Source organism: Dermacentor andersoni, chromosome 9 (assembly GCF_023375885.2).
Source record: "Dermacentor andersoni chromosome 9, qqDerAnde1_hic_scaffold, whole genome shotgun sequence".
In the NCBI taxonomy this organism is placed as follows: domain Eukaryota; kingdom Metazoa; phylum Arthropoda; class Arachnida; order Ixodida; family Ixodidae; genus Dermacentor; species Dermacentor andersoni.
Window position 1 is genome coordinate 74,719,396 of NC_092822.1, and position 50,768 is coordinate 74,770,163.

General features: G+C 43.0%; 1 protein-coding gene across 1 annotated transcript; it reads right to left on the minus strand.

The window, feature by feature from the left end:
• Window positions 1-5,854: 5,854 nt before the first annotated feature.
• Nmnat (nicotinamide mononucleotide adenylyltransferase) lies at window positions 5,855-33,655 on the minus strand. The gene is made up of 8 exons (XM_050176154.2): window positions 33,298-33,655; window positions 27,134-27,287; window positions 23,898-24,046; window positions 19,958-20,046; window positions 15,880-15,981; window positions 11,575-11,633; window positions 11,067-11,168; window positions 5,855-8,528 (listed from the first exon to the last, which is right to left on the minus strand). The coding sequence occupies exons 1-8, from the start codon at window positions 33,374-33,376 to the stop codon at window positions 8,477-8,479; spliced, it is 786 nt and encodes a 261-aa protein (XP_050032111.1). The 5' UTR covers window positions 33,377-33,655; the 3' UTR covers window positions 5,855-8,476.
• Window positions 33,656-50,768: the final 17,113 nt, after the last annotated feature.

The following is a 50,768-nucleotide window of genomic DNA, read 5'->3' on the forward strand; positions in this document are numbered from 1 at the left end:
CCCTCCCCCCCCCCCCACCCCACAGTCGAAATAGGGGGGAGGGGGGGACGCTTCCCATAACGCGAAAAAAAAAAAAAAAAATTCTCTTAACACGAACCACACATTACAGAGCTTGCGCGAGAACTTCGAGGTGTGTGTCGCCGGCCGCATTTCCTCCCTCATCCAGGCAACACTGACAGTAAGGAGACCGGCCTGTTTGACATTACAAAAATGTAATCTAGTACTTGCATAATTGCCATGATTAAACACGCACTTTGATCGCATAAATGCTTTTTTTTTTCAGGAATTTCCGAGCAGTTTCGCAACGCATTGGTCTCTCTGCTCACGGTATAAGACTGACCCACCACAAGTGCATATATAATGCACTAAATCAATAGCATATTTTTTTTTTCTTTTATTGCCATCATGAGCAAATGTTTGCCCACCGAAGCTCGAAGACATCTCCCACTAAGCTCCAATTACCCTGATATGCACCGTACGATTTCCTCCTATGCGTGCAAGATCAGAATCCCATATCTACTCTCTCACCGATCATAAGATACTGACAGCGCCTGGTACGTCTGTTCTTTTCTTGGCCTACGCCATTTTGTGCGCTGTTTATGCGTCACCATAGAGGTATAAAAGCCGCGCGAGAAGTGCCCTAATGTGGCCACGGCGGACCAAGAACTGCCGTGGCACCTATACCTGAACTACGTTTTATTGGTCGTGAGCGGCATTATTCTTCGAATCCTTGCCGGTTCGCGCCCCGCATCATTTGTGTTTTAAGCAGTCTCCTTGTTATCGGTAGCAAACTAGGGTTTAGTTCAGATGGAATGGAAGCATTCGGCTTACCTTCATCCACGCTCACTGGTATGATGCCGTTCGTTTCGTCACCGGGCGTCGCGCAAGCGGCCGCCAGCGTCAGTGCAAAGTGGTAGGCGGTCGCCGGCAGCATCTCCGGCGAGTACACGCCGTTGGATATACGAGCGAGTTCTCACATATCTGCATGCGAGGCTTTCTATACGGTGTATAGCCATCGCAGCGGAGGCAGCTCCCTTTCTGTATGTGAATAGAACATATGGCAGCATCGCTATGGAAGGAAACTTGGCCGTGCGCTGCGGTGAAAGAGACGAGCTTGAAGGGATATTTAGCTGCCACTTCGCCACCGCTTGCGTCTTTGTATTCAAGTGCAAGCGATATGGAGAAATGCCATCAGTATTTCTGATATTTGTGATAGCCGTTCGGGTACTGACACATACAAATATGTTGTCCTCCCTATTCTTAAAAAAAGAAATTACTCGCAGAATTTCCTGTGGGATTTATCTAAATGATGCGTAAGCATTTGCTACTAATCATCTGTTGTTTTGTCGTCGTATGCTGCTGTGTTTGGCATAATTGGAAGAAACACTGCGAAAAAATCGTGAAACGGAGAAGCGCGGTTGCAACACCGAAATGTTATAACTGTTATAACACGAGACGACGACGATGAGGTTCACTCATGTTCACGGTGTAAGAACAACACATGTTCTTACACCGTGCTCATGCTATAACTCCCTTGTGGACGTGGGATGAAATGACGAGAGACATCTTGTAAATGAAGCAAATATACACAACGCTTATTGTGTACACTGTCTCTTGTTTGGTTCTTCTTGCGTTTCCTCTTTACCTTCAAATTGGATGATGTCTTTAGATGGTGACGCTCCTTCGTTGAAGATGAGCACTGGCCGATGCGTGCGGTAGTACGTGACGTAATTGAACAGTGACACGTTTGGTAGACCTCGTACGTAGACGTGGTCGATGGCGCTGCCTATGCTATCTATGCGAACTATTATCAACCGTATACTCTGGCAGTAGCTGCGTCTGGCGCGGCCGCGTGGGCCTTATCTTTAAAAGCTATCTGTGATGGGGACAGAGTGCGCCGAGTGTTGATATCTTCGTGTGCTCTGTGTCCTCGCCGCTTAGTTCGCGTTGAAGCGGGAGGCAGCACGAAGGTCAATTCGCTCGCTGCCGCTGCCGCTCTTCCTCACGCCGGCGTTTTGACAGCGTGTCCGCAGATATCGAGCGAGATGTGTTTGTTTGCGCGTGACACCATGCTCGTTAATTTAGTTAGTAAGCGAATGTTTACAATACGACCGATATAACTACTATCCTTACTTCGTATAGCTGTCTACTAATTTGCTATGGCACCCGATGCTTGGCCTTTCGGGCTAAACCGTGAGTTTGTTCCTTTTAACGCGAGAGCGTTAAGGGCCCCGTGTCGCGGAAAATCCGGCGCCGGCGTCTCGCGTCCAACGTCGACCGTCATTTCGGTAAAAGTCACTTTGAACCACGCAGGCCCTCCATGTAGCACAAGGAAGTTGCTGAATTTCTCAAGGCAAGATACGTCAGAAAAATCGTAAAGTACGACTTGCACAACTCCTACAGACATGATATGGTCGGATTGTAATTTGAATATACGAGAAAACATAATTCCGTTACGCGGAAACTCAAAACAAACCAGTTTTCCAGCGTTTCTGCCATCCATAGAGCGGCCATGGCCTCCGAGATTTGTGCGCGCAAACCTCAAAGGGCATAAAGCGGCGCACTCGGTTCCTTGCAGCACCTTAAGATGGCGCTCGCCTCCGCCGCATCGCGGCCCATAAAAAAGGCCTCGTTTCCACCAGAAAGCTCACCATCGAACATAGCATTCGCCGCCAGCGCTTCCCGCTAAATATTACGGTTACATAAGCTGCAGTTGCCGGGAAGCCCGAGAAGCAGTCGGGGATCTTTGAATGCTATCACGTTCCACTTAAAGGCAAGCTTAAACGTCCTCCATATTTTTCATCGATTTCGTGTACCTTTTCTTTTTGACGCAGACACACGGTAGCCAGATTGTTATAGCGAATGTTAAAGGGAAGCTGAAACGGTTTTCAATTTCTATGAATTGCTGGGATTGGGAAGAACAGACCTAATAATTTACGGTTCTGAATTTTTTTTTTTCGTTTTGTTAATATAACGGGCGGAAATCGCTTTCTAAATCACCCGCGCGCACACGCCCCCATCGCTTCCCGGAGCGCCGGGTGAGGACGTTGGCAGAGGAGAGAACCGGCGAGAGTGACGTCATGGGCGGAGACCGAGCCAACCGAGCTGCGGACCGGCGTGCTGACATGTGCTGGCATGCCTCTTTCCGTCCTGCGCTTTACTGAACGACGCTACGAGAGATCTGCCGCCGCCGCCGCCGCTCACGTTTGTTTTGCGATTTTCGTAAACTGTTCTTTCCTTCTGTGCTGCGTGAGTGCCTACAGCCAAGGGCGCCCAACATGCCCTCGTTCTGTGCAGCATTCGGCTGCGCGAACACAGGCGGGCGAGACGATGTCGTGTTTCACAAATTCCCGAAGGAAAAGAAGCTTGCAGCGCAGTGGGTACGTGCGGTGAGGAGAGATAAGTTCGTGCCGACGAAATCAACTGTGCTGTGCTCGGACCATTTCCGCGACAGTGACTATCATCGGAGCTTGACAACGATGCGGGCAATCGGTATTCCAATCAAATCGGCGCGACTGAAGCCCGAACAAGTTCAAGTACACAGCTTGGCAGAATTCGACGGTTCTTCTTTCCCAACTTTTTCCATACTAGCCAGACAAACTGGCGGTATGCTGCATACCTCAACTGCCTGTAAAAAAAAATTGCTTTTGCATCACTCTTTTTCCATTGGCCATATCATTTTCACACCTGTGTGTATATATATACTTCTTGCCTTGTCCAGCCGGTTCGACTCCTTTCTGGGCAAGTGCCACTTCCAGTACTGCCCTGCTGAGGCACACAGTCCTGAATTGTCTTGAACTTGTTACGCACTGCGTGCGCTTCTGTTTTTTTCCTAATCTCTTGCACCTCCTGGCAGCACAAGCAGTTCTCTTCATCTTCCATCAATACACAGCACATGCAGGTGCACCTAGTTTAATGAAAGCGTGATTAGGCCCACATTGATGCACTGGAGAAATACGAACATTTGCAGCCATTAACGTCTGGTAACACAGTTGTAGCGTTGCTATACTCCGTTTCATACATCAGGTGCAACGCTGTGGAGGCTTGAGATACTTCTTGCAGTGGCTGCGTTCGCACTTAGAAAAAGTTCGGTGTTTCTTGACCCTATTTTTCAGAAAGCTTTCCATATATAAGCTCAGTTCGGTATGAAAAAAAAAAAAGAAGAATTTACCCATAGAAACCATCCGTGTACTTATACGGCTGCTAACACGTTCTCTAAAAAAAAAAAAAATTCATTTCGGTATTTTTTAATTGCAGCCCGTCGCGGCAGCTTCACGTGCATGCTCGTGCGAGCAAACGCCGCTGGCACGCTGCGAAGCATAGACGGAAACGCGCGCAGTAATAAATTTTGGTGACCGGACTTCGAGCGTAGCTTCCACAGCGATGCACCTGAGGTATCAAATGGAGTGTAGGCTTGCCTAGTGACATTCGACGTACGGTTCAGTTATCGTGTTTACCACACGGCGGTGCTAAAACTGCCTAATATCTTTATGTCAACACTAGCATGGAGCACGCATACCGATTCTTGATCGAGCCACACTCGCAAAGTCGTCGAACCATAGTATGAATATTGCACATATAATACCTCTGGTCATCTCTGGATGTGTATGATAAGCAACTTCCATGACTGTACCTCACAGCACTGCATGTGCGCGCTTTGAAACGCGGCACTTATGTTCGCGATCGTGTATCAACGCTGAAAAAACCACGGGACTTTAGACAAGCAGCGGCAAGGTGCTTAACATCGCGGAATTGCACCCGTGTAAGTCTAATGAGAAGTTAGTGCTTCGGCATTCTTCCAGCAGCATGTTCCTAGTGACACTTTAGCGCATTTTTTCTCCCGTCATTGCAACGTGCAGCTACATGAAAAAAAAAAAAAAAACATGCGTACCAGCTAAGATTTCCAGCGCGCGAGAAGGTTCACACATCGCTCTCGCTGTTGGCACACTCAATATCGTCGTTGACTCTGTTGCCGCCATCGTTTTCCGTATCGGCTGTGGGTTCAAACATGTACGGGGACAATACGAGCTGTCGGAGACAGCGAGAACGTTCCATCTTGCAACTCAGCTATGAAGCCAGAACAGCAGAACCGCGTGCTACCAGAGAGAAAGGAATGGTGCTACGCTCTGAAACGGAGACATGCGGCGGCGCCGACCGGCGACTACCGCCAACGACGTCACAGCGGCCCCGACCAATCACGGGCAACAGCGGCGTTCGCGCGATGCCCTGAGGCGCTGGTGCGCGTTGTCTTGGAAAAACAGCCGCTTGCGTTTGTTTCCGCCCTTTTTGAACCAGATATACGTGTTCAGGGGACTCAAAACTGTAGAATGCCGTAGAGAACTCAGTTTTTTCGAAAAGTATTTCAGCTTCCCTTTAATGCGACATGGGAACATTGTAGTATTTTATTTTGGCAAGGAACACACATAAAAGTTCAGGTTGGGGCAGCTGGTCATTGTTACGTTTGAGTGTAGTTAAAGCCAGTAATGCTGTAAGTGGGTTCGACTGTGCTTCTTTCTTTCTAAACGAAATGTTTAAAAGTTTGTCCCCTCTGCTTTTCACATGCAATACAGTTATAACAGGATTTTCTTGGCACTTGATATTCTTGTGGGTTCCACTGTAGTTATCTGCCCTGGACACAAAGGGCAAGTACCGCATCTGAATGCGGCATTAAATACAACACACCACAAGATGCCACCTGTTTGCCAAATTTGAGCATGCGCAAGCGGGAAGTTTAGCAGAAACAGTCATTAAGATCTGGCTAATTTATTACAACAGCATTTGGTACTATAGAGGCAGCTAGGGAAATGGCACCTCTATGACACTCGTAGCACCCCTTTCCATTATGGCAGGAGAGTCATGGAACAGGCATTTTATTTCATCCATCCAAAACCTCTGAACAAGCATCCAGCTTCAACCCAAATACAAACACGGCACTAAACATCATGCACATTCAAGTTCATTTTTTCCATACATTCCATAATATGCTTCTCCCAAGGTTTCAGTAGCATGTACAAAGCAACACCATGCAAAGATGTTCAGCTACCTCTAAAACACTGCCCAACAAAATCTGAGCCTGTCCAGCAGAAAGGAAAACATGGTGGAAACACATATTAATATCCTATAGACACTTATATCCACCTCAAACAACACACTGTTGTAATAGAAGCATGCAAGAGCCTTAACACAGCAGTGTCAAAAAATAATTAAGTGCAAGGTGAAAAGTGTCACTGAAGGAACAGACTTGTTTCCAGCAAACAGATCCTTCATTTGATAAAAATCTAAAAAGATAAAATAAATTTTCCCTCAACATTCACTTGGTGCACATTACATATGTAATGAGGCAGAATACATTCCAGAAAACAGAGAGAAATGTCAAATATAAAAATTTAGAGCACAACCTGGATGGGACGCTGTAGTCTCAGCGCACAAGCCTGCATACATGGATCAGTGAAGATTAGCCACTTATGGCTGAACAGCAGATCAAGAACGAGCAATGGGCCAGTACAGATAATTAGGAGCAACAATGGCAATGGCCCGGACAGACAGTGCCACAGCTTCTTCTTAACATTCGTAAGACTATCGCCTGGCTACACTAACTCTCTATTCCTGGCCTTTAAATGGTGGGAAGACAACTATTTTAATCAGGACAAACCACTCAAGTTTGCAGTCAGTGAGTTGCAGTGACCCAGCAGCTCTTGGTAGTGCAGTTCTCTACACCTCGCTGAGTAGTGTAGAAAATTCTATGCTCACAGGTGCTGTTCCAAGGGGTGAATACTCAAGGCTAGTTGCTATCACTGCCTCAATGGGTGCGAAATTCTGACAGGTAGATAATGGCAAAGTATCAACAAGTAGTTAACTAGTTTTACAGATTGTGAACTTTGTAGGAACTACAAGGTGCACTGCGTACACAACCTGTTGCGGCAAGAGGGCAGTAGGACTGACAGTTATAACACCCCTTAATTTTTTACTGCTCCCAAAATTCTGCCATAAGCTGAGGACCATGCTTTCTCTGTTCAAAGTTGTATAGTACTGTCCAACTTTTCTTGCAGCTGTGCCTAAAACATTATTTACACTATTTCAAAACTTGGACCAGCCTTGGAAGTTCAAGCAACTAGAAAGTTACATTTTGCAGCAAAATGCTGCATAATAGCACACTGAAACTTAATAGACTAGTGAAACTGCCAGTATACCATAAATAGTGATGTCACAGAATGCAGCATTATATATTTGAGTGCTGGCCGAAGCTGAACCCACAACTAAGGTCATGTGCAAGCTAAAGGGCAAATATAAAGCTGCCTTTGTTTCACTTCATCAGAGACAAGTGTGAACAGTGCTTGCAGATCTGTCTAAGGGCTAAGTGAGACATGCACTAGAGCTGTGAAATTCCAAGACTAGTAGACCCTACACGATTCATGTAGTAGCTGCAGTACTCTTCTCTCAGCATGTGCATTTTCTATTATGCTTTTGCCTGATGTGCCCCCTAACAGGGCTGATTTGCCCCAACTACAGAGGCACCTACAGTGCACACAGTCAGCTCAACTATATCAGATGAAGTATGGAAAACAATTCTCCAAAGCGAGTTAAGATACCACAGGGTATCTCACAGAAGATACATTATGTGTGCCAACATGCAACTGGCACAGTGCAATGCACGATGACTTGAGACACTTACAACGAGGCTCCTATTTAAGTTGTTCTAAGAAGCTCATTAGACATCAAAGCAAAGCGCGCAGCAAAATGCAGCAACTGTGTAGTAGTTGGTTCGCTACAATAGATACTAAACATCTGCACTAAGCCCTGCAGATGGCACCTTTGACGAACTCCAAGTGCCTTTGATGAACTCCGGGCACCTTATTGCTCCACATGTTGTTCATTAGTAATTGGTCATGTGTTCCCATCTAAAGCTAATTCAGCTTAGTCAACACGCTAAAAAGTGTCAGACTGTGACTTCTGACACATTTGCAGTAGGAACCAACAGTTGGCTCCTGGCAACATTTCCCGTAATAAAAAAGGCATTCCGCAGTTTGATGGAACAGGAAATGTGAATCGATGCCAAGTGGCAGGACATTTCCACTTGACAGCTGTTAAAGCTTCTGCCTGACTAGCAGTGCAAGCTTGCGAATGCCAACACATTCGCCGTCACAATAGCCCCATGAGCTGTTGCGCTCCAGAGTCACTGGCCGGAACCAGGCTCGCACGATCGAGCTTTTTCCTTGAGAACCAAACAGGAGATGAAATGCGCTAGGGCAGAGTCCCCAAGTGTCATACACGGCGCGCACGCGCCGGTACCTCTGTTGCTATTCTGCAACAGGCCCCCGTTATCGAGCACGGTGACGGGCCATTGATCTGGGACGGCCGTCACAACCGACTGCAAGCGATGCAGGTCTTGCGTGGTTCTCGCTTGCTCGGTCCTAATGATGGTGGCAATACCGCTCGGCACCCGGTACTGGTGCTGTCCGGGCACCGAGTGCAATTGTCACACGGCTGTCTCCTGGCCATCTTCTGTCTCCGTGTGGTTCGAGTTGATGCTGCGAGAGAGTGTACCACCATGTCATTCAGCCACACAGCATCCCGCATATTGGCACACTGAATGAAAGCACTAGATGAGGCTGAACTGGTGGTCCACTATACTTCATGACCCTCTCACAGTTTGCTTGGCAGAAAAAAATCTCTCATTCATGGAGAGGATGGTAACAGCAGGTAGAGCTTTATTTTGTGTGTGTGTGCATTGCAGCACAAATGACATTGTTGCTTGATATCATGGACTTGAACATTGAGTTGCACATCTTTTCATGAAAAGTTATCTAAACATTGCCATATAAAATATCCCATAAGTAAACATATACATGTGATTCGCATACACATGTGGTACCATGCCAAGAGAGCATACAGATATCTGCCCCTACTGTCTGCTCTGCAACTATTACTGTACTTCTCCAGCACTTGAATGATGGGCAGTATATAAATGTACCTAAACTCTATCTAGACATCAGTGTGGCCTACTGAATTATTATTAATGAAGCCTATTCCTCAGTGCAGGCTCACCACATAGCAATGATCAGTCTAATTCAGTCAGCTGGCTATATTCAAAACACTAAAGTGCGAGAAAGAGAGAAATATGTTTGTTAATTAAAACACACACACACACACACACACACACACATATATATATATATATATATAAAGGCAATCCCTGTGGTGTTTCCGGTGAGGTGCTTAGACGAATTGCTTCACACTTCAAAAGGCAGAGAAAGAAGATTGTTAGTATTTGTCAAGAATAACTTGTTTGTAGTTACTGTGGCAGGTTAAATGTCACCAACATTTAGTGACACATGCACCATAAATTATGGTGCTTTATTTATTCATCAAAAACTGCATGGCAGAGTGAGTTTTGTGCAAACTTAAACCTAAGAAAACATTGTGATACAATGGAAGAAATCACCATGCAGTTTCTAAATGAGGCCATGCCATATCACAGAAAACTTCTTGGACTGCCGTCCATAGTAAGTTTTTTTTTTTTTTTATTGCAACAAACCCATGCAGCAGAGCACAGAACAAAACGATCAAGGTTGCCGGCAAAGCTATGTAAGAGAGCCCATTCAACTGAAGGCAATCTGACTTGTGGAAGCATTGTGTAGCTCGTTCAGTCACAATTTTTGCTTCTCTTGGCATAAAACAAACATCAAAAGATTTCTAACAGGTTGATTCAATCATTTTTTTAGTGTCCACTTAAAGCTTGTCCAAAGGTACATTACTGCTGTGTGCTGGGAAGACTACCGTCAATTAAATGTCACACAACCGAGCCGTTTTCATGCATTCAAGCTGGTGGAAACGTTGCCGCATCTTTGCAAAGGCATGCTTTGCATTTGGACCATACGCCTACACACAACTGATATGTATGCATGAGTACAGATACGAAATTATGGGTGCTATTCTTACTACTAGTATGGACACCAGCAATGAAAATACCTTGCTATACTCGTGGACAACTTTCTGTGGCAATGAAGAAAAAGCCACAGAGGCAAAGCGCATACAAGTGCGTGCGCTTCTGAAAAACGCCTCACGTTTTCACCTGCACCAGCTTAAGCTGGAAAGGAGAAAACAAACACCTTACGTACAACAGCAAAATTAAATGAAACACACCACTTAGTGTTACATTTGGCCCATTTTTCTGCTTTTCTCTTCCGCCTATGGGCAAATGCGAAACCGCCACACAAAAGTAGCTGCCCTGGTTCAGTATCTGCTACAAGAAACTATAAGTGCTGTCAGATAGTGCCGGACTACTTGACATGATCGCACATGCAGAAGCTCCGCCCCTGTAGCTTTCCCTTCATGCCACAGACAGCTGTCCAGGAGTATAGAATGTGACACAAGATCAGCACCCTTGATCCTGTGTCGATGAAGGATCACTTTATGACACTGCTGGATTTGTGGGAACTACCTGCCAGAAGAGAAAATCCACAGATGTAGCTGCTTTTACAGTGTTTTAAGAGCATTGTGCTTCCATGTCCAATGCATAAATTGTAAGCATGTTGAGCAACAGTGAATTCCCGCATCCTCACCAATGCCAGCTAACTGTTCAAGTTGTACGATAGCACTATGCCATCACGGGTGCTTTCTGCATTTCGCTGCCACCAGAACAGGACTGTATCCGTGCTGTTTATGTCTCTCTAGTGAAAGAATACCTTTCACTACAACCTGCTCTACAAGTAACTGAAAAAGCTTGTCATTCCACAACCTTTTCTTACACTAAGATGTTTTTTCAGTGCCATCATGTTACATGTCTACAGAACACACTGGCTTTTAGACTGTCTCAAGTCCCGACTGCCTCCTGCCAAAAAAATGTGTCCCTTAATCTCTGCTGTGCTGCTATTTAATGTTCACTTCTCTGAAACCCTTGCCTGAAACACTTGGTGTGCTTCTAGGAAATCAGAATAGGACATGCCTCTGGTACAGCTGGCATTCCATAATGAAATGGACATAAATTAGTAAAGCCTGCTGTGCCAAAACATCCATACCATAGATGTTTTGTTGTAAAAGGAACGAAGGAAGTGAAAGACACTCACTCGTCCATGATAGACTGGGCGTACAGGCCATGTTGTCGGATGTAGTCGATCACGGAGTCTTGAAGGAGGTACTTGACACTCTCCCCACGCATCAGTGCTCGCCTGAAAGTGGGTGCCATTACTGCTGCTGCTATTGAAATTTCTTTCCATTTCAATACTGAAGCCATTTGATAATTAGTAGCAGGAAAACGTATGAAATGATTATATATAGCAGAGACAGACATTGTTTCCATGGCAGTGACCACACAGGTTGCACAAGTTGCATGGGTGCTTACATTTCCTACAGCCACTGTCCAGGCAGCGCATTATTTTTTGAACAACAAAATAATGCTGAACATCACTGAAACTGATAGTACTATAGATATTGTGTGGTTTGTTGCCCACACATCGTCGTGACATTTCAACGCAGAATAAAAGGTCACAAAACTGATCTCATATGCATGCTCGCATATGCATGCAAGCATGCACACATGCCTTAACAGGCCAGTGGGAGGTAGACAAAGCTCACCTGACTGCTGTGGAGCTGATCTCGTTGGGGATCCACTCAGTGACCACATGAATGTGGCGCTGCAGAGAAAGTGCAATCACCACAGTGTTATCAAGGAATTTCAGTGAAGAGACATGCACCAACCATTGCATTGTAAACAGACAGAAGTAAATTGAGAGTGTGCAGCTTCAAACAAGCATGAAATATAGAGGATCACGAAAGTACAATTGCAGTGCTGTCATTTCCAGCAGAAGGTATTTTCCAACCTGGTTCTGAGCTATCTAGAAGATTATTAAACCCTGACGGGACCGAAAAAATTGATTGAATTATCCGGGGGTTGAATGAAACAAGGTGCAGAAAATATGCCAAACGCACTGGTGATTAATTTTGCAGAACTTGCCCAATACTAACACTCCAAAGTAGGAAACTAACGTAGGAATAACATTACAGCACCTAAACCAAGTAGAAATCAAGCATGCACCCGACCTTGCAGCAAGAAACATTGCTGCAGAACAGCGGCCATTTCCTTAAAGTGAGCTGTTTGGCACATAGTGTTTTAGTGTTTGCTCTGCTGCAATACATTGAATATGCGATAAGGCATGTTGCGAAGGCAGTTTTAGTTTTGTGTCCAATTGTGCCACGCAGACTATTTTTGGCCCAATTGTCTATTAAAAACGGAAGGCACATATTTTAATCAAGTATGTACCACAATCAGACATTGTGAGCAGCGATTATTGCTTGCAAATCTTCCTAGGGTGGGCCAAAAATAGGCATTTTCGACAAGAAATGCATTCACTATTCATTAAGCTCTTCCGAGAAAGATGCAGTCACTGAAGGGGCCACTATTGGGGTCACTATAGAGGTCAGGCACATGCGTGCTGGCTGGTCAAGTTCGAATTATCCAGCGAAGGCTAATTTTAGGATCGAAATAACGAAAGTTTGGGCCCACAGAAATCCATAGGTACCAGCTGGGACCGTTGGTTGGGATCGAATTAGCCGAAGTCTACTTAGCAGCAAAGCAGTCATAGTGACAAGTTATAGCAATAAGCCACAAAAACATGTTGCCAAAGCAAAAAGTCAACAGCTACTGCTACTAAGAGGGGCTGAGCTTCTGCACTACAGATCTCCTTCAGCACTCTGTAACTACTTTATGGCAACTGCAGTTATGAGCTTGAAACGGAGGTTGTTCTGTCCGTCTATCCATTTTGTTATGCTGTAGTGTATGTTGTCATTATATTGTTGTTTCTCTTGTCATTGTGCTTGCCATGGTGTCGTGTCGCCATCACTGCATATAGTTAGGGGAGTTAGCGCAGGACTGTGGGAGTTTCACATAAGGCCAGGAACATAACAGTGAGTAATTCCTGTACTCTAAATTAGATTGTGGCCGCAGAAATAGTTCCAAGTCTGTTGGTATCTTTCTATGCCCTTCTAACTAGACTGCACAGGCCTTCACAAGGCAGTAAATATAGGCCCTTGGACTGGAAGGCATGAATAGTAAACAAATGAGTGACATGTAAACATACAGAGAAGGTGGAAGGTCAGCATGCATTTTCATGCATTAAAGGGACACTAAAGGCAAATACTGAGTTGACATGGGCTGTTTGAATACCATTCCAGAAACCTCGCAATGCTTTTTTCGTGTGAAGAAAAGACTTAGTTTACAAGAAAATTGTATCTGAAGGGTCCAAATACCATTTACGAAATTCAAATCTCCCAGCACCAAACCGAGGGAGCGGTGACGTTGCATATGCCATCACCACCCTTTGCTGATGTCGGTGAGTAAAATGGCACCCAAGAGATGGCGGTACTAAGCCAAGACAGAGCGGTGAATTTGCCACTGCAGCTGCTTTTTGATCAAGTGGCGTAGACCGTTCGGGCATCCCGCAGCATCAGATGGAAGTTGAATTCCCTGCTACTTGCAGTTTGCGCGAGTTTCGCGAGCCAGCAAAATCAGCACAGCCCTACGTAATAATGAAACTACTGAAACGCTAAAGCGTGGGCAGCGCAGAGTCGAGCGAAAACGAAACCTTTTGATCGCCTGCGTGGTTGTCAAGGGTAATTTCAATGCATCTTTTCTAAATATGAAATAGAACTGGACAAGTAGCATTTTATTTTGTTTTATAATACAATACAAGGATGTCTTGTGCAACGAGTGGTTGAGTACTAGTGAAAGAATTTAACTGAGGAGTGCTTTCGTCATCAGGCAAGTACTTGAATGTCTTGGGGGGGGGGGTCTAAATCATGTACCGCATTTACCTCAATTTCTCGATTATTAAAGCTCTCTTTGTGATAATAATGATGCCTTAAACATTCTCGAGCATTAATCCATCACTTTGGATAGACTTAGTATTTGCCTTTAGTGTCTCTTTAACCATCAAAATTAGCAAACGTCTCGCTTAGGCTGAAATTAAATTTAATAATAGCATGTGTTAGTTAGCACTCCTGCAGTTACCCTCGCCTGTCACTTTACAATATGAGGAATATTTACTTAAAAGTGTTTGATCTTCTTTTTTCATTCCATTCATTTCTTGCTCACAGGCATACAAGAAAGTGATACGCAGCTGCGTAAAATGAAAGACAAATAACAAGGTTACTGCAGCAATAGCACCGTACTGCACTAGTGTCTACTCTAAGTTCACAACCCTGCTCTATGGCAAAGCAATATGGAATTCATTACCTTTCGAAATAAAATCATCACACAACGTTCATACATTCTCCGTGCGCAGCAAGAAATATTTCATTCAGAAATTAACTGACTCATCTGAGTTTGCTAATTACCTATCAATGTGTTTATGAAATTTTGCTGTGTACCTTTTGTTTTTGCATAAGTAGTTAATATTATTGACAATAAAATGAGTTTGGTCTCTCATGTCCCCAAATACCGAGGACTAGCCCTGTAAACAATGAAAGACAAGGTATGGGCAATTTTGGTGATAGAAGAGTGGTTGGGTATACGTAGTTTGCAATGATTTTTACTGAAAAGACAGGCGATGCTGGATACGGGACGCTGACGGGGCCCTTAACGCTATCGCGTTAAAATAACACAGTGGCGTCTTGTGTTCCCAACAAAGCCCTGTGCAGCGGTGGCTTGCTAAATAAGGTTCCTGCCTTTCAGACCTCACAAGTGAATGCTACAGCCGTTTTGTTACCACAAAAATGGGCTACATATATTCAATACATCAAACAAGTCAAATGTACAAACAGTTTATAGCCTTTATAGTGTACCAAAAAAAGTGCCTTTTTGACCCATATTGTGCCTAAAACGAGGTATTCGGTGCCTGTTTTAGGCATCTAATACCTACATCTGCAGTGCCTGAAAATGCAGCCTCTGCTTATCTCTGTCAATCAACCAGAGCATCTCATCTTGAGAAGACGTCTATGGCACTTGAAGGACTGCGTTTCTTAAACATCTTGGAGACTGCGACAATTTAACTATAGTATCTAGAATATAGAGGGTGTCCCAGCCAACTTTAGCCAGAGTTTAGAAGTATGCAAATGTCATGTAGCTGGACAGAACAAAGGTAATGTTGTTTGCCCTGGCTTGGAGATAAAGTATATTTTTCATGTTGCCTTATTACATAAGTAGTCTTAATTAACCATTCAACTACTCAAATGCCATAATTAGATGAAAAGTGTCAATGAGAAAATTGTAGATCGACGTGAAAAACTCCCGACACAGATTTTTGTTCCTCAATACGTGCTACATAAAAGTGTTTTTCCGAGCTTGAAAGAAGCGAGCAAATACACCCAAAGTGCCTCGAGCGGCCAATGATGCGGCAACTTCGCGTGCATTGGCGGGCTTCTTTCACGCTCAGAAAAACACTTTTATGTAGCACGTATTGAAGAACAGAAAGCTGTCTCAGGAGTTTTTCATGTCGCTTTACAATTTTCTCATAGACACTTTTCATCTTAATATAACATTTGAGAAGTTGATTAATTAAGACTAATTATCTAATTAGACGGAATGGAAAAACAGTTCGAGTATCTCTAAGCAACAGCAAACAACATTACCTTTGCTCTGTCCACCTACATGGCATTTGCATATTTTTAAACTCTGGCTAAAAAGAGCTTACGGAGTGGGCGCAAAGCTGCTACCTTTTCAGCTGCAGCAAAACGTGTATTGAATCAGATTTGAAAATTTTGACTGTCAACGAAGATAGCCTGTCCCCATTTTTGCCCTTGTTTCATACTCAAATCTAATACGCACATTTCTCAGAAATGTTCTCTGGAAAAAAAAAAAGTGTGCATTTGCATTGAGCAAATTCGATAATCATTCTATTCTCCGAAAGCTTCCCGCTCAGCCAGATGCACCTAGTCATCACTCACCCGGAGCCGGTAGAGGATGTCATTCTCGTAGATAATTCGCGGCACATCGTAGCCAGAGCGAGTCATCACCACCAGGCCATACTGTGTCACGATGTTCTCTATCTTCATGAACGAGCGGAAAGTCCGGAAATGAGAGAAAGCATGTGGGGGAGATAAGGCCATGTATTTCAAGCGATGTGCGATCAGTAAGCAGATGCCCGCATTCTTTTGACAGTGGGCCAATCGCAAAAATATTGTACACATGCAGGAGGAAGATATTTCCCAACCAATATGCATTCACAACCACAGTCTATTACAGTGAAACCTCGATAAAATGAAGATGGATACATAATGAATGCTAGATGTTAGAGAAGTCACATTAGCCTTCACTGCATTGCCTCTTATGTATCAAATGAAGTACTGTATAAACCGGAATATAAATGTAGTAACTATAAATATAAATATAAGCGGAATATAACTAAAGCGTAAGTGTAGGAAAACATGGAGATAAAGCTGTACCTATAGCCAAATGTGGTTGCTGTAGGCTTGTGTGATTATCAGTTCTTTTGGTTCGAAGTTACGAGGAATTAAGTGTCGAATCATTCCGAAGTAAATAGTTCGAACAGTGGGATTTGCATAAAACCTTGACACCTGGATCCAGATGTTGACAAACCTTAAAAAAAAAAAAAAAGAAAGCGGTGTACTTGCCCAAAAGGAAACAGGTCTCAAGTCTGTTTATTTTCTAAGTGCGGTTATTCAGACGTTCTCATGCAAGAATGCTAAGTTCAACATTTCTTACAATTCCAGCAACTCAAGAGATTTAACAGCTTCCTGCTCTCAGTTCTGCTTCCGTTTACTAAAAATTTTGCGGTAGTTGAGGCCACGAAAGTGTTTCCCAATCGCCCATCATGCGTCATTGAGATACTGTGAAGTGCGACCTTGAGTGCACAACGCCAGCTGTTTATGCTGTTTTGTGCAAATTCAGCTTGAGACTTTCCGTCGACCCATGGGCTAAAACTCTTTCCATTCAATAAGCGCACATACAAACTTGGTAGGAACGCCTGCTGCTTTTGCTGTCCTCAGTCTTGCCCGTGCATGTCTAACCATGCTGTTTCACCAGGTGTCGGTCACCAAAGTTACTGTTTATTGCTACATGAAAAATTTAACAGCGAAAAAATGAGGGTGAAGTTACATGAAAATTTCGACTTAAGGGGCCCCTCACCAGATCTGGCCATTTTGAGCTGACAAGCGCCATGCAAACAATGCACACTAATGACGGTGTCTGCTAGGTATTACATCGCTACGCACTGTGAAAAGAGCTGAAATTTCAAACCAAACGTCATTTGCCCTTCTCCTCCACGTTCCCACCCAGAGAGCCAACGTACATCGCACAAGTGCGCCTACAAACATTGCACTGCTGTGAGGTCACTCGTGACTTCGAGAATTATTCAAAGAAACATCTGTTATTTGTGTAATCTGTTGCTTCAAGAGATAAAATGAAGTTTAGAGAAATAATGAAACACACAAACTGAATGTCTACATGTTTTCGTTTTACTTTACACTGCAGCAAGAGAGATGTACTTCGGTTTTGTCTGCTTGTCTTCATGTCGTGTAGTCATGCGTGCAGACAACGAAACTATGTGGTTTTCTACCACGTTCCAGCATGCAATCATGCTCTGTGATCCGCTTGTGTCCGTCTCAGTATTCGCGTAGCACTGACTCATACCACTAGACAGGTGCTCTCGTGCACAGCGTGCAAAATCGTGTGCTGTGCGAAACAAGACAATCACAACAGCTCGCACACTACGCCGTCAGCAGACGTGCACCGCACAGCAAAGAAGCGAGGGGAAAAATAATGAAGGCAGGGCCCATGACGTCTGCATCACATGACCCTCAGGCTCTGGTATGGGAGAACACAAGAAAGGAGTTCCGCTTGTGGAGGCTAGACGGGGCAAGCGGAGAGAGCCTCTCTCTTGGCAGTGGCCCTCGCCTCGTGAAATCATGGGTTCTCGGCACTGCAATATTTCCATCTCTGCTATTATTGAACCAATTAGAAAAATTCTTGCGGCAGTATGGTCCCGAGAGGGCACGTAACAACTTCTAGCGTATAACCAAAATTTGATATGTGGCCTGGTGAGGGGCGCTTTAAGGTGTGGCTCCACTGCAGCATCTATGTCAGTGGAGTACAGTGCTGCTGTCTCTGTTTCCCACCGTCATGGACAATTCGTGCATCTGTGAATGGAGACTGTCTTTACAAATATTTGGGCACTAAGTAGTTATTTCCATCGGTAGTACATGGATATTATTCTCCCCCCCCCCATCTTTCTTTTTCTTTCCAAAGCGTAGTAATTTGGATGTGATATGTGCGAAAAAAAATTTATGTATGTTCATTCGCTCCAAATACTTCAAGTAATGAAATTTGAGCTGAAGCAAATATTAAATGGCACAATATTCAATTGAATATTAGAAAATAATGAATGTTCACGCACATCTAGATTGCCGACCTTTTTTTCTGTTCTTTTTTTTTTTTTTTGCAGTGTCTTGTGTGCGCTCTTCCTATCGACCTCATACTTCTTTTTCTCTATTTTCTCTTTTTTTCACAGGAAATTTAACCCACGTAATAATCGTACCCCTGAATTTGTGGCAATTTTTTTTTACAGAAAAGTGCGAACATTATGCGAGTAGATACGGTATATCCAATATACTGTGAATAGCGTATTGTTATATATGAGTTTTGTCATAGCCCTAATGTATAAGTCGACCTTCATAAGTCGACTCATCATTATAACTGATATATTGTTACACGTGGTATTGCTATAAGTGGACTGCACTGCATGTCATAAAGAAAGGAAATTGAAGCACAGATGTGTGAGGCACGACTAGGGCAGTATTTTTACCTTTGGTCATCTACAATTAGGCCCTTTCTGTGTCGTGTGCAAGCCATAATCACAATTTTGACCTGCAATCTGCATAACTAGCAGGAAGCTCAGTTTAAACTTGAAGGTAAACTGACCAAGAGCAGTATCGCTGGTATTACGGCTCGCCTCTGTGACGAGCATTGGTGTCATGCAGCCACAATAACAACACCAAGTTGCTAAACCTATCATTCAGACAACAATAATTTGCACAGTTAAAAACGACAAAAGCATTGCTTTCAGCGTGCTTGATACAGGAATGGGCGGGTCCATTAGCATCGGCACCTGTGTTGGCATTTGTGCCCAATGCAAAGACTTCTTTCCTCTTTTATAGGACCTATTGCATGTAACTGATGCTTGGAGAGCATTCCCGCGAAGCTATAAAAGGCACCCCTCGCCAAGAAGCACCGTTTCTCTTTGTTACGAGCAGCTTGTCAAGCTGATCCTTTATGTATAATGTAATTAAATGTTTTTTTGTTTGTTATGTTGCCTTGTCTGTGCCTGGGCTCCCTCCACTGACCAACCTAGTCAAGCTTCAGGCCGGTTGACCAGTGTTACCCCTTGGGACTTGAGAGAACCTTTGGAACCCTGGAAAACACTTGAAATCAGACTAAGATCAGAAACCAATTAGGTCTGGTGTGCACATAAGATGATTGCAAGCCTTCCGTTTGCTAACAATAATTAGATGTACAGACATTTTGTAGCTTGCATCTTGTTACCTAAAATGATGGTGGTGCCTTCTAACAATGGTCAAGGTCGGGTCATATTTCAGAGTAGCTGGAGTGTTACCAGTGGTCACAAATATTTACCCTTCAGCCATTTTAGCTTGTAAGCTAAATGTTTCGTACAGATGTCCCTTCTGTCCTGCATGTGACAAACAGCCTGCGCATTTCTTAGGTGTGAAGAAACATTGGACAGCCTCTTTTATAGTGTTCACAAAAAGAATTTGAGATGGAGACAGACAGACACAGCAAGACACACACAAGAAATGATGTCCTACTACCAGCGAGGCCAGAACATTACTCTTACAAAGCAGACAGCGTGTCACCAGGTGCCTTCCATTGTGCACACATACAGACACCAATACCCATGCATGCACATGTGCGCAAACGCATACATGGCAAGGTGCATAAACTTTGAAGGCAAACACCTATGTTCCATAGCATGTTGCTAAATTGACTCACGTCTTGCTCGGACCAAAGCCCCGGCACACTGAATGACTGCAACAGGTCAGCTCCACACAGCAGCATCACCTGAACATTCAAGGCTGCCTCTGCAAGTGGAAACACACAGATAAACCTATGTGGCTGGGTGGACGAATGGATGCTATGAGCATCCCCACTGAAACAGGGCGGTGGCTGTCGCCACCAAGCTCTGTCTTATTTTCCCGAATGTCTTACCTAGCTCATTTCTTTGAACAGACAAAAAATTCCCAGCATCAAACTTTCTGAGCCATTATTGCGAATTTCATTTCTGTACACCTACATTGTTTGTACTTTTCTGCCACCAAATTTCCAACCACCTTTTACTAATCTCTGTTGCAAGTGAAGATAATGCGCTCTATTGTCAAGCATTCACAGCACAGCGTACATCACGTCATGTAAAAGCAATTTTACGACAGAGAGAAAAAAATTTTGCAGATCGAAAATATCGATTGAAAGCTTAAAGTCGAGGAGAGATTTGCTTAGGTGATAACGAGTATTGGAATGAATGCGTCTTTTATCAAGGTTAGCGCAAGGTCATGTTGAAGGCCATATGCAGGTCTTTTACAAGTCTCCTGCATCACCTCGTGAATCAAACAAGCCTTTTTGTGACTGTTCGATGCAATGCTTATTTAGGGCTCATCTGTGTCCGGCATCTGATGCATCCGCTTTGGAAATTCAGTTTGGTAAGGGTGGGATGGAGGCCTATGTATGATGTGTAATCCCGCTCTACGAATCCCCATGTACTTACTATTCCTTGCCCAACCCCATCCCACATATTACAACCTACCAAAGCACAAATTGTGTATGTATTTCATTCACACAAGGCCCCCCCAACGCTCCACCGCACAAATACCCATTTTAACCTCTTTTTGGTTCTGTATGTGTTGTTCTCTGTTGAGCATGTTACCCTTACTCACCCCTCTCTCTCACTCTTGCACGTGGCACTTGGAAGCATCTGGCAGCGTGTTGCCATTTCCTCACCTTGAGCCACAACTGTTCTGCATTATATGTGTGCTGTGCCGTGTCGAGATATTACGCAAGCAACTCAGCAGCAACATTAATGGCCAGAGGATAGGCAAACAACGCTTCATATTAAAAAAATATAATAATAAACAAACTCACTTCCCCACACATGTGGCAAGTTTACCATGTGTCTAAACTGGTACAGCATGTCACAAAAGAACAACTGGTTTTTATTAGTCCCGTGCTGGCTCAAACTGCCCTTTCACATAATGACCAGTTAAAGCAATTTAATTACATTCTTTTTCTCAGTGAGCAGCCTCGATTTCACCAGCATGTGACAAAAATTACATCCGCCTTTGATGCAACAGGCGCAAGCATGTGCCAAACGCATCTATGGATCTGTGACTGTTTGTGAGATTATGACCAATGGTGCTAGTGTGTCACAGGCATCACAAACCACTGCCATGTCAGTAACATTATTCATGCAATAGCGTTAAGGAGCCTGTGTCGCAGAAAATCCGGCTTCTGGCGTCAAACGTTGCATCGGCAAGATGATTTTCTAACCACGTATACCCATGCCTTCCATATGATGCAAAGAATTGACTGAACTAATTAAATTTCTCAAGCTAAAATACGCAGAAAAATCGTAAACTATGACTTGCACACAACCTACAAACATAATAGCTCTCGAATTGTAATTTGACTACATGAGAAAACACATAATTCTGTTAGGCGAAAACTCGAAGAAACCCCCTCACACACACAAACCGGCTGCGGCGTTCACAGAACGGTCCCACCGTCCGCCATTTTGAAGGTGCTGGTGCGATGGGCGTCTTGGGGGCCACGGAGCGGCATGCCCGGTTCCTTGCATTAACTCCAGCTGGCACTCGCCTCCACCGCATCACGGCCCACGCAGGAGGCCATGGTTCCACCACAAAGCTCACCTTCGTGCCCAATGTTTGCGCCAAGCGTTTCCAGGTAAACATTATGATTACATACGCTCCCGTTGCTGTGAAGCGTGAGACGCAGTTTGGGGTCCTTGAATGCTATTGCGTTCCACTCTTAAAGGTGAAGCTTAAGCGTCCTCCAAATTTTTGTCACCAGCAACGAGAGTAATGACTCATTTGACAGCTAAAAGCAATACCTAACCCTGCAGGCGCTCGGCGCTTCGGGCCACTCTACCCACAGTGCCGTATAGGTTTTTCTCAAGTGCAACAACAAATTCAATTTCTATTGAAGTAACACATTAGTCAGTTTAAAATTCAAATGGTATTCATTGGCAGAATGTTGGCAAACACTTTGCAAAGTTTTTTTTTAATCTGAAAATGCACATTTTTGGTTGGCAATTGTAAATGGTCCTATCCATCTGCTTTACATTATGGCACAACGGTTCAATACAACCACATAGAAACAGTTCTGTCAGCTTTTTTTTATTTTATAATTTGAAATCACAATCTGATTATGAGACCTGTGGTAGTGGGACACTGGATTAATTTTGACCACCAATTTGACCAATCAGATCGGGGTTCTTTAACTTACACTCAAGGCACTTTGTTTATTGGCAATCTTGGGTGGCAATCGTGATTTATTGTTTTCAAAGTTTTTCAATACTACATCTGCCTTGATATAATTCGACCACACATAATGATTAATACAAACTCTAAATGTGTTTTTGTTAAAGGCAATCTACTTTTAAGTACACACTGATTATGGAACTCCCTACCTACCGACTTAAAACAGTGTACCAATTCTCTTTTCATCTTTAAGCCTCAACTAAACAAGTACCCATTTGGAATAGAGAAGTGACTGTAACAGTCACCTGCATATTGTTATGAATGCGTACGCATACTTTTCTTTTAAATATTTTTCTTCCGATTCACATTAACACACATTGTACTAAACTATCTGTTTTATTAGCTGTTATGTGTCAGTTCCCTATGTATTGCAGTAAGGCAGAAAGCTGGGCAAGTTGAGATCGATGCACTTTTTTGGATCAGCATGGAAAATGACGGCAACACAAAAAGGAAAGACACAGGACGAGCACTGTCTAAGAACTGGAGCTTGTGAAGAAAAAGGCAAGAAAGGAAGACACCATCTACGTGCACATGTCATTAGGCCACATGGAATAAATAGCCAAGCATTTGCACCTCACAATCTTAGAAAGAGGTAGGGTACTCTGAAATGCTGTTTAGAGGTACAAATAAACATATTTCATTTTTGACAGCCTACTTTTTACGTCTATTCTTTATCGAAAGTGGCAAATTTGGGTTCGGAGCTAATAACGTGTGTTCGGCAACCTTTTCTTTACAGCAGTCCAGATATAACAAGGACTGGTTGTAACGATCGAATTTCATTCTTTTCAATATTGTTATTAAAGGACTGCACTGTACCGTCAGGCTCCCATTACTTTGATAGGTTTTTTTAATTCATCTTAAGGGATCCTGTCAGCAATTTTTACGTTGGAACCTATTCCTGCATAAATCTGTGTATTAATTTACTAATCAATGAAATTGAATTGAATTAAAATTGAAAGTGAGCAAGTGTTTTTGCATTCTGGCCCCAATGAAATGTGCCAGCTGCAGCCAGGATTGAACATGCAACCTCGTGCTCAGCAGCGCAACACCATATGATGATGATATGTGGTGTTTAATGGCGCAAGGGCCAGGTTTGGCCAAAGAGCACCATGACAAGTGGTGATGTTGACGATGTATTATGGAGATGTGACTTGGCTGTAAACTGGCCTAAAAATTGTCGCTGTAAAGTGCGTAAAATCTACGTGCTATAAAATTATAATTTTATAATTTTATAGCGCAACACCATAGTCACTGATCTACTGCAGTGGGTAGGAACAGTTCTAGGCTAGCGCACCCTTTCGACAGACCCCTCGAGATCTATGGCTGCATGTGGCTGCAGCCGAAGAAGTCCATTCCCTGAATGCGCAGGGTGCGGAGCTCACCGTTCAGGTTGTCGTTACTCTGCCGCCTCCGTCGACGCTTGGGACCCGATTGCGTGGGCAGCCCTTCAATGGCTATCCTCTGCCGGTGGTGGTCCAGCACGCGCCGCGTCTGCGTCCAACTCTCCTGCTCACACTCCCACGTGTCTAGCCTGACAGAGGTCGGATGTGCAAAAAGTCGGAGGAACAAATGAGCAGACAAGTTGTTGGAAGACATTACTTCTGGAGCGAATAACGTAAACGAGTGACAAACTTGTGCCTACATTCAAAAATATTCCTTCAATCGGAGTGATGCCTTGGCTTCTAGGGGTGGAGAGCAGTTCCATCAGTTTACTGAAGCTGTCAACATCCTTATGATCAGCCTACTTGAATTACACTACAGGACAAAGACCTCTTTCAGAAATCTTCAATTAACCATGCACAACTTCAACCATACATCTCATGCAAGTTGTCAAATATCATTTATTCCTCTGCAGCCTCTCAACTATGTTTACTTTCTTTTTTCCTTCATTCTGCTAGATTAAAAAAGAAAGCACTGGTTATTTGCCTTATGTAAGATTACGACTCATCCAACTCAGCTTCTTTTTTTTTAACATCAACTAGTATGTCATATTTCTCTTATTTGTTTGCCTTTGTATAAGGCATGGCCACTGTTGAAACCTTGTAGAAAACTGTTTGGCAGGCTTTACTTCCGTTACAACAGCCACGTGTGTGCACTTCTTACTAGTACTGTCAGCGCATAAACATGGGCAAAAGCCAATCTAAGCCATCATCAAATGGCTTCTCTTTTTGCCTCCTTTAACATTATCAGTGATAAACAAAATAAATAAAGCAATAATTCAATCTACCAACGCTTTATGGCTCATCCCACATATAAGAATCTTATTCAATAAAGATGTCTGGCAACTCCTGTGCAGCTATTTAGTTATAAGGTGTCTTGAATGTCAACTTGAAGGCACTTCAGTGAGGTGGTGTCCTTTAGGTAACTCCTCAATATAAGAATCACTAAGGGAGGTATTGCCGCAGCACCCAATGCCAACTACTTTGGCTACTCTTGAACACCGGGAAATGGACCGTAGTGTTCTGCTCCCCACTTTCAGAGCTCCAGGTAGTGTGCACAGTTGGGGAACGCTTGGGAGTATAAAGATTCAGGTCTGAGGATCATGGCCATGCCAACTTAAAGCTATGCTTTGCTCAAGGAAAGAACACAGAGTTTATACACACACAAACACACACACAAGGAAAAACAAACAGCGACAATCGCACAGCACCCATGTGGTGGAGCGAACAGGGCAAAGATAGAGTACACAAACACACGCACACAAATACACACATGAAACAAACAAAAGATCCTTTGCCCATAGAACAAAACAAGGAACCTGATCTTGTCTCATGCTTGCCCTGCTGGCAAGCTGCAGCACCATGTAAGCTGCACTGAAACGTTCTTTTATTTCAATAAGCAGGGCTGCTTACTTGAAGCAGAGACTAACTAAAGAATCATAATTAATTTCAGCTGCTAAGTCTAATCAGTGAAAGGAGTGAGCTTAATTTATAGAAACCAACATATAGCTACACAGAAAAAGCATAATTACATATAAATGTGTAATGACCATTAACTTGCAAAACCTGACCTAACTGAAGACTTAGCGCAAGCAAGCAGAAAGAAAAGAGCTTCCACAAGGAGTGTCCTGTCTACGCCTAAGAATCCATACTGAGTAATGTGGCGAGATTACACATGACGCATATGTCTGCACAACATTGTGAAGTAGCTGGTGCTGCGAAGGTGCACAAATGAAAATTAACAGAGAGCTTTAGATTAACACTTTAAGATGCTGTGTACACAATTGTGTACAGCAAGATAGTGCATCAACAGCAAAAGCACCGATGAAATTAATGATATTTAAAATGTATTGCATACATCTTGAAACAGTTATGATTGGAATTGGCTACAATTTTTAATAATGCGCAGAATGTTTTAGCAAAATGGGTGGAAAGGTAGACGGTTGGGTTTTTTTTGCTCCGTGTCAGTGTGTTGTATGTAGTGATTTGACTTCTTTCATTGTATTTCACAATGTAGTGCACCAGGCATAATTTTTAAGTGGCTGGATAAGTGCTTTTCAAGCTTTTGAAAACACGAAACAGTTCATGTTCTCATATTTAATGTTCCTGTAGCGAGTTTTCACATGGAGTCCACATTCTGTAAACTTGACAAAACTCAATAAGCACTTGACAATTCTTGATATTTTCTGCAGCTGTATACTTTCTATGATTCTGAAGATGCAAGAAATGTGGTGAAAGCAAATTTTCAATCAACAGGATAAAGTGGCGTCTGAAAAAGTTAAGAGACATGAACCCTGCAAATTAAGCTGCTTGGGTTCTAGCAGGACTCAAGCAGAGTCTGAGTTTTTGTGTTCGCAAACCCGCTTGCATCCTCTAGCCTAAATCTCAAATGGCAATGGCACACTGGCTAACTTAAAGAACAATACTGGTGCACAAAAAGCAAAATTTGTTGTAAAATGACCTGTACAAACTGCCAAAATTGTTTTCAATACCTGTGATATTATTACAAGATTCCAAACATTTACTTAATGAAAAGCACAGGTCTGCATTTAAGCAACAGCTGATCAGCTGCTTTTTCAAACATGATCTCGGAGGAAAGCTTGAGATGTAGACAATCTGCAGTAGAGAGAGAGAAAGCACTTTATTGAAAAGCAAAGTGTTTATCCAGCATATATTCACCATCACATAACTCTGCAAGAAATGGGACGAAAGGAAAGAAAGGCCCAAAAAGACGGTGGGCAGAATAATGAAAAAGAAATTCTTGCGATTGTGTTGACAGAATAAATGTTCCAGATGATGAAAGCAGGTGTTTCGTGCTATCATAAAAACATGCTAAACAGCTCACCTTATCATTGAACTCCTTTCATCTTTTTGCAGATTTCCGACTGCCTTGCGCACAGTGGTTGGTAAGGATGGAGAGAGTCAAAGTATGTACCACTCTTCGCTACGCTGAATAAAAATGGCAAGGTGCCCAGCTTTCAGGCAAAACAAGGACCTTAAACAAAACGTGCCCTTCACCGTGATGAGGCGCGAGGAAGGAAAGGTGAGGGTGAAAAAGAATGTATGACCAGTACCAAATGCTAGGAGCAGAGGTTGTTTGAAGCAAAAGCTGGTCCCTTCTCTAGTGGTTCAGTCGCTCACTCTTTCCTCCACAAAGCCACGGTTCTCTGGCCACTAACCTGACCCAGGAGGAGGAGGCCAGAGCCAGGGATAGCATTCGGCATCGATGGTTGGCAGGTGCCAGGCCAGCCTTGCCGTAACCGTCAGACACCGGGGACACCAGGCCGCAGACCACTTCCATGGATGAACTAGTGAGGTTGTCCCGGGCCACCTCTGCACAGAAACAGCAAAGGCACATCATGATACTAGGCCAGGAAGAGCCAACACAAGAAAAAGGGCAGGAAGCCATGTTGATGCAAAACAGCTTACCCTATACACAATACACAAGCGAGACCACAATGAGATCAGGAAGAACAGTATTGCAGACAAAATTAGATATAGTTGAGTCAAAGTTTTTACACTCTCTTTTTTACTGCTGTTTCCGAACAGAATCATCTACATCCTAATTGACTGAATTCTGCTTCAAAAATGGCTCCATGCTCGGATCAGATAGTGCTTGGTGATGTCGGCCAATGTTTTCGCAACAGCGGCCTTTGGCAAGTATGGCTGTTGGTTAGTCTACCTCTGAGTTGCACCATTCATACATAAATGTAATGAATGAGAAGAACCAGGAGAGTGGCTAGAGTGCCTTGGTTCTCCTTATTTTCCCTCGTTCCTTGCATAGAAAGGCCCCTGACGTTGGCAATCTTGATGCCATTAGGAAGCATAGGAGGGTTAATTCGCTGTTCACCTGCTCCTAAGTTCACATACATTGTAATACATGCAGTTGAAAGGATTTTCCACAGGCCGTGAGTGGGACAGGCACCCAAGGTTAATTGTAATTTGTCTACTGTAATTTATTTTGCACAAGAGCGAGTAAAAAAAAGACAGACCTTGTGTGCACACACAAATACCCAAAAATGTTGACAGCAGGATGGGTGCCATGGTAGCTTAATTGTAAAGCACAGCATGTAAAGTGTGGAAGGTGAGGTTTCACTTTCCGCTATCAAATCTCTGTCTAAAATAAACATAATAGTTGATTTCACCTGTACTTTCTCTGGCTCCTTGTCTGTTTGCTTCACATCATTGCAACTAATAGATAAATGTAGGAGGTTTATCTATGGAGAACCAAAACACACTTCTGACACTTATGTGTCCACGCAAGTACACAGCTGCCCATTCTTGAATAACACAAGCTATGTGGGAGAAGTGAAACCTATTACTTAGGCCTAATACTGCCAAATGCCCTCATGCACAGAAAGCTTGAGAGTCAACTCTGCCACCTAAAGCTGCTTGGCAGTGGCCAACAACGCTTTTGTCCCATTGACCTCCAGCTGGTGAAGAAAATCATCTGAACAACACACGACAACTGGCAGTGCTTTGTCAAAGATGGCAGTTTGCTGTTTGAAGATGTGAGTCTTGTTCTCACTCCAAGAACAAGAGACTTTGCCCCATTCGAGAAGGCTGCTACTATCTCCAAGTCAGTGTAACCGGCCATAAAGGCAACTAGGACTGAATGTGTTTCGTATGCTGCATCAGACTGTAAGCAGCTGCCCGAGAACAAATGTGCTCAGTAGGTGATGGAGGGCTTGATAAAGGTGCAGCACAAAGACAGAATGAAACTACTGATGTCAGTAGCGGTTCGAAGTCGTGTCCTCAAATACTTCTAGCACCCTGTATATCCAAAGCTTGCGTGCTTCCAATCTTTCACCAGTACCTTGGCAATGTTGCAGACCTTATAAGACTGTCTTCAAAACACAAATTTATGAACATTAAAGGAGTCCCTAAAGGCAAACATTCTATCCAATCTTGATTGTCAAAAAATAAATTATGGGTTTTATGTGTCAAAACCACGACCTTATTATGAGGCAAGCCGTAGTGGGGGACTCCGGAAACTTGTACCACCTGGGGTTCTTTAACGTGCACGTAAATATAAGTACACGGGTGTTTTCGCATTTCGCTCCCATCGAAATGCAGCCGCCATGGCCGGGATTCGATCCCACGACCTCGTGCATAGCAGCCCAACACCCTAACCACTAAGCAACCACGGCAGGTTTAGATTGTCAGGTTACCCTTCAATAAACATCACTGTTGGCTTTAAACAAGAGGACACAACTTAAATGCTGACAAATTGCAACTCAAAGGGCCGCAAAATTCTTTCACAGTTCAAACTGTCAGTAAGGAACGAGGGCTCTTACACAGCTGCAAAAGTGATTTTGGAGATCTACTTCTGCCAACACTGCTGCCTGCTTGGAGTCTGACACTCGCACGAAGCACCACATTCTAATAAAAAGCGCTGACAAAGTGGTGTGGGCAGGTAACAACAAATTCTGGCAAATCACTTCTGTAGAAATCTACAAAGCGAACAGTTTTACAAAAGAGAGAGAGAGAGGGAAAAAATCGGCTATTGAAATTAAATTGAAGGGATACACCTGTGGTGAGTCCCAAAAGAAAAAGCACAGCTTTTTTTCAGTAGCACAAAGCTACAAGGAAAATCCAAACTGGTTGCTTGGAAAGAAAGCTTCACAGTTTTGGGCAAAAATTCGCACTGGTACAGGGAATGAACACAGGACCAATGCCTTTCCAGAGCACTCCCTTTACTGTAATGAGCAGGCGCATGTTAGCCTTTGTTTTTTCCTTTTCATGAATTCTTCCATAGGAAATGTAATACAATCACCCACACAATTTTCTTTAGCCTTGAATCGCACTGTCAGGACGTCTCTCCAGTCTTCTTTTTCCTATGTCCCAATGTTACCTGTTCCGAAGCCTACCCAGTCCAGCATCTACAACTCACCAAAATTCTCCACATCAAAATCTTGTAGCGAAGTGCATCTCCTACACATATTGCACCACATTGACCAAATTGCACCAGAATAAGAAAGCAGCATTTTCAGCAGTCAAAATAGGACAGGATAGTTTCGCGCATCGTATTTTACTATACCGCTGCACCCCACAGCTGCGCGCATCTATCAAATGCACCGTAAAGAAAGACTAAGCCTGAAATGACACAAGACTTCTGCCACACTTTTCACATTGCACTTGGGGTTGTTGAAGACCACAGTTTCCTTCCTCAACATAAACAGCAGAAACATTACAGTGGTCCTGGGCCTGTGAATCACTGTACTGCTGTAAACAAAATAGAAGCCCAATCTTGGTAGGCCATGATGATATGTGCTTAAGCGTGACACCATGCGGAAGCGGCCGTTATCGGTAGGCATGGTCCATGCTGAAGCTTTGTATAAATACAATCTTGAGCACACATGGTAGTGCGTTTGACAAGACGATTGGTAAAGACAGTTCCTGAATTGTGTTCACTATGGTGAGTGATAAAAACCTACCCACCAGGGTTAATCAGAGAACCGATGAAGTAATTTGCTGATAAAAATCACAGAAACCTTAACGAAACAAAATTTGCAACTTCGTTATATTAATCTTTGACTGTAACATACCCTTCTCTGCTTATACGGAATGTCATGCAACAAAATAATGCTCCAGCACAATCCAGGGACATCACCACATGACATCACCAGATGTCATAACAGCCTTTTTGTGTTTTCATCCAAAGGGCTGTACACCCGTGAGAAAAAGTATACAGACCAGGGATTGTGCAATAAAACTGGTTTCCTGCACTGTCAATTAATGCAACTTGGAATTAAAGACTGCAGTAACAACTTGGCATTACGAATCTTCTAGTGCGCTCATCAGTTTCCGTTTATGCATATTAATTACAGAGAATTTGTTTTTTTGGCGACCCTGTGGTTCATATACTTTTGCGGATGAGTGTACATTGTAGAGATCCTTTTCATTCTTTTTCTTTTTCACCCCTTCATCACTGGCTGACATGGCACAATGCACTGCTATCAACCACTCAGTGCTGATGAGAAATGGACAGAATCAGAGCAAAAGAATCCTTACAAAATACAGCCGCAGTATTCTGTTACAAGAAGGCTCAAGAGATGGCACCACTGTTGCACGTGCAGTGTTACACACTGGTCGCGCGCCCCTTCTGAACTCCATGTAACCACACCCATTCCTGTGTACTCCACACTTAATAAACCCAGCTAACTTCCATTAACAAAAGTCCAGCGTTCTATCGCCCACTATATGAGACATCATTATCATCATCAGCCTGTTTTACGTCCTCTGCAGGACGAAGGCCTCTTTCTGCGATCTCCAATTGCCCCTGTCTTGTGCCAACCGATTCCAACTAGCGCATGCAAATTTCCTAATTTTATCAGTCCACCTAGTCTGTTGTCATCCTCGATTGCGCGTTCTTTCTCTTGGTACCCATTCTGTAACCCTAATGGTCCAACGGTTATCTAACCTGCGCATTGCATGACCTGCCCAGCTCCATCTTTTCCTCTTGATGTCAATTAGAATATCGTCCATACCCATTAGTTCTCTGATCCAAACCACTCTCTTAATGTTATGCATAGCAATCTTCGTTCTAACGCTCTTTGTGCGGTGCTTAACTTGTTCTCAAGCTTCTTTGCGAGTCTCCAAGTCTCTGCCCCATATGTCAGCACTGGTAAAACGCACTGATTGTACACCTTCCTTTTCAATGATAATGGTAAACTTCCAGTCAGGAGCTGGCAACGTCTGCCGTATGCGATCCAACCCATTTTTATTCTTCTGTGAATTTCCTTCTCATGATCAGGGTTCCCTGTGATTAATTGACCTAGGTAAACGTACTCCTTCGTAGACTCTAGAGGCCGACTGGAGATCCTGAACTCTTGTTCCTTTGCCCGGCTATTTATCATTATCTTCTGCATATTATACTTCAACCCCACTCTTACACTCTCTCTGTTAAGGTCCTCAATTTTATTGTAACTCATCAGACAGACGAGATATGAGACATAATGAAACATATTCTGCCAGAATCGTGACGCATACATGCACAAGTTCTGCAAGTTATGCCAGGTTTCCTATTTGTTCCTGCCCGTGTAAGCAACACAATTGTAACACCAATAAATGTAAAGTAAAATATTGGGCGCCAAGCATGGACTGCACAGCCACAGACTCTGAAGTTCATTGCGAAGCAACGCCAATGGCCTATTTACTAATGTGAGGCCCACATTCTTTTTCTGGCAGCTTGACTGGGTGCAGATCTTAGGCGCGATCATGTTTTCACCGACCTACGGGCACTTCATTTTGCACAGAAGTTGCAACATAGAGCGTGCCACCCATGATGGCACAGCAGCGAGTCTTTAATTCAGTGTTCTTATTCAATATTCACGAGTACAGGCTCTACACGAGCAAACACTAATTTTGGTAGAATGCCATTTCGTACACGAGAATAAGCATTGCACCCCCCTCCCCCCGCGGACGTTCGTAAAATGAACAAAAAGCATCTCTTCTTCCTCTTTTCTCAATTCTTTTCTCTATATTATCTACTTTTTTTTAAACTGAAGTCGCAGGCGCGGGATGCTTGACGGTAGACACCACATAACTGCATTGCCCTGCAGTGGCATTTCGGGCTCGCCGCGCCAGACAGAAAACAATTGAGTGAGAGCGAACGGGAAAGAGAGGGAGAAGAGAACAGCGAACGATAGGAGGCCAGTGTCCCGAAGAGATTGCACAACATTGGCCAGGGCGCGTGTAACGACCTTCAGCGCGTCGACAACCCCGCTACCTCCCACGTACGTGTGCTCATTTAACGCACGGCGTACAATGCGATGCGCACCTCGCAACCCGGCGAGACAAAAGGCGATCCAATAACGAACCACACGTTAGTGAAAGTCAACGCGAGCTTGTGCGCGCTTCTAAAGCCATGAATCTTTGGACAGGATAGTTTCGCGCATCGTACTTTACCGCTGCACCCCACAGCTGCGCGCATTGATCAACGAGTATCAAACAAAATAGGCACACGAACAATAGCATCCGCTAACTAGAAATACAGCGGTACCGCTGTCACATGTGTTGAACGAATTTGAAAACGCCTACGGTTCGCAGGAGATGGCAACGATATTCACGAAAACACGGGAGTCAGCCATCGAATCGTCAAGTGTCGAGCGCGCGTGAAACAAAACACCCTAATCCTTTTCTGCCCCGAACCCTGTGGCACAGTAAATACCTTTCAGAGTGCGTAGCTGGGGGTTCAGTGCAATAGAAACGCGATTAGGAAGATCGGTGCGATACCGGCCACAAACGATATCGTGCGCCTCACGACAGAAGTGCCATCAACTTCGCACAGCTTGCGGTCGCTGGCAGCACGGAAACGATAGGAAAGGCGTCGTCGACATACCGAACATCCTCAGGTGCATGTTGGTCACCGGATTAAACGAACCGCAGGCCAGGAGCACCACTTTCTTGGGTGACGGCATTGCGACGTTCTGCCGAATGCGGCGGTCGAAACTCGTCGTACTACGACGGCGCCGCCGACGACCGTCGTAGACACTGTACGGTCGGGCCAGCGAGTATAACTATGCTATACGTTCTCGCAGAATGTTGAAAGGTTCTTAGCGGCAATCAACATTAACTATAGTACAGACGTTACGGCAGCGCTTCGCACCGGTAGAGTGTTGACCTAGCACCGGTTGCACATCCGTTCGTCGTAGCTTTCGTCTTCTGCTTCTGCCAACGGCTCGGTCGACTTGACGTTGGCTTAGCATTTGCGCAAGTACGCAAGACAACAGCCGTTCAAACGTCAAATGTGTACAAAATGGCGGTCATGACGTCAATGTGGTTTTTGAAGCCACTGGTCGAGAAATTGCACAAGCTCGCCCATAGCCTCCAAGATCAGGCGGTGCACCTTGTTAAGTCGCGGAGGCCATGGTTTGATGATGTGGCCCCTACGAGACGGTCATTAGAGGAAACGCCAGTTCACGGGATTGGCCAGTCGTTTCAGCGGGTGCGAGAGAGAAAATCTGGGGGCTTTCGCGCTTGAAATTTCTCCCTTTGCCTAGGTACCACGGAGGAGCAGTTTCTTTGGTCGTTCTGTCCCTAGGCGTGCCCTGGCGTGCCGGCATTTTGCGATGTGTCGGCTGGCGATCTGAGCGTCGCGTACAAGTTTTCCTCGTGCGTCTCCTTGGGTGCTGCTGGCGCAGTGCACTGGCGCGAACGATTGTTGTCGTTTGGTCAGTGGTCTCCCGTGAAGGCGAGTATGATATGGCGTTGCCCTGTCACTACCAGTGTCACACGTATACTTCTCATCGCGATCGGCACCGATCCGGATCGAAATTCTCGACTGTTATTGGGTCTCTCGCTCATTTTGTCCAAAGAAGGCAATCACGACCGCGAAATTCGATCAGGATCGGGCGTGATCGCGATGAGCAGTGAGCCGGAACACAAGATACACACACAGCGCACACTGTCAACAATTTCATTGCGAAAGCATTGCGACCTTTGAAGATTATAGCATGGCACTAGTCACTTGATAGATATAGCATATATTACATATATAGCAAAATATATAGCATCTTCACAGTTTGCCCTGTGTGTGCGTTTTCGTTCCTTGTTTGTGCCCCTGTCACACTGGTATCTTACCGTCCTCGCGAATTTTTCCATGCGTCGAACGCTTCGAGAGGGCTCAGTTGCGCGTTATTCAATTGCCATAATTTAAATATTAAAATACTACTAACTTGTAGCGTGGGGTCTCTTTTTCACGTTTCTGTGTCTTCGTCCGCTTCCGCTGCTGCCTTAGTATGTCAAACGGCAAACTTCTGACTGCTGTTGCAGAAGTCTTGGCGTCACAAGTTGGCGGCTGGACGTAATAATATTTATTTTAAGTCCAGCACGCTTAGGCCTCCGCCACTCCAATCCTACGGGCCATCCTGCTTCCAGCTTTGATCTCCCCACTACCCCTTGGGTGCCCTGGGGATCCTGCGCCGCCTGCTTTATTATAACCTCAGGTCCTCTCCTGAGGCCTCCGGTTGCATGTGCCCTCCTGGAGCAGTGCTTGTAAAAAATCCAATCTATCGTCGCGACTTAAAAAGCGATCCGCGACAACAGTCACAAAAAGCGACAACACCAGTCAGAACCTTGCCTGTCAAACCAAGTCATTCTCACCTAATTATTTAAATGATTAAGCGACTTCTGTAGGTGTCGGTCAATGTCATATTAAGCGACTGGCGAATTTGTTCCCTTTACTGGATGGATCCTGCATCTCGGCATGCATTTTGTAGCTGTGTATTCGTATAGATGTAGGAGCTCGGTGGGAGATCTATTAGTGCAGGCAGCATGCGCTAACACCATGTGGCAGATGCTGCTTGATGATTTCTAGTATATCATACCCGCGCGCAGCTATCGTGTGCGCCACAGCCCTTATAAGTTATTTGGCTGAGCCATAAGTTCCAGCTTTGCTCCGACACCACGTGAGTGCTGGTTTCCCATGTCTGTCTGTCCACACAGTTCTTTAAGCTGACAATGACCGCTGTCATCATTGATTTTCATTTTTCGTTGCCAGGATCGTGATCCCCATCTTCACATTGCATTAGTACAAATAATAAGAAAACTTTGACCACTATTGTCACCACTTTGATTAAAGTTCAGGTCCCTGCAATAATGTGCATTTCACTCTATATATATCTATACATTTCTTTTCTTGGGAGTTCTTCGAAAGTATATTTTTTTCACTAGAAGGTTGGTAACAATGAGCAACTCACCGTCATGGGCTACCAGTTTGGTGCAATGTCCCACTCATTATAAAAATCTTATAGATGGATCGTCATTTGAAGAAAACCAATTCTTTAACAAATGGTCCATTCTGCATTATGGTTCTACCTACTTGTCTTCTACAAGCTATGCATTCACATATGAAAGAACGGTATATAATGATAGTGATGAAGCGGTGTATCTGAAATAACCTTTGACATCATCACAGGAACTTGGAAACAGGTACCACATAGTGATAACTCTGATAATCATTAATCATGTCTTATACATGGCTGGACATGTTTTCGTTCGCTTCTGGCCTTCCTTGGGTCACATGATATTTTCTGTACCTCACAATGAGACCTTAAAGCATAGGCATCTAAGGCTTTCACCTTAAAATGGAAAGACGCAAAATTGATTGCTTCAATGTTGCTTCCCATGAAAATGAACTACGTGTACTTTGTTTAATTTATTCACTTGAGAAATGCACATATAATACCATCCATGTTAACATAGCAGTATAGATGGTGACTATGTGGGGGCCTCCGGGGCCCGAGCCCCCTCTGGAGATTTTCAGGGGGGGGGGGGGGCTGAGCCCCCCACCCTGAAAAAAAAATTGTAATCTTGGTCCCCCACTTGATTAACGGCTAGCGTCATTACTATTGTAGTGTTGATAGCTCAGATATGTTGAAATAATTTTTGCTCTTCAAAATGAGAAAACACATGACATTGCTGAACTGTGGCTGTTTGTCAACTCTTGATATTAAACAATAGAGAATCTTCTTACCGCCCTCAAATAGTTTGTGCGTGGTTTACAAGCTGGAACATACATTCAACAAACTTTCTCCTCAAAACTTAATAACCGCTTCTCAGAATTACAATATTGAAAATTGTTCATGGCAGAACAGCCCTTTTTGCATCATTTTGTGGAGTCTTGATAATAGCAATCCCTTGCTATTGAAAGTTGTAACATTCTTTTCATTAACATTGAAGTTCGAATGCTTTCAAGTCCTTTTAAATAAAAAAATAGGAGGCTTGGGACATTGTGATATAGGGCCTGTCCAGACATTTTTAAACTGCTAGAATAAGAAGTTAACATTCACGAATGTTTGTACTGAGAAAAAGGTACCGAGTTCGATTTATCTAAGCAGTGGTTCATACGCACCTCTAACACCACCCCAGGAGGAGCCAGACACTGCCAAATTTTTTCCAATATACCCCCCCCCCCCTCCTTACTTTCTCCCGCACGCAAGAGGTATTCGCCAAATGCCAGTTAGGTCGGAAGAGACAAAATAGAAAGGCGTCTTTTTGCGCCTCTTGTTCATCGAGCAATGTTTCAGAAAAAATGAGGACATACAAGGCACTGTTTCCAACTAAATCTTTTATCCAAGAAAACCAATATACAGTAAACTACCACTTGAACGTCACTTAAGCAAATTATTCAGCTGTACGAACTTTTTTTGTATCCCCCATCGAAACCCCATTCAACCCAATGCAAATGCCTTTCAGTTTAACAAAATTCAGTACAGTGGCATTTCAGTTCTGTGATCATATTCTGCTACATCATCATCATCATGATTTTTATTTTTACCACTGGATACAAGGTGAAAAAGGGAGAGCCGGGAAAAAAGCCGAAACCTCTTCGGCTTGACAAAGTTCCGGTCTCCCAGACAGGCACGGAAGCGGCTGGTGTAGCAATACAATTACGCAGAAAGTGTGGATATAAGAGTTTTTTAAACACAAATACATATAGAAATTTTCATGTTATTACATGGAAACTAGTTGTAATACAGTTGTGTCAAATGACTCCCAGTATACAATTATAATCTGTTATCTTGCATATTATTATTTAACACAGACTCAGTTGCATATATCATAGTGGACTTGGAAGCACCGAACGAGTATGGATGCTGATCAAATTTTTTCTGATCGCACAGATCGTGCTGTCGAGGACCGGATTCGTCAACGCAGGGTCTGAGCATGCACTGCATCAGGCCTATCTACTGCTACCTCCGGCTGTCTGCCCTGCTGGCTTCATCGGACAAAACAAGTCGCAGGAAGCTGTACCACGTGCACTGCACTGGGACCACCTGACCAGCACGGTAACGTCGACGGAGACATCGTGGCACCCGGATAAAAGCAGCAGCCTTTTCGACGTTCCCTTCAGTGGACTTGGAAGCACCTAACGAGCACGGATGCTGATCAAATTTTTTCTGATCGCACAGGTTAGTGACCAGCATTTAGTCTCTTCAGTTAGAGACAACGGCGTAACGTTAACGGTGCTCCCAAGTCCACAATGCTGTGTTGCTATTTTGCGGGGTTGTTTTAATGTTGTCCGCTTAATGTTACTAACATCCGGAGACGAACAAAATCCAGGCCCTTACTCTGATTCAGATAAATGTTCGCAGCGGGAACTAATGAAACACATTCTAAGAGAACAAAAGGAAACGAACAAAGCACTGAAACAACTGTCTTCAAATGTCAAGCATGTGGAGACAGTAGTTGCAGATTTGCAAGGAATAATGACAGTTATTGAGAATGAAAGGGGATTATGGAAAGAATGCGAAGACAGGATAGTACACTGCGAGGAATCTTGTAAATCTACCATGATGCAAGTAGAATTTCTGGCATCGAAGGTCGATGATTTAGAAAATAGAAGTAGGCGGAATAACCTAGTAATTTATGGATTAAGAGAGAGCTCTGATGAAGATGTTAAAACACTTGAAGAAGAAGTGCACGGTATACTTAAGAAGACCCTAGGAATAGAAATTAACTCAATAGAACGAGTTCACAGAATTGGTACAAAGCAAAGCCAAAGGACACGCCCCGTTATTATCAGGCTATTCAACTTCGCTGAGAAAAACAAAATATTATCAAGCTGCTTCAAGGTGAAAAACACCCGGATTTCAATATCCGAGGATTTCTCAAAGAAAGTATGCGACACGCGTGCTAAATTATGGTGTTCTGCAGTAAGTGACAAGGCGAAAGGGGCAAAGGTATCTCTGTCATTTGATAAACTAAAAATAAATGGCAACACCTTTATATGGAATGAGTGTGAGGTCAGAAGAATTGAACTATCTAAACCGAAAACTTCTGCACACGCTGGCCCAGCAGCTTGCGATGGCACGTGACAACAACGTACGAAATCTATCAGAGTGTTATCACTGAATGCGCGCAGCGTAGTCAATAAGTCAAGCCTACTTGAAAGCATAGTTGCAGCCCATCAACCGCACGTTATAGTCATCATGGAAACCTGGCTTCAGGAAAGCGTCCAGGATTCCGAAGTGTTTCCACCTTCTTATCGGCTCATACGGAAAGACAGAGAATCGTGGGGGGGGAGGTGTAGCTGTCGCAATTAAATCTAACATAAAATTCACAGTTTTAAACAGCATACCTGACCATGAAAGCGTATGGTGTAACCTTACATTTAATGGAAAAAGCATATTTCTGGGTGGCGTATACCGACCTCCGAATGCGCCCCCTGAATACCTAGACGTTATGCATGATTACATTGCACAACACACTTATTCACGTTTCAATATTATTATCACGGGTGATTTCAATTTACCAGGAATCAATTGGTCTAATCTTTCGCACAACAGCTCCGACGCAAAAAGTGCTGAATCACTATTGTTCATGTCATTTACCTTCTCTCTAGACCAGCTAGTTTCCGAACCGACTAGAATAGCTGGTCCGTCATGTTCTGTGCTTGATCTGATGTTCGTAAGCAGTCTATTTCAAAATAACACATTAAATGTTGAAAATAGCATTTCGGACCATAAAACTATTGTATTCTCCTGTCCGATTTTAGGAAACTGTGAACGCGTTAAGCCATCGATTGCTGTTATCAGGGATTACTCAAGAGCGGATGACAATGCTATCTCAGAATATTTAAACGCCTGCTTTCTGCAGGTTTCATTACTTCATGACGTAAATGAATTATGGTTACATTTTAAGCATATTGTACACTTTTGTGAAGAAAACTACATTCCCCCCAGAAAGAAAAGAGTGAACAGAGAACATCCTTGGGTATCGCGCGAAATAATACATTTAAAACGAAAAATTAAAAGGAAGCGCAGAAAGAAAACCACACGTGACCTTCAAGATCTTGTACGCTTATTACAATATAAGATAAACATATGGCCAAGGAGCGTTTTTTCACTGTTACTCTGCCTTCTTACATGACGAATAAACCACAAAATTCCTGGTGCTACCTATCGAGGGAGTGGCACACCGTATCGCAGATTACTGCTTCAAACGAGACGTTTGTTCAGCCTGACGTCATAGCAAGCAAATTTAATGAATTTTTTCTATCTGTATTTAACAGAACTACATTATCATTTCAAGAATCCAATGCCTGAAATAGATATCGACCAACAAGGAATTCTTTGACTCTTACAAAAACTGGATGTAAAGAAACCCTGTGGCCTTGATCTTATATCAGATGCATTTTTGCAAAAACATGCAGTTTGGACGTCAAAATACTTATACGTAATTTACAGGCGATCTTTGGAAACTTCAGTGATACCTGACGACTGGCGAAGGGCCAAAGTAATACCTGTGCACAAATCTGGCTCTAAACTCGACGTAAGTAACTATAGATCTGTTTCATTAACATGAGCATCCAGTAAACATGTGCATCCAGTAACATGTGCGTCCAGTTTTTTTTTTTTTTTTTGTTCGAACATATTATTTATAAGGCCATAATATTGCACTTAGAGAATAATAACCTACTATACAGCCGGCAACATGGATTCCGTTCAGGTCTAAGTACTATTACTCAGTTAGCTGAGTTAACCCATGATGTAGCTACCACAATAAATAACAGAAGCCAAATAGATGCCATTTTCTTAGATTTTTCAAAGGCCTTTGATGTTGTTCCTCATCCAGATCTTATTACTAAACTAATTGCCATTGGTGTACACGAGAAAACAGTATCATGGATCAAGAACTATCTCGAAAACAGAAAGCAATGCGTAGCTGTGAATGATATTACGTCTGATTACGTCAACGTTTTTTCTGGTGTTCCACAAGGCTCGGTTCTTGCGCCCCTCATATTTCTGATCTACATCAATGATATTCGTTCATGCGTTCAGCCGCCTATTCGTCGATGATTGCGTAGTGTACGCAACAGTGAATACCAGAGAGGATCAGGTAAAACTAGATGATTCGTTAGCTGCTGTACAAAATTGGTGCAACATTTGGGGGATGAAACTGAATGCATCAAAAACTACCAGTATCTCCTTCACTCACAAGAAAAATGTGCTTCAGTTTACATACACAATAAATCACTAAGAAAATACGAGGAGGTCACATATCTCGAGGTCACTCTTACAACGAAATTAAATTGGGAAACTCATATAAATAACATATATGACAAGGCCCTAGGTAAACTACATTTCTTGAGAAGAAAACTTGGAAACACACCTCCTAGTGTTAAATTAAATGCATACAAAACCCTCATTAGACCCTCTTTAGAGTATGCTGACATTATTTGGGCCCCGCACCAAAAGTATTTAACCGAGAAACTAGAACGCATACAGAACTTAGCATTGAGATTTATATATTCACAATATTCACGTCAAACGAGCATTACGAACCTGCGCGTCAAGGCTAACATTAAATCACTGGCTCAACATAGAATGATTTCCAGATTAAAATTTCTATACTTACTTTATCACGGCTCCTATCGAATACCACAAGCAACATACATTCAAGCGCCATTCAGACTTTCTGCCCGAACCAACCATAATAAATCAATACGACACCATCCCAGCCATAATAACACTCACAAGTACTCTTTATTCCCACACGCCATTTCCCATTGGAACACACTACCCTCTAGAGCCGTAAATTGCCCATCTGCCAACGCAATTATTGACAGTATTGAGAATCTGGAATTCGAATGGTGATATTACCTGTATTTCATATGCAGCCTCTGTAGATGCATTCTTATGGTAAACGCTGTTTCTCCTGCTTCCCGGACGGCTCATTTAAACAGTGTATATATTTATTGAGTGTGTTCTTTTTTGTGTGTGCTAATGCTCTTTGTTTTGGATACACTAGTTTCACTTTATTCTTTTTTTGTACTGTATTCCATGTTGTAACCACTCTGCATGGGCCCGACGATGGCCTGCAGTATTGTAAAATAAATAAATAAATAAGAATGCAAAAGCAATATATGTATACATATATATACATATACACACATACATATATAAATATAACAAATTTCACAGAAGTTTACAATAAACACAAGTTAAGTTACCATCAGGAAACATTCTTTTTTTCAGAAATTATTTTACATACTTGCAAATATATATGTGCATCTATGTTAAAAAACATAAAAAAAGAAAATCTGCATATAGGCTGCTGCTTTCGCGACAGACATCACGGCAACGTAGCCCAGGGCGTCATCACATCCTTGAATTTTAACAAACGCGAAGACGCCCTTTGCAGCATCCAGTTTACAACACGAAACCCTGCCACGTGGTTCGGGCACAATCACTGCAGTGGAAACCCGGATTCTAGGAATAGTAGTTACAAGTGTGAATGTATAAACAAAATTAGAATATATGATAAGTTCTGCGGAACTGTTGGAGCAGTTAACAATACACATCTATAAGAACAAATCCAATATTTTAGTTTTGTTTAGAGATAACACATCAACATGTTGTTGGTTAAAATAGTTAAGTAGGGACGGTAGTGTATATTTAAGGCATTGGCAGCCATAATTAGTATGTGAGAAAGGGATCTGCCATGGTGCCTGGTGACGATATGAATATGCACTTCTATTTTGTTGTAGAGTTGCCGGGGCTAGGAATGAATCGAGTTTTCCCAGCATAGCATTTCTATAGCTTAGTAATGTTTTGAATTTATATATGTCACGGGCTCTGATTATTCTGTTTTGTTGGAAAAGCTCTTGCGTATGCTCGAAAAAAGAAACGTTCGCTATCGCCCGAATTGCTTTCTTTTGAAGTATTTCCAGCATTTGAATATTTTGCGCTGTAGTGTTACCCCATATAAGTGAACAGTAACTGAGGTGTGAATGGAGAAGAGCATGATAAATGAGACACTTAACTTGAAAATGTAATGCACTTCAATTGCAATTTAACACACCAACAACTTTTCGTACCTTTGAGCAAACATGACTAACGTGTTCATTCCAGGACATATGCTTAGCGAGTATTATGCCTAGGGTTTTTATGGATGACGTAAGGTTAATTTTATACAGACCCCACACAATATTATCTGGCAATGTAGTAGAACTTCCCAGAGCATGAAAAATAACGCACTTTGTTTTGGTTTCATTGAGGATGAGGCCGTTTGGCTTAGACCATGCTCGAAGTCCATAACAAACGGAGCTTGCTATAGGCGTTATTTCTTTTAAATCTTTACCTGTAAAGAAAACAGAGCAATCATCTGCATACGTGACAAATTTATACATATCGCTCACTTGTACAATATCATTAATGTAATACAGGAAAAGTATCGGGCCAAGAATGCTACCTTGGGGCACACTCGCTGTCAAAGATTTTATCTGCGATCTGTTCTCATTAATTTCAGCAAACTGATGTCGGCTTTCTAAATAAGATCAGATAAGTTCAAGTGTTATTCCTCGGAAGCCATATTTTTCCAGCTTTATCAGCAGCAATTTCTGGTTGACCCTATCAAAGGCTTTGCTGAAGTCTAAGTATAACCCTAAAGTCAGAAATTTTTTGTCAGTGTTCTCTAGAATAAGCTCCTTCTGTATACTTAAAGCAGTTTCCATAGACCGCTTTTTCTTAAACCCGTGTTGACAGTCGGTTAGCAGGCTATGTTTTTGCGAAAATTTATTAATACAAAAGTTAACAATTTTTTTGAGTCCCTTTGATAGCACAGGAAGTATAGATACTGGCCAATAATTGCCCATATTATTTTTGTCACCTCCTTTGTGAACTATTACTCTCGCTACCTGCATATTACGCGGGAAAACTCCGGTTGACAAGAAAATATAAAAAATGTGCATTACTGCAGGTGCAAGTAAGTCTATGACGTACTTAATTGGCCTAATTTCTAAATCATCTACGTCTCGACTATGGCTATTTTTCAAGGATGAAAATGTTGTAATCACCTCAGGGATGCTAGTAATCTTTAGGAATAAAGATTCTCTTAATGAAGCGGCATGCATTGTATCTTGAATGTCGTGATCTATGCATCCTACTTTAACAAAAAAATTGTTAAAACGGTCTGCAAGTTCTGTACCACCTACAAAAGTGCAATCAATGTTCAACGTATCTGTTTGTGTATCGACTGAACGATTTAGTGCTTCGTTTATTTTTTTCCATACTTTGTCACTTCTGCTATTACCTCCATGGAGTTGTTAGTTGAGTTTTCTTCTCTATTAGTTGCAGGTGTGCCTAATACAGTGTTTTCACTTTAACCTCCTTATTTGCCTTTCTTCACTCTCATTTCCACTTGAGAATTTTGAACTTTGAGTGCCTATAACCTATATTAGGAAGTAGCCGCTAGCAACACTTGGGAAGCAGTGTTTCTTTATTTTAAGCATGAATGACATTGTCATTCACTGAATTTTGTGTGTAGTGCACAAAGCATCACATGGCAATAATTTCTTTGTTGAAAGAACTATAAAAGACACTGGTAAAAAATTACTGCATAATTCATTTGGGATAAGTAAGTTGAAAACCCTGTATTGTTTTTAGAATGCTTTTCTTCCCAATTGGATGTTTTACTGGAAAACATTTTGCAGCAGAAATTGTTCCTGTGTCATCCTTCCAAAAGGCACAGTAAAACTTGTGAGCCCACTTAGTGTCTGCAAAACTGAATGAATTGGTTTTATGTGTAAGATTAAATTGCCCAAATTATACAGAATTTTTTAATGTTAATTATTAAGCTCAAGGATGTAATTAATGCTTTGAAACATTTGTTCTATGCTTCCATATATGTAAATGTAAGCTTTCACCCAGTGAACACGCTAAATTAGAAATATGCCTGCTATCCATGCTCTTTGCGCGTTAAAGGAACTTGCATGCTTTTGCATGTTTAGGAAATTGCCTTTCATTCTGTTTATACAGCATAATTTTCTCACCTATACTAGTAGCTACAGTGTACTGAGGTTGAGTGCCCAGGCAAGGAACCCGGAAATTTTACGGGAATAACTACCCAAAATTACTGTGGATGGATCTGGCAGTGGGAGCGGTTCAGGAAGTGCACTGAAACTTCGAAATTAATGTTCAGTGTGACCTGCAGCATCCTGGAGTGAGGGTCTGCACTGGAAGGAAACTATGAAATATGTTAGCAACTAGTCAAACATTGTTTTAACCCCAATGAGTGCTTTTAATGGTGCATAATGGGAAAGGACAACCAGTGACATCGATGCGAGCCTTCAGACTCTAAAGTTTGCTCTATGCATTCCTCTGTGTCATTTCATCAATGGCAACAGAGCAGGCGCGTATGCAGTAACTTTTTGGGGGGGGGGCAACCATAGGTCTCCTTCCTATGCAAATTAGGGGAAGGGTACCTTTATTATACAAATATGAATAATGCCGACCATTCACCATAAAGACACATAAACCCGAAAAGAGAAATGAAATAAGGTGCATCTCACAGGTAGGCCTGTGAGATGCACCTCTCCTTTACATGGCAAACAAGGAACCCCATCAAATGGACTCACACTGGAAAGAACCGCAGGAAGAACACTGCCAAGAACAAGTAAACAAGTGAAAATGTAAATTAAAGATTTCTATAGTAGAATACATAGCAACCATGGCACATGAACCGCGCGGGGTTGTGTTACTTAGCCAGCCAATCACAAAAGCAAACAAAATCATCGTCATGTGGCCTTTTCAACAATGCGTCGTACTTGATAGATCCGGAGAGTCTGCTGTTCTTGAAGAGCCGTTTATCGGCAGAAGCAATGAGGTGTGCAACAGACATGGACAAAGTGTATGGAGTCTGAGCATTTCACTCTTCAAAAGTCTGCGGTACAGTTCATTTCACTGCTGAACCAGTTTTACTCATGAAACTTCACTGCCAACTGCACTGAAACTTGAAAACAAATAGTTGCAGCAAAGCAAGCATTTTATAATTTTCAGTTGAATAAAGAATTCGACTTTCGCCATTATTTTATTTATTTATTTTATTTACAATACTGCTACTCTCATTTGAGAGCGTGGCAGTTGGGCGATACAGTAGACATGTATATGAATATGCATTTAGGCAGAACAGTTAATTGAAAAAAGGAAGAAAAAAGAAAACAATTGCCCGAGGATGGTAATATAAGAAAGAAGCTGAGTTTAGAAACAAAAATGCAAGTTTTCACATGACAGTTAATTAACATGATTCTGGCAGTTAAGAACACGTAATTAACTAGCTTATACATAAAATAGGAGCGAACTGAAAGATAACACTTAACGCGTGAAGAAATTTTAAAGTTGTGTGAAGGGATACGCTTTAAAGCATACACTTTGAGAGCGAGAAGACACGAATGGAAAAAGAAAGAACAATCTAGGCAAGCAATCAGCAGCAAATGGCAGTTATAACAATTATCTTAGCGGTAGTACAGTAATGAAAATTTATTTTGGGAACACAGTGTACCATATGTCCACATAACGACAATCAAACAAAAATGGAAAAAGAAAAGTGGGAAGTCGAAAGCAACACAATGCGAAATTTCTGACGATGACACGTGCGATGATAAATTCTTTAATTTACGCACTGCAGCTTCCACTTGTGAAGTAAATTCGGACAACGATTCGATGGCGGTTATAGCAGGATCAAGTCAGTTCCATTCAGCAATTGTAAGGGGGAAGAATGAATACTTAAACGTGTCATTGTTGCATGTGTATTCTGTTAAAGTGTGCGCATGTTTGTTACGTGTTTTTCGAGCCTCAGAAAATGAAATGTACCTGGACACATCTATCTTATAGTTATTTTTTAGAAGCTGAAACAAGAACTTCAGGCGAGCGTGTTTTGCCCTGGTAGATAGCATTTGCAATCCAGACTGCGTTAGAAGATTAGTCGGTGAGTCAGTGCGTATATATTTGTTGTGAATGAACCTTATAGCCTTTCTTTGTACTGCCTCTAATTTTGTTATGTTAGTTGTTGTATGAGGAAACCAGACTGTATTTGCATATTCGAGAACCGGCCTAACGAACATTGTGTAGGCCAGTAGCTTCGTTGATGTTGTAGAGAGCTCAAGGCTTCTTTTGAGGAAGAATAGTTTGCGTAATGCTCCTGCCGTGATATTCGAAATGTGTTTATCCCACCTGAGGTCTGAGGTTAATGTAACTCCCAGGTATTTATGTTGTTCAACTTTAGTTAGTGGTATGCCGTCAATCTCACATGTAAAGTTAGATGGTCTTGTTTTCCTTGTTACGGTCATGACCACAGACTTTTTTACGTTAATTGACATCTGCCAATTAGAGCACCAAATAGCTAGAGTGTTGAGGGATGTATTAAGTGCGATGTTATCGTTATAATTAGTGATTTCACTATAGATAATTAACAGGGATAAGCGGGCTAGTTGGTGGTCGTTAATGGAATGCATCATGCAACCGCACTGAAAAACAAGGGACAAGGAAGGAACACACAAGACAGGCGCGGAACTTCAACTAAGATTTACTACGGGAAATCTCACATTTATACAAGTATCGTAATCACCTTTGCCAATCATCGGATAGCCATCACTCGACGTTGGCATGCGGGCGTGAGTGCCGCAAATTTGCTTGTAAATATTTGTATTCTTTATCACTCAATGATACTGAAGAACTGCTTACGCAGCTGCCAGATTGCATTTTTATACAGTAAGCTTCGTATATTTCACGGCTCAGTTGTGACGCAAACATCTTCAAGACTTTAGTGTCGCGGAACCTGGGCGCGCAATTACTACAGTGGCGACAATGGTCAGCCAGTTTTCCACCCCCCGCCAATCCTTCAACTCCTGCGCGGTGCTCCTGCAGTCTGACGTTTAGGCACCGTCCTGTCTGCCCTATGTAGCTATTGCCACAGGAGAGGGGTATCTGGTACACTACCCCTACTCTGCATGGGACGAACCTGTCGACGTGCTTGATATCACATTCATTTCTTTTGTTTTTACCCTGCACCATCTTGCACATGCCCGCCAGTTTTATTTGGCATCGACCATCGTTAATTTCGAAGGAAAGAACTACGTCCAAAAGCGTGGAGTGTGCATTGGTTCATGTATTGCCCCTTTATTAAGTGACATATTTTTATCATATTGTGACAAGCGAATTGCTGAACGCATTGACACAGCCTACTCGGCTAAGATATTTAGATATGTTGACGATTATGCCATTTTCTTGAAAGGGGTTGGGGAGGGAGGCGGTTCAGCTGCAGTAGAGCGTGTTCTTGCAATTTTCCGAGAATGCGCGTTTGGGTTGAATTTCACCTGTGAGTTGCCTACACATGGATGCCTGCAGTTCCTGGACATTTTCATTATTATTGCTGGAACCCATGCGTGCTGGAGGTATCAGCCTCGATCAAAAAAAGGTATTTTAAACTACCAGTCAGCTCATTCGAAGCTTGTAAAAAGGGGAATCGCAAAAAACTGCCTGCGTGCTGCTCTTGATAAGTCCTGCCAGCATGAAATGCAACATAGCATGCTCCTACAGTTGCAAAGACTGCACAGCGCAGGATTTCAGCATGATATGGTCACCTCGGTGCTAGAAACCCTTGCCAAGGAAGCGCGAGGCCCATCAGAGCTCCGCCCAAGCGTAGAGCCACAACGTCGTAGACCTGTTGCCATCCCGTACTACCACCAAATCTCCCACCGTCTCAAAAAGGTGGCTGCAAAATGTGAAGTACCGGTGGTTTTCACGGCGCCCAAGAAACTGGCGGGCATGTGCAAGATGGTGCAGGGTAAAAACAAAAGAAATGAATGTGATATCAAGCACGTCGACAGGTTCGTCCCATGCAGAGTAGGGGTAGTGTACCAGATACCCCTCTCCTGTGGCAATAGCTACATAGGGCAGACAGGACGGTGCCTAAACGTCAGACTGCAGGAGCACCGCGCAGGAGTTGAAGGATTGGCGGGGGGTGGAAAACTGGCTGACCATTGTCGCCACTGTAGTAATTGCGCGCCCAGGTTCCGCGACACTAAAGTCTTGAAGATGTTTGCGTCACAACTGAGCCGTGAAATATACGAAGCTTACTGTATAAAAATGCAATCTGGCAGCTGCGTAAGCAGTTCTTCAGTATCATTGAGTGATAAAGAATACAAATATTTACAAGCAAATTTGCGGCACTCACGCCCGCATGCCAACGTCGAGTGATGGCTATCCGATGATTGGCAAAGGTGATTACGATACTTGTATAAATGTGAGATTTCCCGTAGTAAATCTTAGTTGAAGTTCCGCGCCTGTCTTGTGTGTTCCTTCCTTGTCCCTTGTTTTTCAGTGCGGTTGCATGATGCATTCCACTATAGATAACGCAGTCGTCAGCGAACAGTTTTATATTACAACCAATGTTAGCTGTGATGTCATTAATATAGATTATTAAGAAGAGTAAGGCCCAAGAACTGAGCCTTGGGGAACTTTGGAAGTAACGGTGACAGTGTTAGGTGGCATTTTTTCGTAGGTTACAAATTGTGAACGATTGGCTAGAAATTCTTATCCAGGCTGAAAGGAGCCCTTTCCCAACAACACTTTCAACTTTAGCGATTAATTTGTTATGGCATACACAATCAAATGCCTTAGATGGATCAAGTAAAATCATGTCAGTCTGGCCGCGGTGATTGATAGTATATGCAAGATCGTGGATTCGTTCTGTTAGTTGGGTTATTGTTGATAAACCACTGCGAAAACCATGTTGGTAGGGAGACAAGAAGCCAATGCTCTCTAGAAAAAACGTTATGTGCTTTAAGATTATGTGCTCTAGAAGCTTACAGGATGTACTAGTTAATGAAATGGGTCTAAAATTTGAAATTTCTGTTGTGTCGCCTGATTTATGGATAGGTATTATCTTTGCAATTTTCCAGTCGTTCGGTAGCTGTGAAGTCGTGAGTGATTTACGAAAAATTATGCCGAGGTATCTACTGCACCATTCCGCATACCTTTTCAGAAAGTCGTTAGGTATGTTGTCAGGACCGCTGCCTTTTTTAGGGTCAAGATTAAGCAGAAGATTAAGTATGCCAGCGTCCGTAATGTGTAATTCGCCAATGCTTACGCCCTGTCTCGTTAGAATGGGGGGAATAATGTTATTGTCTGTAGTAAATACTGATTGAAAAAAAATGTTATATGCGTTGGCTTTCGCAGTTTCTTCCTCTGGGCTTAAGTGGGACGCTTCTCCATCATTGGTGCGAAAGTGCCTCCAGAACCTTCCGGGATTATTAGTAAGAAAGCTCGGTAACTTTACATTCAAATAATATTTTTTTGCTCATTTGGCTGCAAGCTTGAATTCCGCGATGGCATTAGGAAGTTTCGTCACCCTGGATTCGTCTCCTCCTTTAATTTTTATTGTTCTACGCAGTCTTTTCAGACGGCGCTTTGCCTGAATTACTTCTTGGGTTATCCAGGGATTATTTTTTGGCGGCCGCTTGGTTTTAGTGGGCACGTAGTTTGTGACGCAGTACAGGACGATAGATTTGTACTTATACTCGCCTATTATACTTTAATAGGCGAGGGAAAATGTATAAAATTATGCGCTAATAATATTATTTTTGTGATTACCGCCTTATTTGCCTAACAGGAAAAGTTTGAAGTATGAATTATTTGCAGCCTCGCAGAGGAACAGTGGCTGGCGGTTATAAGGCCGTGGGCGGGGCTTCGCTGCATACTTAAGTTGCATCCGACTATAGTTTCGTTTTTTGAATTACCTCTAGAAGAATTATAGAGAAATATATATTTGCGGAACAACCACATTTCTTTTGGATCCCTCGTTTACTGCTCTACCAAGTGCCAAAACTGACTCTTATTGTTATTTGGGAGGTTGTGTAACGATGCGTGGCCGCCAGTCCCGTGCAACCGCATAGAGCGCAGGACGCTGCGGCTCTAGACATGCTGCACCCACCGTGAAGGTTAGAAAAAAGCCCACATAAGCACAACAGAGAAGTGGCAACATTAGGCGGTTTGACTGATAACTGTACAAGCGTCATTCAAGACACAC

Excerpts from the sequence above, each read along its gene's own strand:
- Nmnat (XM_050176154.2), bottom strand. The coding sequence starts at position 33,376 with ATGCCGTCACCCAAGAAAGTGGTGCTCCTGGCCTGCGGTTCGTTTAAT. Across the intron at positions 24,047-27,133 it reads GCCTCCTCCTCCTGGGTCAG|GCTAGACACGTGGGAGTGTG; the intron begins GTTAGTGGCCAG and ends GACCTCTGTCAG. Across the intron at positions 11,634-15,879 it reads ACATCCTCTACCGGCTCCGG|CGCCACATTCATGTGGTCAC; the intron begins GTGAGTGATGAC and ends CTTTCTCTGCAG.